A 71,766-nucleotide genomic window follows, 5' to 3' on the forward strand; every position below is an offset into this window, starting at 1 on the left:
TAAACAACAAACAACCAGAAAACAAAATCAGATAAAATGCAGATGAATTCAAACACTACTAGCTTTTAAACAACACTTTTGGGAAAGGTTACTATGTTCCTACTTTAATTGTATTTAATAGTAAAAAGAAAAAGAAGAAAAATCATATAATGCAGATTAACTAAAGTACTGGAATACTAAAAAAAAAAAAATATACAACAAGTCATCAAACATGTGAGATCAGTTTGTCAGTCCATAGCACTCTGAAACAGAGTTAAGTTGTTTGAGATGTTTCTCATCGACCATGCGATCATAAACGTGCGCTATTGCACTGTGGATGCCTTGTACCGATTTCAGTTCATATAAAACCGTCTTGGCAATCGTCTTCACTCTGAAGTCATCCGCTTGTATGCGTCGAAGTACCAGAAGATTCTGAATAGCAGGAACGAGTTTGGGGGTTACGAGTCGTCGTACGATGCGTTGAAAGTTGACTTGGTAATAATCCTCCCCCAGTACCTCCAGGCAATGGTGTTGACGCTGGCTTGGGTGGTTCGTTATACATCCATAGCAGGTTTCTCTGAGATAGTTCAAAGAGGTTATGTTGAATAAATGAAGTATTGCTGTTTTCACCGTATTGATGAGGGTGGTTGAGAACCAACCGTCAATTTCGTCCTCCTGGTTACTCTCATCCTCTGCTGAAGGCTGAGGGTCCTCCATCGGTTCCAGGGTTTGTGTAGGGGCTTCGGTAGAGGGTGAGTAGCCGGTGGCTACCTCCTCCTCCACGACCACCTTCATGTCTTCAGGCAGGACATTCGCGTCTACAGACTCAGCCATGAATAGCGGTGATGGTGAGCAGAGGTCTGGAGAAAGCGGTAGATATTTCATGTTGTATCCTGTAGGTGATGCAGGACTGAAGTGGTTCTCTGAGAATGAGGATGTTGAGGTGGATGGTGAGAAGAGGTCAGGGGAAGGCGGATGATATGGTCCAATGTTGAAGCTTTCATCGTGCTCAGGAGAGAAGTGGATCTCTGCTCGGTGGTTGTAGAGATCCCTGTATGGTGTCGGTCCACTCATTCTCATGATACGATTCTCAGTGTCTGTGAGCTTGCAGTTATCCCCCCGTATATATATCATAGGAAGGGGCGTGTCCTCAGAAGAGGGTTCGTTCTAAACGTAAAACAGGAAACGTCAGCGTTTTTTTCACTGACATGACATCGATCCAACTTCGTGACTTTTGGAAAAGGTCGGAAAGACGATGTCCAATTTCACTCATCTTCTCTGCCCAAGCTTCAAACGGCAGAGCCAGCATTGTCTTGAATACGCCGCAGTCCTGATTGAAAGCCTCCAACACAAACAGATCTGAGGGACTCGTCCGGTTGTTCCTGCGTCTGCTTGCCCGAAAAGACCAGCGGCCATTTGCTGTGGTTTTTGACCCCCACACTGCGCTAAAGAGAGGTTCTCTCTCAGCTATTTCAACATCGGATGGTATATGAAACATTCTCGCCCGTTTTACAGGTCGAGGAGACAGTTCATTTTCTTCTTCTTCTTCCTCCCTCTCCTGCCTTGAGACTGTTTCAGGGCTATCATTAAGGTGCGGGATTGCAAGCTTTAACACAGCCCAGTCGCTGTGGGTGAGTGTACACAGAGCCAGTGATCCATTAAATACCTCATCTTGATCCAATTGATACAGGCAAAGCTCTCCTATTTCATATATGAAAATATAACCCCAGCTGCCAACCAGGCCATATGGCTCCAAAGACCATTCTTCCTGCAGAGTGTCGAACGGGGGTCTTTGTACCCTGCAGATGTAGTATGTTGATTTCTTAGGAGCATTCAATTCACGGGATGAATACTGGTAGACAGTCACTGGGGTTTCGCACAGAACTGACATACCTCTTGGCCGACCTGAGGTCTGATTTTCAACCATGGTTGTTGAAGTTGATGTTGGATCCTCATCATCGGTAGAGTATGTCATGACGGGAATTCCGGGTCTCTCCGTTGAGGAAGTATATGATGCAGTTGCTTGTTCATCATCATCATCTTGGCACGCGTTGCGTTTCTCCTCCGCTTGACGATAAACTCTCTTAACTCTAGCCATTGTTGAACGGGTGTTCTTTTTTCCAACGAATGCTGCATGTAAAGTGCAGAGTTTTATCTCTGTATTTAAAGTAAACACTAAGGCACGCCCTATTGTTTTCATTGGGTTATTCAAGGTTTAACGATGCTTACAAACACACCCCCTCTATTTTTAATTGGTGCTGAGGCCATACAGTTTCTGATAATACCATATTTGTCTTGTTCTATTTATAACAAACACACCCCTGTGTTTTAATTGACTCATTTAAGGTATCGCCCCTAATGACGACAACCAATCAGCATCCACTGTTACGCCCCCTTGGACACACCCCCCTGCTTGACCACGTGACCTCCCGCCCACTTGTCAAAATGTTTGATGAAAGGGTGTACTTAAATTCTCTACTGTGTTTTATCAAGGGCAGGGTCAATGCAGCTAGCTATCAGGAGATTTTGGAGCACTTCATGCTTCCATCTGCTGAAAAGCTTTATGGAGATGAAGATTTAATTTTTCAGCACGACCTGGCACCTGCTCACAGTGCCAAAACCACTGGTAAATGATTTACTGACCATGGTATCACTGCTCAATTGGCCTGCCAACTCTCCTGACCTGAACCCCATAGAGAATCTGTGGGATATTGTGAAGAGAACGTTGAGAGACTCAAGACCCAACACTCTGGATGAGCTAAAGGCCGCTATCGAAGCATCCTGGGCCTCCATAAGACCTCAGCAGTGCCACAGGCTGATTGCCTCCATGCCACGCCGCATTGAAGCAGTCATTTCTGCCAAAGGATTCCCGACCAAGTATTGAGTGCATAACTGTACATGATTATTTGAAGGTTGACGTTTTTTGTATTAAAAACACTTTTCTTTTATTGGTCGGATGAAATATGCTAATTTTGTGAGATAGGAATTTTGGGTTTTCATGAGCTGTATGCCAAAATCATCCGTATTAAGACAATAAAAGACCTGAAATATTTCAGTTAGTGTGCAATGAATCTAAAATATATGAATGTTAAATTTTCATCATGACATTATGGAAAATAATGAACTTTATCACAATATGCTAATATTTTGAGAAGGACCTGTATGTTCTACTAGGTTGTGGAACTTAATGAGACCTTAATTCACTATGAAGAACCCTCAATAGTTAGTGGATATCAAACCAGGGTTGAAAGGCAGGTTGAACATTCAACATTACAACGCAAAATGATTTATTCATCTGAATTTATTCCTTTATTTCTTAGAGCCTAATGTGTACATCTGAAGCAGTGAGGAATGATAAGTTTAAGTTGTCAAAATGCAGCAGTTGTGTGTCAAAATATCACTCGGTGAAAGATGGTCTGAGTTTCACAAGTTGTACATTTAATAGAAACCATCTATAGCATCTGTACAGGATCATACAGATGCTACCTTTCATCATACGAACTCTTGGGGTTTCACCGAAAACAAGCAAATTATACAAGAAAAGATTAATCACGTGGCTTAATACTCCTATATCCACAAAGCATCCAAGTAACATAAACCAGTTCTATAGTTGTATTGAGACCGAGCAGACCAGATATGCGGTGTTAGCTGAAGTACTTCGGCACAGATGAAACTACATTGTGAAATGCCGTGTGTAGTCATATTCTATTGTGGGAATGACAGCCTGGACAAACTTGAGGAAAATCAGAAGATACCTGAAAGTCTCAGTTAAGGAAAACTGATCAAAGATGGACACAGAAGCACAATGAGCCGAATTATCTGTGCCAAGAAGACATTTCTACTTTTGGTCCCGTCTTATCAAAGAACATTGTTCCAGAAGTCTTGTGATTTGTTCAGACACTACTTTCCCAACTTAAGCTGAGCTTCTGTGTTTCTTTTCCAAATTCCAAACATGCTAGCCAGGTTCACTGTCTCCTTTTTCTTCCTAACTGCCTGGTCAGCTGTCTTAAATGTTTGTCACCTGTGAATGAACTCCATCGTGACTTTGTGTTGACACATCTGTATTCTACAGAACGGCTGTTTTTAAAGAAGGGGTAACACTTGATGATGATCAGGATATTATTGTCTAGTATTTTTACCTTCGTTTTGGTTTGTCTTCAGTTAAATATTGACACTTCGAATACAGTGAGGTGTGACAGTATGCAACATACCAAGCAAAAACAGCAATATACTGACTCCAATTTGTTTGGATCAAACCACAGATCACATGGAATAAGAATCAAGGATACATATGAACTCCCAGCTCTCCTCCACCTTCAGCCACCGTCTCGATGATCTTTTTCATCACCTCAGCATGTCTGAAAACAGAGGTCATATCAGCACAACTTTCAAAGTACCACCATCAAACACTGCTTCACTTCTAACTGAATGCTTCCCATTTCTGAGTCATCTAATGCATCTTAACCTTATAGAGAAATTGAAACAGCAAAGTGAGGCCAGAGAGTACAACTTGATCTCAGTAAGTTCAAGCATCATCAAAAAAGTTCATTTATATTAGTGATTCACCTCAAAAAGTGAAGCTAGTAAAAAAAAAAAAATCTCAATTGGAATATTAAAAAGTAAGAATTAAAGCGTGCCTGGACTGCCTTATTCAAGACTATTAATGAAACATTGAGTGGAAGGAAAAAGTATGATAGAAAAAGCTGCACAAGCAACAGGGATAACCACAGCCTTTCTCAGTTTTCAATTCTAAACACAGGAGGCCTCAGAATTTAGAAGTGCAGAACCCAAACAGCTCAAAAGCTTGGAACTTCTCCCTCATTAGCTTTGAACTGAGAAAGCCTTTCAGACGAAGAGCAAAACGTCTTCAGCTATAAGAACTCAAGTCCAGTTGTTTTGCTTTTTAAACCTTTTTTGAATTTACCATGTCCTGGATGACTGTGCTATAGCTCTGTAGAAACATCTTACCTAGGCTGCATTTCTTCATTTAACAATCAGGGTTCGTTCCTATTTTTATTTCAAAGTTTCCTCCTTCTGTACACTTAGATCCAGAGTTCTCTGTGTAAATACAAAGGGTTCCTCTAAACAAGCAGCAGATGTTCCTACAGACGTTAGGCAGGAAATCAGTGAAAACCACAGACTGAATGGAGATGGATGGATGGAATGGGACAGGGAAGAGTATGTAGGAACCCTGATTAATCTGAAGGTAGGAACCTTTTCCATGTGTCATCCTCACCTGCACGGGTGAACAGAGCACATGGCGGGTGGAGGCAGGTGGGGGTGGTTCTCAATGGTGACCGTCTTCTTCACATGGTCCTGGCTGATGTCCTCATACATCTGCTCAACAGTCAGCGGCTGCCTGTCCTGGGAAACACACGAACATCTGGATCATCTGACGATCCTTCTTGTAGCCTCACACCACATATGGAGCTTTCATGTAATTACTTCATCATATCCAAAGAGCCAGAGTCGAGGCGTCTGGTAGTATTTATCATAGGTGATGTACAGGTCATATGTTCTGGTCTGGAGGATGGCATCCTCACTGCCAGGTTCTGCTTTGGTTTCCACCATTTTACTGGTGTCCAGGGTGGCCTGGATGCAGAAGACAGTTGGCTGTTAGTTGGATGGACTTTATCTTGACCAACATGAGGAATCTACACTCTGAGCATACCTCATCTGTTTCCAACAAGCCGCTTTCCTCATATTCTGAAACAGTTCAAGAACACGTTGTCAGAAACACAGCATGGTCTGAGGTCTGACAACACGCCCACAGATGAATACCTTCCATATCTGCTGCTTCTCCATCTTCATCCTCCTCTTCATCGTCATCACAGCACGGTGCAGACGTGGCATTCATGTTCTTGTCCTAAAGGCAATCAGTTATAACTACACACTTTCTTAATCCCAGAATGCACGGCAGTAACCAATTTTCAGGACAGCCCCAGGAAGGAGGGGTCACAGCTGGAATCGTGACATCATAGAGCCACAAACCAAACACACCTCCCAGCAGCTGTTCACTCTTTTACTTCCAAAGGACTATGCCCAGAATCCAACGTAAAGGACGATCTGCTGTCTCTGTATCCAGTATTAGTATACTGGCCAGAATTAAGACTAGCTGTCTTAAACTTTTCTTTTTGAGCTTCTGCAGCACAAGAATCTGAGCCCAAAATTCCCCCAGAAGAAATGGTGTCTCTAAGTGAAGTGTTTTTTCCTCCCACTACCCTGAGAGAGCATGGCGCAGGAACCACAGCCTCGCATGACTTCCCGCATGTGCCAGTCCGAGGGGCAGAAGCTTGCCCCAGCTGCTAGACCGAGAGCAGCCTCCTTTATTCTGAGTCTGCAACACAGCTCTTCGCCCCCTTTGGACCTCCTGTCCTCCTAGTTATCAGAAAGGTTCACATAAGAGGTTGTGTCTGGGCAGAGAAAATTAGTTTAGGATAAAACAACCTAAATATAGTTTACTTCATTGTGTTTTACTTTGTTGGTATCTGTTATCTGCTAAGCTAATGCTAACAGTCACTGAGCCTGAATGCTAACAGGCCTCTAAGCCTTGAAGCTAGTTGCTTGTTTTGGGTTGTGTTTTAAAGTTACGACAAACTTCATTTCAATGAGTGATTTAAACACAGATCAGGCGTAACACACCGTCAGCGCTAACATATTAATATTTGTATTAATGACACTTAAAAGTACATGCGGAACTAAAAGGGTTGCTTAAATAAGCTATCTTCTCTGTGTTTTAGCTTAACTGCTAATGTGGAATGTGACATCATGTCTGTCCACTCATTCGCCATCTTGTGATAGGTAATGAACGTTCCTTACCGCCATGTCAGTGGTCCATTTCATTCAAAAATGCTCCACAGTGATGGCTAGTTAATATCAATTGTCCAAAAGGCTAGTGAATTCTGATTTGGCGAATTATATTTTTTGAATATTATTTTATTAAAATAATGTTCTATTTACCCTTCTGATTTGCATTGTGAACTGGTTGTTGGAACACGTAAAAATGGTTGTTTTATTCAGGTTCAAAATAATTTGATCTCATTCCAAATTTCTCAAGACAAACGTTGGTGATTAAACATAAATAACCACGCTGAACTGTGATATCACTGCATCATTTTATTGGTTATGGTTTATTCCTTTGTTTCCTTTTTGTAGTTATAAGTTTTCCTCATTCTTCTCCTTTTCACTTAATAGTAGTGTTGAGTGTTACTAGTCTAGTAAAAGTTTGTTAATTAACAAACATTAACATTTAACCTGAAATTAAATTTTTTTTGTCAATAAAATGCTAGATTTTGGAGAGAAACTGTCTGTGTTTATTAATTACATGTTCAGAGTTTGCTGTTGCCGCACACTGTGTCCATTGGCATTTGTTCCCCCTTAGTAAGCAGAACACCACAGCATGATAATGCCATCACCATGTCAAGGCTCAAGTCTGCAGCCTCTAACAGGTTTTCTTTACGGATTGTCCTGGATGAGCTCCAACCATCATCCCTAACCTCCTTCTCTGTTCCTGCTGAAAAAAAATCCCCACAGCATGATGCTGCCACCACCATGTTTCGCCACGGTGATGCACAGTGCTTGTTTTCTACAGTACATTGTGGTTTATTGTATAAGCCAAACAGTTCAATTCTGGTCTCTTCTGACCAGAGCAACTTTCTTCCACATGTCTGCTGTTAGCGCTAAACATCTGGTTAAAAACTGCAAACAGGACATCTTCGGGCTTGCTTTCAACAATGCTTCTCTTCTTGCCACTCTTCCATAAAGGCAAGATTTGTGGAGTGGATGATTAATAGTTGTGGATAGATTGTCGCACCTGAGCTGTTGATCTCTACAGCCCCCCCAGCCTTTTGGCTGCTTCTCTGATCAATGCTCTCCTTGTCCAGCCTGTCAGTTTATGTGGACATCTGTGTCTTGATAGGTCACACACAGTTGGACTCTGTTTACCCATTAGGGTGACTTCTAAATGTAATTGGTTGCAGTGGATTTTATTTAGGGTCATCAGAGTAAGTATGCCACCATTTTAGATAAAATGATGCACTACTGTCTTGCTCTGCCACATGAAATCCCAATAAAACACTCAGAGGTTTGATGTTATAATGAGATCAAATGTAAAACAACAGCACAAATCCTGCTGTCAGCTCAGAAATTAGCTTTAGGACGGTAACCAGTTGAAACATATCAAATTGAACATCAGCCTGTGGAACATTTGGTTTTGAAGTTCTAGGAAACAAGAACAATATGAGAAAACTTAAGAAGCATACCTTATTGTTGTCCAAAGAAATGTCTCGTACAGCATCTGTGACCCCTAACACACCTGCTGGGACACAGCAATAGATAAGATCTCAAATAGATACTCTAACACCTTGTTACTCTTTGCTAACCAATGATTAGGTTCAATCAGTTTTTGGAACAGAACCCTAAATGCTGAACTGATCAGAGCCTGTTCAGTTTACTGAGCATCTCCAACCTGAGTTGTGGTAGGTGTCCACCCAGCCACCGTCTCCATCATCCTCCTCTATGATGGCTTCCAGCTCATCAGAATACTCCATCTGTTTACAGCGCTTGTAACATGGAACTATAAGAGGCAAGGCAAAGAAGAAGGAGAGCATAAAACAAGCCAGAAACATTGTTTGGATAACACAACAGAAATCATCTGGTTCTCAGAGAGAGCCACATGTGGAACAGATGATGAGCAGAATATAAACCGCAGGAGGGTCAGAGATCACTGCCCTTCTACATTCAAATGAATTACAGGTTTATCCAATGAACTAGAAAAAAGAAACTAAATCAAAAGAAAACAGATGCTGAACAATTAGAACCAACTGTCCATACATTTGGTACTCTACAATAAATCAGAACCTTCACTGAAAACCTAAAGCACTTTATCTGTCAAAGCGAAACCTGGAAATTCTAAGAAACAGAGCATAGGTTGGGAAATGCTGGTTACAGAACAAAAAGATAATACAAGCATTAAGCGTGAGTGACATCAGGATTTGAACTGGATCTGCACTTACCATTACGGGTCAAGAGAAACTGTTTGTCTTGTGGCAAATACGGCTTCACCTTAGATTCTTCTCCAGAGGCCCTAATGGGAGACATTTATTTATAAAAACGCAGGGCTGGATTATATCAGGAAACCATGACAATAATATGACGACAAGCAAATCCATTATACAAAATTGCACTTGTGTTGATAAAGGATTAAGGGAGCTGCAGAGTTTTATAAGCTGAAATTCTGGTGTGTTTTCTAATTAAGAATTCATTTAGGATTTAGGGTCAAAACTTTTCACAGATTCCAAATGTTCAAGAAACGGTCCTTAATGAATGTTGTTTATTTTTAGTGGTTAGAACTAATGACCAGAAATGGTCCTTTTATTCAGACTAAAGGCCATGTTTGTTAGAACTTGGTAGAACAGGAAGTTGTCACCAATAAAAACAAGGACAGAGATCAGCCAGCCTTAAAACAGGCAATCTGCTCATTTGATTTTTAAGACTAAACTTTATGACAATTGTGAGGAATGTCCTGATGTTTGCTCATCCCTTTTTTCTGCCAGCGACCTCACAGTCTCCATGACAACTGACAGAAAACATTAAGGCTTTGAACTTTCATTTTGATGCTTGCTACATCTGCAAGCCTTTCTGGGAATTGGAGTCTCTTCCTGGATGTGAGCAATGGCCTGGTAGCCGTGGTTACTCATCAAATCAGATTTTAAACACACACCAGCAGACATGAGAGTAAAACAGAAATATTTAGCAGAAAATTGCATGATTGAATGCGAGCAGCTGTGGGAGGCTGCATTGGTCTACAGCTAGACCACCAATGGTGGAAGTCCTGTCAACTTCTCTGTTTCAGTTCTGCTGCACCTAAAAAAAACAGAGAACATGTGCTGTTTCCAGAGTCCGTTTGCAGGATGCAGCTACTTCCTTTCCTCACTGTTAACTCCAGGTTACTGCGGTATGAGTCTGTTAAAGATTCTCACAGTAAAAAAAGCTGCACAACAGTGATGGTCAGATACAGGCTGGAGGCTTTTCATCTTCCTGAGCAGCTCCAGTGGGTCATTAGAACTGCTCACACAGCTGCTGTGGACTCTGTTTGAAGTGACCGTCTGCAGAGTTTTTGGTTTCTTGCTGAATCTCACACTGCAGCCCAAATTGTTTACTTGGACAAACCAACGTTGCATAACATCGTCTGCTTCGAACCACATTTAGGCAAAAACAGGTGAAAATGCAGTATTTTACATTTGGACATTACAGAAATCTATAATGAAGCAAATATTTTGTATTGAAACTGAGATGTGTCAATCACTATTTGACACCAGACAACTTGCTTGTTGCCAGGCAACAGAAATACCATACCTCCTTTCTGCTACAGTGAGTTTATCTCAGTGTAAATTTGACCCTTTGACCCTACCTTGTCTACATGCTTGATAAGACCAAACATGAGTCAGATGTAAAACACTCACCACTTCCATGTCGGACAGTGATGAACCAGGTGATCTCCAGCTGCCACAAACTAACACACACACACACACACACACCTGAGTGAGTTCAGGAGTTTTTACTAATGATGTTAAAGAACTTGCTGCAAACAAGTCCAGCCTGTACAGATGGGTCATTTAACTATAGTTCTCACCTCCTCAGGGGTAATGACTCCAGTCTCTTTAAACTTAGATTCCTGTGAGGAACAAACCAAAGCTGGGTGTTAGGTAGATTTACCGCAGTAACTAGAAATAAGACAGAAAACAAGTCTAATAATCCAGATTTCCCCAGAGATACCGTTTAAACAATGTTTCAGTGAAGCAGCGACTACAGAGCGCAGCACTGCTTTCCTATATGAGCCAATACCTTAGCTAGCTTCTCCCTGGAAGTTTACCTTCAACACAGGAGTGAGGAACTCGGCCACTCCCAGAGCTGTTCCCTTCACCGTGTTTATAACGTTCTGCATCCTGGATCAGTTCTTCAACAGCGAAACGAGCTTGTTCGGAACCCCTCCTCACAAATATACTGTTATTTTCACATAGCTACTCAAGCGGGCTGCCAAGAGGAACGTTCACGTGACACGTCCTGACACTTCCGGGATCAAGTTGTCGCGATAGACAGTAGAGCCCTCCATCGTTGAATCGCAGAAACGATACCAAAAGTCCGCCATATTGTGGGTGGAAAATGAACTTGCTGTTTTCTCCAAATTAAAGAAACGAACCTTCATATTTAAATTAATTTGAAGATGTTTTTTTTTTTTTATCCATAATAATATATATTCTAATTTTAGTTCTAAAATTGTGATCACCGAGTTAAATCAAAACGGCCAGAAAATAGTATAAGGCAGAATGTACCTAAAATAAACTAAAATTGTTTCTGGATGAGAAACAAATTTAAATTGACAATTTATATTATTATATTCTGTGCACGATTAAGAAATTGTCCCTGTTTGTTAGGAATAAGGAATGACAAAAAAAATAGAGCAGAGGTTAATAGTGTTAGCTGACCTGTTTATGCAGCATCAATCCATGGTACGTCTTTGGAAATATATTATCAGATCAGTTCAAAGCAGTTATATCAAATAGACAGTTTAAACCAGATATACACATAAATCATATAAAAAGACATAGTTTTTCTCCCTGTCTTAAATCAGACTAAACTTTTGATGTTTTCGGTCAGATAGGATTACTAAATAATTTCGCTTTGCTAAATGCCAGAATAGTGAGATAAAAAGTATTTTGATTTTTGTAAAACATTCTTCAAGTTCAGAAATTTTCCTTAGTATTTGGTTGAATTGACTTTAAACCTAGGCTACCCCTTTACCTCTGTCCAGAATTCAGTGATGAGTGCGATGAGTGTGAACATGTGGAGGGAACTAAAGATTAGGGTGATGGCAAAGGGGCCTTCAAACCTCAAAGACTTGGACATTACCAGGGTAAAATCGTCAAAATACGAGTAGAAATGTTTAACTAGCTGCTTAGCAGCTTTAAAAAGGGTTTCATTGCTTTAATGCCTATAAAAATATTATTTCGTCTTATTATCTTTTGAGTTTTGCGCTTAACTGTGTATTCGAATGTTATGCATATCTTGTTTTTTTTTTTATTAATCATTTACTATCTAATGTAAACAGAACCAGAACCACATATAACTGACTTGCTCAGCTTTTGCTTTAAAAGCCACTCACAATATGGCGGCTACGCTGACGTGCGATCTTCTCAGGAGATTTTTTTTATCTCAACATTAGACGTTTCTCACTGACTCACAGTAAACATATGGACAGACTATTATGAACACATTAAATAAGAGAGCACATGGAGGAAAAAAAAAACCGATAAAGTAAGGAATTGACACAACGCTGAATGCAATTCCGACGTGATTACGTCTCAAATATGCTAATTAGGCTAACACTTCACTGAGGTGGGAGTTGTTATATTTTAGCATGCTTTACCGTCATACCACTTTCAGTACTTATTACAATAATAACAACTGTTAGTGAGTTAGGATATACAGCCTCCTGTTAATTACAACAGGGACATTACATGTGTAGCTCTTGGTCCAGAAGCTAACTAAAGCTAACAGCGGCTACTTAGAGGGCGCTTTGACTGAATGAGCTGAACCATGATCCGGAGTGGAAAGGTCCTCTGCGGGCTCCTCAGCTCCAGATGCTTTGTCCCAGTCAGACACAGTGTTTCAGGGAAGGCCTGGATCACTCCAAGAGGCTTTGACACGGGAATAAAGACTTTCAACAGCCTGACCAAACAGAAAGAAGCTCTGATCCTGGCTAGAGATGGAACAGCCACCTGGTAGGGAACATACATGACTCACTCTGACCTTACCTGCTTTAATGACCTACAAAACATGCGTTATATCTCAGGTACAGCTGTGGACCTACAGTGTATGACCACGCTCACCTAGGCCATGCATGGTAAATATGTCAACACTGATGCATTATAGGTTTGCAGTCAGGGCGGAATGAGTGAACCTGATCCAACCTTTGCTTCCTCACAGTTCTTATGTCAGGTTTGATATCCTGCAGAGGATCCTGACCAGGTTGTTTGGTATCACCGTTATCCAAGCTATGGTCATCACTGACATTGATGACAAAATTATCAGAAGAAGTTGGGAGGTATGGATCACAATAATAATGTGTACCACAGGGAGTCTTCTGAGTAGTGATCTCAGTGTTGGTTCAGTGTGTTTTCTCATGTCTGACAGGAAAAGGTGTCTCCAGCTGTCATTGCCAGACTGTATGAGGAGGAATTCAAGAGGGATATGCTGTCATTAAAGGTCTGCATGCCTTACAAACTGTGACCACATCCCTGCAACAGTCTGCTCAGTAAAGAGCATGTAAAAACTTGATCCAACATGGATGTGTTTACCTCTGGCTGTGTTTCAGGTGGTTCCTCCTGCTGTGTATCTAAGAGTCACAGAGAATGTGCATCATATTGTTGCATTTATTGAAGGGATCATAAGAAACGGGCATGCTTATGCCACAAAAGAAGGTGAACATGAAGAATACATACTTTTATAAAATAATGCTTGTATTGCTCCAGTGTCTGAGTTATCTTCTGATCCTTTTGTTGAAGGTGACATATATTTTGATGTGCAGTCCATTGGTGAGCGTTATGGGAAGTTTGTTGGAGCTGTGAGCTCTCAAGGAGAGCCTGGTAGGTGTTTCTGTCCGTGCTGCTGAGAAGACATTTCACAAGAGGAATAGTATTTTTTTCCAAATGTTCAAGTGCTTCTTGTGAGAACTTAACCTTATAAGGCTCACGATCTTCTGAACCTTAGGAGAATCCTCATCACTTTAGATAAAACTGTCCTCTAAATCAGGGTTTCCCAAAGTGGGGGGTCAGGACCCTCCCATGGGGGGTCACAAGATTATTTTTAGGGAAACAAAACTATGATTCATATATATCTACCATCAAATGTCAGACTAAATAATTTAATTGTACCATTTATTTATTTAATACATTATTAAATAATAAAATATGCCATAAAATTATGACAATTTATTTATTAAATAAATAATTATAGAGATAAATAGTTATATGCATTTTTAGGAGGTAGAGGTCAACAGTAGGGAGTAGCAAGTCTCTGATACTGTCATTTTTCTGGTACTGTCACAGGCTGAAATGTTTGGGAACCCCTGCGCTAAATGACTAAACATATCTGTGATCCAGCAGTTATTGTTCTTGCATGTTGCACATTATGGATTTACGTGTACAAGTTTGCTTTAAGCAAACCTGTTTAATATAAAGGTGATGATGAATAATCAATCAATTAGCCACTGGCTGAAGTCGGCTATTCTCCATTTAATCAACTCAGACTAATGATTAATTAGTCTAAAACTGAAAAATGTGACTTTGTTTTTGTTCATTAGTCATCAAAACTGAAAAATCCCACTTTTTTTGGAGACATCAGCAAACAGCATGTCCCTTAGTGCACTCTATTATAGGACTGAGATCAGGACTTGTGATGAGACTCTGATGTCTACTCCAGAACATGGATGATTGTTGTCCTTCAGTCACGCTGTAACTAATTTGATGGCATGCTGAGGGACATTGTCCATTTGGAAGACACATTTGTGTCCAAGCTTTAACTTCCTGGCTGATGTCTCCAGATGTTGCTTCACTTTCTCCACATATTGCCTCTATGTTTGGCCATGTAATGCCTTGAAAATTTTAGAGCAAACTGATCACTGTTATCAATATTATCCTGGTTTTGTTAAAGAGTGTTGAAAAAAAAACACAAAAGTATTGACCCGTTATCGTTTCATCCCTACTCAAGTGCACCAGTCTCTCCTGCAGCAAAACAGCCCCACAGCATGATGCTGCCACCCCTGTACTTGGCATGGTGGTCTCAGGGTTGCCATTTTCCCGTTTTTTTTTTGTAAATGTATTGACTGGATATGGATAAAGTCTCACTAAAGCTTCCACATAATGCATGGGTAGCACCAATATGTGGTGAAGCCTCATAACATTTAGATCATGACAGTATCAATGTAGCAAACTGCCTAATTATATGATGTCAGTCAGTCATTTTCTACCGCTTATTCCATAGGGGGTCACAGGGGAGCTGGTGCCTATCTCCAGCAGTCTATGGGCGAGAGGCAGAGTACAGCCTGGACAGGTCGCCAGTCCATCACAGGGCAACACACAACCAACCATGCACACACCTAAGGGCAATTTAGAGTTACCAATTAACCTAACAGGCATGTCTTTGGACTGTGGGAGGAAGCCAGAATACCTGGTGAAAACCCACACATGCATGGGGAGAACATGCAAACTCCATGCAGAAAGACCCCCGGCCGGGAATTGAACCCACGACCTTCTTGCTGCAAGGCAACAGTGCTACCAACTGCGCCACCGTGCAGCTGCCATAATTATATGATGTTTCAAACATAATTTTTCACAACATTTTTCTTTATGTGTGACTGCTCGGAGAATGCAGTTATCTAATAATGCAACATAATGATAACTATCTGACTCTTTGTTTCTCCAGGCAGCTCAAATAAACGAGACTCCAGGGATTTTGCTCTGTGGAAGCGGTCTAAACCTCAGGAGCCATTCTGGGAATCTCCGTGGGGCAGAGGAAGACCTGGCTGGCATATTGAATGTTCTACTGTTGCCAGGTTGGATTTACCACAGTTTGTAAAGCCACGACTGCAGTTGTTAGCACTGTTGCCTAGGAGCAAGGAGGTCCTGGCTTCAAATCCTGATTAGAATCTTTCTGCTTGGAGTTTGCTTGTTCTCCCCGTGCATACATGGGTTCCTGCCAAGTACTCCTGCTTTGTCCTACAGTTTAAAAAATATACATGTTGGATTAAAGATCTCTGAGATAGCCACCAGCCTCCCAGTGACCCTGCAAGAACATCAGAAGCAGTTGATGGATGTCTAAAAAGAGACAGCTATTTTTCTCACTGTCTGACATTAAATCCTATTAAACAGTCAGTTTTCCAATTCAATTCAATTCAGTTTATTTATATAGTGCCAATTCACAACACATGTTGTCTCAAAGCACTTCACAAAAGTCAGGTTCATACATTCCAATTAATCCTAATGATTGAACAGTGCAGTCAGATTCAGTTATTTATTCAAATTGGATAAAAAGTTTTTCTATCTAAGGAAACCCAGCAGATTGCATCCAGTCAGTGACTTGCAGCATTCACTCCTCCTGGATGAGCATGTAGAGACAGTGGACAGTCACTGGTGTTGACTTTGCAGCAATCCCTCATACTGAGCATGCATGTAGCGACAGTGGAGAGGAAAAACTCCCTTTTAACAGGAAGAAACCTCCAGCAGAACCAGAACCAGGCTCAGTATGAGCGGCCATCTACCACGACCGACTGGGGGTTTGAGAGAACAGAGCAGAGACACAAAGAGAACAAAGAAGCACTGATCCAGGAGTACTTTCTATGGGAAGGAAAAGTAAATGTTAATGGATGTAGCTCCTTTAGTCGTTTCATCTAGAAAGAAAGAATAGATAAACTCTGATCCAGTTTTCAAGGTTAGAGTCTGAAAGAGAGAACATAGAGTTAGTTACAGTAGAAGCTCAGTCAGTAGCCATGTCTAGGAAAGAGAAAGGGTTAAACACTGAAAGACAGGGTCATGTGGATTATTGGTAGAGGGTGACCATTAAGTTGTTGCCAGCAGAAGCTCGGACGATGCTCCTCTCCAGAAAGGTGTCACAGGCAGACACAGAGCCAGGTCAGGTGTAGCTTCTAGGAAGAGAAAATAGAGAGAACAAAGTTAAATAGTTCAGTTTTTCTGTCAATTAGATTACTAAGATTATTTCTAATCTCTAAATGTTAGAATAATGAGAGAGGGAATTAGTTTTTACTAAGATAACTATGTCTTTAAATAATTTGGGAAAGCCCAGATGTTGTGGTTCTGTTTTATTCCCAATGTTTCAGTTTAATAGAGGCACACATGTCAATCTGGTATAAGGCAACACCTTAAACTACCTCCTTGTTTAACATCAATCAAAAATTAAATTAGAATTCAGTCAAGATATCAGGAAGGGAACTGTTAATTTCCAGAAGTCTGGTTCTTTCTTGGGTCCAATCTTCAGGTACCTGAAGGTTTCGCATTCATCTGTTCTAGAAGTTGTATGCAAGTACAAACAGCATTGAAATATCTGGCCATCACACTGTTTAGGAAGGAGACGGGTTCTGTGTCCCAGAGATGAACATGTTTTGGTTTTGAAATGTGTAAATCAATCTCAGGACCAAAGCTAAAGAGCTTGTGAAGCTGCTGCTGAAGCTGCTAAGAGAGAGTCATTATCCACCATGAGACCAGTCCTGAACCAACATGCTAAATACTAAGTACAGTACTGTGCAAAAGTTTTAGGCAGGTGTGAAAAAATGCTGTAAACAAAGATGGCTCTCAGAAATATAAATGATGATTGTTTATTTTTATCAATTTACAAAATGCTAAGTGAGCGAACCCAAACATACAGCAAGAGTCATTAAGAACTATCTTCAGCATAAAGAACAAGACTTATGGAAGTGCTGGTGTGGCCCCCACAGAGCCCTGATCTCAACATCATGGAGTGTGTCTGGGATTACATGAAGAGACAGAAGGATGTGAGAAAGTCTACATCCACAGAAGATCTGTGGTTGGTTCTCCAAGATGTTTGGAACAACCTACCAGTCGAGTTCCTTCAAAAACTGTGTGCAAGTCTACCAAAAAGAATTGATGCTGTTTTGAAGGCAAAGAGTGATCACACCAAATATTGATTTAATTTAGATTTGTCTTTTGATCATTCACTGAATTTTATTGACTGATGAAAAATAAATAATTAACACCTCCATTCTTGAAAGCATTCTTTATTTACAGCATCTTTTCTCACCTGACTGAAACTTTTGTACATTACTATAAATGTATGTAAATATCTTAATATGAAGAAATACAATAATTTCATTGCTTTTAAAATCCTTGTTGAAATGTTTGATTATTATTAAGTGTGGAAATTTTTCCCAGTTTTGACGGAGATCTTATTGTTGTGTTGCTGGTTTCAGCCATATGTTTGGGAGTCAGCTGGATATTCACTCTGGAGGGATTGATCTGGCCTTTCCTCACCATGAGAACGAGATCGCGCAGAGTGAAGCCTTTCATCAGTGTGGACAGTGGGCAAACTACTTCCTTCATTCAGGTGAATCCTTAAAATCTGACACATCAAAAGAGATTGTAATTACTCTTGGACTTGGTCACATGAGACTCTTCCATAATTTAAGGACCTCTGTCTCTCATTTAATTTAACGTGACCAAATACCTGTTTCCACCCAAGCTCTTTTCTTTTCTTTCTGGTATGGTTGCTTTTACCATGTTGATATCCAGTTCTCAAGCATACTCAGGTGGACTGCAAATCATAGCAAGGTTTGAAGGGTTTCAGAATGCACTTATACAGTAAAGTCTTTGGCATGAAATGTACCAGTACTGTTGTTTCCTTTGGCTTAATATGGTCCAATAGGACAGATATAAGGTACAGAGTAGTGAGCAATGATACACAGAATGTAATCAGGAATATGCAACGAAAGTAGCATGCAAATAAATAATCCCATCATAGTCAAGAACGTTCAACACTGGAGCCTGAAATTAAAACAGACTCTTTTTGACAATAAAATCTCAATCTAACCTTTAGGTTTAAAAAAAATAAATGTTCAGTATGCATGCTAAAAGAGACTATCATCCAGGCAAGTACCACAATATTCATAGGTTGATCAAAAATACTACAATTATCTGAGATATGGAAGTCATTTTGGAAAACAACATTAATTTAGTTTTATTTTTTTATTTTATTTATTTAGTTTTTTATTTTTCTTTATATCGTTATCATTAATTTAGTTATAAACACCAACTGCCTGCCTCTAGCAGCTGAAATGTAGTTTCAGGCTTTTCAACAGCCTGGCTTAAAGTAGATCCAAGGGTGCAATTAAGCTGGTTACATGAACATTCTTCTTTTGGTAAAAATGTAAAATGGAACGAAGCCTAAAATTGAGCCTAGGGGGACTCCTTTTGAAATCCGATATCTTGAGAAGCAATCAATGGGACAATTCCAACGGGAATCTTTTCAGGTCTTTGAATCTGTGGAGCTCTTACACCTTACATCTTCCACTCCTTACCCAAAACTATAGCCTATAACCAGGCTGTATATCCAGTAATGATATGGTAGATATTAATGGAACATTTTGCTTTTGAGATGTGTTCAACTGACCTGTTGCTCTTTTTCTTGTAGGTCATTTACATCTGAAAGGCAGTGCAGAGAAAATGTCTAAATCTCTGAAGAACTATATTACTATCAAGGTAAAGACATTATGGATTACTAGAATTCCCAGGTTTTAGGTTTCCCTCCTGGACCTGTTCTACTCGTGATAATCACAGATCAGTGAGACAATTAAAGAATGGATAGAAAAGCTTGAATAAAGTTCTCCACTAATCAAAACAGAACTTCCAACATTATAGTCAAACCCCAAGATCTAACTTCCTTGTAGACTATACCGAGCTGTAAAACAAAGTATTTGCACCTTTACAATTTTTATCCCAGTTTTTACTTTTGTCACACTTACATGTTTCAGATGAATAAAATAATTTTCATATCATACAAACATAACTTCGGTAAATACTGCCTATGTTCACTTTGTTGACCTGAATGGTTGAATCTAACCCTTTAAACAATCGGCATATTATTTTTTGCCAAAAACTATTTTGAATGACCTACAAATAGGCCGTATAGCAGTAATTTCTTATTGAGCAAGTCAAGGGGTTCAAACACAAGACCTTGTTGAACTCCCTAGTGCTCTCTAGTTTTACTCAATTTCATAAAGCTTCCATCTGCCTATATAAGCAACATGCATTTGACACAAACCTCTGTAAAACCACTGAACTTGTATATTTTGCTAGAAAGTACCCAGATGGCTCCAATATTTCTTTTCTGCCTTGCACAAGAATGTCTATCAACCAGATAAATAAATAATAACGGGAGGATCCTCTGTTTACTGAAAATGATCTGTGAGTGGGTTTTGGAAGAACAAACAGCTGTACCTTCTCTTGTGCTTTTTGGGATTTAAGGAAATAACGCCGTTTTTTTTTTTTTCTTCCATCAGGATTTCCTACAGTGTCACACTGCCGAGGAATTTCGGATATTTTGTCTCTTGACCAAATATAGATCTGGTGGGTAACCTGAAAAACGGATTACTCAAAAGCCTCTCTTTCACTTTATTCTCCGTTGCACAAGTTCTAATCAGAGGTGATACAATCAGTGAACATATACTGGGTCTATGGGGCGAGCCAAACTGAATAATAAAGCAAAACAAAAGCTCAGTTTCCAGTTGCTAAGGTGATTCCCTCCTTTTCTAAGATGCTGCACATGCACACTTTGACATCTGTGTAGGAGACCGAGTTGAAACCAGTTATTTATCTCCTCTGCATAAAAACACACATCACCTTTTTTTTTTCTGACATTAAATCAAATGAAAAAATTCCAGTTTTAGTTCTGTGAGGATTAATTAAATAATTTATATTTGCTAAATGTCAGAATAATGCCAATTAGAGATTTAGACCATTGGTGGAATTACCTTTAAACTGTGCGACTCGGGTCACTTGGGTTTCCCGTTCATTCCGACAGAACTGGGTCAGGTATGTAGGCCTCCTTGCTCACACACACCGTTTCAGCTCTGCCCACTGATGTTTTCTGGGACTGAGATCAGGACGCTGTTGTCCTTCAGCTACTTTGGAACTAATTTGAGGCACATTGTCCATTTGAGAGACCCAGTTTTCCTTCAACTTGGTTAGAGCTGCATCAGTATGGTCCAGTGTTTCAATTTTAGTTTCATCAGACCACAGAACATGTCTCCAACATTTAAGGTCTTTGTACCCGAGGACATTTGCAATCTGGAAACTGACTTTATCTTTCTGTTGGGCTGAAAGGCCACTCAGGGAGGAAGACGCCATTACTCCATGTTGGATATTAACTTTCTCTTAGCAGCTTCAGCAGCATCTTCACAAGCTCTTTTGGGGTTGATTCTCATATTTCATACCCATTCATCTCTGGGACACAGAACCCGTCTCCTTCCTGATAATAGCTGGACATAACCATGCTATTTATGGTTCCATGACGTCACTATCTAACCCTTCCCATAATATTTTAAGGCATGGTAATCCAGCCACCCATGAAAATTCTCTAAAAATACTTTCTAAAGTGTATGTAAATATCTGGTTTTAACTGTAGGTGTGTTGCAGCGTTCTTGCAGCTGAACATAGACACCCCTGGTACATCTGATTGACATTCTCATACTGTTGTCTGCACAGCTATAGATTACAGTGACAGCAGCATGTCAGAGGCTTGCACCCATCTGGAAACCATCTGCATCTTCATCAGTGCTGCTCAGGCCTACATGAAGGGTCAGTTACACTGTTCACCTGTGCAGGAGGATCTTCTGTGGCAAAGGTAGCAACTCCCTCTAAGGTTTTATCAGTACTTCCATCATGTGTTCTGCTCAGTTTTACTTTGTGCTTCATTGTTTTCTCAGATTGGCTGATGCTAAATCTAGCATCTGGACAGCGTTAACAGATGACTTTGACACACCCAGAGCCATTGGTGCTCTGATGAATCTGATTTATCATGGAAATTGCCAACTCCAGCCGGTTTCTACGGTAACCCAGGGTCTGACTCCGCTGATACAGCTCATTCTGGGGTTTATGCTTTGTAGAAAGAATTGTGTTTCTGTTCAGGCAGAGGGAGGTGTTCGGAGCCCTGCAGTCTTTGGAGCGATCGTCACCTACATCAGGGATATCCTGAACGTGTTTGGGATCGACTTGCTGCCCAGTAAGGTCAGGACCATCATGTAGACCAGCTGTTGGGTCTCACCCAAGATTTCCTCTTCAGTCTCTAATGTCTGTTTTTTTCTGTGAAGGAGGCTGAGGTGTTGAGCAATGGAGGACATCTGCAGGCCGTGGTGGAGGAGCTAGTTCGTTTCAGAAGTGAAGTCCGAGCATTCGCACTCTCCCGTCGGGACTGTCCGAATAACAAACCCGGTCTGTACACAGACAGAGCCCCCCTCCTGAAAGCCTGCGACACCCTCAGGAAGGACCTGGTACCCTTAGGCGTGGTGATAAAGGTAAGCTCCCACTGAGGTTAGCTGCTGTATACCAGTGAAGCTGGACTGATGTGTTCTGTGTTTTCAGGACAGAGGAGCAACGTCCACTTGGGAGATAAAGCAGAGTCTAAGAGGACTTAGAGACCACGACGACAACCAGCAAAATGAAAAGGACAAATGATCGGTTTCAGAACTATAGACTATAAGACTATCAGAACTTTCATCTTCTTTCATTTAGAAGTGATCAGATGGACTAAGGCTTATTTTCATTGGTTGTGACCTCTGGCCTAGGATTCGGGCTAAATTGGTCACAAAATGCAGAACTGCAAATTCACTGTTTTCATCAGTCAGTAAATATGGTCCGATTCCTTCTAGACCTACATTTAATGTTCCGAGAACCCGAAATGTGGACCCACCCCCAATAAAGCTACAGTGCAATGGAAGTCTCTCTGCACTACTTTCACTGTAATGTTTCAGATAAATCAAATGTTAATATCAGACAAAGATGACCTGATTGGACGTTTCTGGCAGGTGTGCACCGTTACATCTGGTGGAAAACTTAACATTTCAGAAAAAGATCATTAAACATGGTGGTGGTACTATGCTGGTCTGGAGCTACTTGGCCCCTTCAGGACCTGAACGACTTGCCATAATTGATGGTATCGGACCGTCTGTTCGTGACCTTAGGCTCAACAGCACTTGGGTACTGCAAGAGAATAAACCAGATCACACCTGGAGGTGTGGCTGACCGAAAACAATTCTACAAAAACGAGTTGGACAAAATTCCTACAAAGTGATGTTAAAAAATTCATTAGTTGTTGAATTTGTGATGCTGTGGGCCAGTTTCTTTTCCAAATGTCCTGGGAACTTTATTGGAGCCTATGGCATCATTTCAATCTTTCAACAACATATTGACCCAAAACATAGATCATGTGAACCTTTTATCCCCACCATGTTAGTCCCCGGACGTAAACCCTATAAATCCCCTGCTGGGTGGACTTGGGATGATCAAGGCAGTAGAAAGAGCCCTCTCTCTGTGTTGTAAGACTAAGTGCTGTCCTAGGATGAAGAAACTATTAACAACAGGGTACACAATAATTGAGCCACTGTGGATATTTTTGAGTTTATTTTTAGGCTTTTTAAACAACTTTCCAAGGATGAAAAAGTTTTTTGTGTCTGTATGTTAGGAGCATGTTTCTTGACTGGCCCACTGCACTTTAGGGTTCTGCGAACATTCCTCTTAACTGCATTTGTACATTTAATCTCTGGCAGGGATTTATTTTAGAAACAAATTAAAAGATAGTTCCAAACAATATATATCGACCCATGTTTTACATTCCAGAGCGTGCTGAGACCTCCTGTCACACTTCAGACCAACAGTCAAACAAAAGAAAACATTTATTTAATCTCTACAAAGTCAAACATCTTTAGATTGAATGAGATCATCTCAACTGAATCCCAATCTTAGTAAAGCTGTGTTCTCAGCCATGATGAATGTTCAGTTTATTCTGCGGGGCTCCCCCTGCTGTCTATCAGGCAGAGCTGCAGCTCTCAGGCATCAGGTTGATGAGAGAGTTGCTGGCCTGAGCCAGCTCTGTGATGGAGACTCTGCCTCTCTGTCTGATGAACTGAGCCACCGAGTCCAGCTCCTCAGGAGTAATGAAGATGAACTTCCCTCTGTCGTCGATCACACCTGCAGCAACACCAAGCATGCAGACGAATGGCTTTACGAAGAAATGGACTACCATTAAACAGCACACAATTATCACATTCTCAAAGATATTAATATTTAAAAGCAACATTGGCAAAAATATTTCCAACCATACTGTCAGTTTTATAGGTTTGCAAACATAGGCTAGAAAATCTAGTTCCACACGATAAATAATCATGATTTTTAAATTTTAAACCTTTCCTGTTTCAGGTCAGTTAGAATTAACTAAATTTGTTTTTTTTGCTAAATGCTGAATAAAGAGAGAAATGTTTTGTGCTTTCCTCCAATTCAGAATTTTACATATAGATCAAATATATCTCATTATTGTAGCAAAATGCCAGATCACAAGAAAAATGTAGTTTTAGTTACAGGTTAAGTGAGACATCTTTAACTAACTTCAGAGGTACTTCATCTTCCATTTTTTACTGAAATATCTCATCTTGGAATATGGTTTTGGTGTGCATGGGTGGGGGGCAGGTTACATTAATAATAGCATCATAATCAAATCAAGAAGTGATTCAAGTTTTCCACCCCATAGTTTCACTGTGCTTGATAGGCCAGGAAACGGGCCTGACCTCAGAGAATTTATGAAGTGTTGAAGATGAGAGGCACCAGACCCAACAATACAGATGACCTGACGGCTGCCATCAAAGCAACCTGGGCTTCCTGAACACCTCAGCAGAACCTCAGCAGTGAAAAACTCCACTGATGTCCACATATTTGGACTTTCCAAGCTGATGTAAGAAAAGCAAGAAAAAACCCAGCAGAAATGAATAATTTCCTCTAAGAGCAGAGACCTAGGAGGACCCTGTCCTAACCTGTGAGCGTGCCTTCAGCTAACAGGTCCTGCAGTCTGGCGATTGCATCCTGTGTCCTCATCCCGAAATGAGACGCCAAGTCCTCGAGGAGAACCACTTTAGATGTCTGCAGATAGAGACCACAGTTAATCCTCAGCTCAGAAACACCAGCACAAGTTAATGTGGACACTGTGGGTCAGTCTCACCTTGATGTAGTCTATGAAGTCCTGCAGCAGACTGCGGGACTGAGAACACAAAATGTGGAAAATGTTCAGAACCGATGCTCTGAAAAGATGTTTGACCACAAGATAAAAACCTGACCGATATCTGACCTGGTCTTCTGACAGCTGTTCCTGCTCTCCCTGGTCCTCAATGATAAATGAGGCTTTGAGTCTCAAGTACTCCTCTTCCTCTCGCCGCTCCTGGTCCTCTTTAGCCCGACGCTCCTCCTCCTCCTAAAGCAAACAGTAGCACATGCTCTCAGCACTTCCTCCTATGGAACACAGGAGGACAGATCTGCAGAGGAACAAACCTCCTTCTGTTCCAGCATCCGTTCTCGCTCCTCCTCTTGCCGTTTCTCCTGCTCTCGGAGCTCCTGCATCCTCCTCCTTTCCTCCCTCTCCTCCATCTCTGCCTAAAAAAATTTTTATCACTTTTTAATCAGCATGATTAAACTGTTGCCCAGGACTAAATACGCACGTGAGCGTGGAGTTTTTTTTTAAATCACCATGTTTCATCATAGAGATGGTGCATTTACTCAGACACCCATAAATAAAAACACATAAAGAACCTTCACCAAAACTGACCGGCCGAGCATTAATCAATGAAGCAGCAAGAGGCCCTTGGGATCTATGGAGGAGCTGCAGAGTTCCACTGCTCAGGTAGTACAATCTGTTAACATTAGAGCTATTCATTGTGCACTCCACAAATCTGACCTTTATGAAGAAGCAGCAACAATAAAACCATAAGTCCTGTTTGCAACAAGAAATGTAGGGGACTCAACAAACCTGTGAAAGAAGGCTTTCCTGTCAGATGACATCACAACTGAACCTCTTGGACTACATGCAAAATGCAATGAATGGCAGAAAACTAACACTGCACATCACGCTGAAGACAACACGCCTGTGGTAAAACATGGTGGTGGCAGCATCATGCTGTGGGGAAAACCTATTAGAGGCTGCAGAAGACCTGAGATTCCTCTTCTAGCAGGACAACCACCCCAAACAGTCAGAGATACAATGGAATGTTTTAGATTAAAGCAGATTCAAGGTTTAAAATGTCCCAGTCAAAGTCCAGATCTAAATCCAACTGAGAAAACTGATACTCACAGATTTTTTCCATCCAATCTGATTAAGTTTGAGTTGTTTTGAAAAGAAGAACGGGCAAAAATGTCCACAAAACTGGCAGAGACGAATTCCAAAATACTAACAACACTAACAAAGTTTTTCTTTCCTTAAACGTGTTGGAAACCAGATGTCGTTTTCTTAGGCACTAATTTGTGTTGGTTTGTTACATAAAGTCCCATTAGAGTACTTTAAAATAGTGGAAAATTTGTGATAGGTAAACTTTTGCAAGGCACTGTCAGACCTAGCATGCAGAATATCTTTTCACCTCTCTTTGGGCTTTCTTGGCCTGTTTCTCCTCCAACTTCTTCTGCTTCTTGGCTCCAATTTTTGCTGCTGGTTGGCTGTTCTGCAGCTCTTCTTCCTCATCCTCTACAAGCTCCTCTTCTGAAATCCACAGGAAGCTTGTTAGACATCCATTCCATCAAATTACTCACGATTCCTAAATATATATTTGTTGGGGTGTCTTTTCCATCAGGGACGTATAACATTCACCAAATGGTTAGTGTTTCATCAAAGTCAAACTTTAAGATGAAGTTTTGCTCCCTTTAGGGTCTCTTCATGCATGACCTCTTCAGATCAACAAACCTAAAGTTAGTTTACCCTGAACTGCTCTCGGTGGCCGCCTGTTGGCCATCGCAGCACCAAGATTCCTCCTCCTGCGGGGCATCCCAGCTCCCCTCTCCTCCGGAGCCCGCGCAGGGCCCCCCGCTGCCTGGACAACATCCCTCCTCTGCTCCTGATCAGCTGAAAACACCAGATCGCTCACATAAAAGTGTCATTACAACGATGATGGATTTCACAAGAAATGAGCGGGGTTTAACACGTATGTACATTAAAAGGACGTCAAAGCATAATTCATTATATACAACAAAACAGATATGAGCATCCTCTGCAGATTTCTTCAGCAATGGGTTTAAAAGGCCCACGTGGGCCTCCGTAGTTTGGACAGCTGTCAGCTGCCGTAGTCTGACAGCAAACAGTGAAACCAGTAGCTTTCATTAATACGGGCTTAATAATACTTTGTATATTTACAGGAAACAGAGGCCTGTATCATAAGGTTAATGTGTAAAACTAAGAACTTCACTCGTAAATGTTAATGTACTTCCTAGCATTAGCCTTTAAGCTAACCTACCGTCCCGCGTTTTCCTCTGCACCTTTAGCGCAAACACAATGAGGAAAATAAGGACCGCTGCAGCTAGAATATACAACACGACATCCATGGTTTCATTTACACACTAGTTTCGTCTAACTCGCTGTTCAGATCATTACTACCGAGACTGCAGTTTCCGGTGGAGTACTGCTTCGTTTAAGGGGGCTGGACAACAGTGAACTGGAGCAGTAACGCCATCTGCTGGTATGGAGCTCGTATCAGCTAAACTAACGAGAGAATATGATTATGCTCTCGCAAATTAATAAAATAACAATAAGACTAAAACATAAAAGCCTAAATTAAGGCACTATGAACACATTTTAATGAAAATATATTCGATTATATGATCATGTACTCTAAATATCACAGACTGAGAATTTTCTTGTAAAAATAATCTCTTTACTTTGTGAAATTGTCTTAAACCCCCCTCATAACTTTATATATATAAGGGACTCCTTATAATCCAGTGTGTCACTCTTGTTATGAAATGTAAATTTTTAATTAACTTTGATTAATTCAGTTTATTGATATTGCACCGATTCACAACTAATGTTGTCTTAAGGTACTTTTCAAATAAACAATTTATATACAGAAATACTCAAGCCAAAGATGTAAACAGATGCAAAAGCAATTGCATTAATTTCAATTCAATCCTTTTTATTAATCTCTCATACTGATCATACACGAAGCAACAGTGGAGAGGAGAACTCGCTTTAACAGGAAGAAACCTGGCTCAGTGTGCGTGGCCATCTGGGTGACCGACTGGTGGATTGAGAAGACAGAGAAGACACACCATAAACACATAAGCACTGATCCAGGTGTACTTTCTATGTTAAAGAACAAGCAAAGAAGAAATGGCAGAAGTAGCTCCCTCAGTGGCTTCATCTATTGTCTTTCTCTCATGGCTTTCTGCTCACATGAAAGCTACAGTTCAGCAAACTATCAAAATCTCTGTTTTTACAGAGGTGGTCACATTTGCTTATCATTATTTTATTAATGTATTTGATTAACAGCATTTGAAAATGAAGCCAACATTTGTTTCCTTGGAACTCTGCTTCTGTGTTTCAGATTCGTTTGCTTTGTGCTTTTGAAACACCACTCTGCATGAACAAGATGCAACCTGCTGCAGCTGCTGGGTGTCATCAGAATGGGATTTCCTGCTGTTTGCTCAACATTTTCACCGAGCAAGCAGTGGTTGATTAGATTTTTCTCCCATCATGAAAACAATGTTTGGGGGTCATGTTAGTAATATCACTCGGCCTATTTCCATCTTTGTAGCACCAATCGTCTTCATCCTTCTCTCACTCCTCATTCTACTGCTGTTCTTGTTTAGTCTGGTCACTTCCCATTTAGATGATTTTAATTCTCTTCTTTTTGGCCTTCCACATAAAACCCTTCATGAATTACACCTGGTCCAAAACTGACCCTGTGTCATCACACTCAGCCCTTCAGTCACATCACACCTGTTCTACTGCAGCTTCATCACACGTATCAACTATAAAACTCACCTTCAAAGCTGTCCACAACCTCACCCCTGCCTATCCTCTTGACCTCCTTCACATTGCTACACCCATCCACACCCTCAGATCTTCATTCTCCATTCATATTATTTGCTACGATGGGGAGCAGGGCATTTAGTCGCTCTGCTCCCCAGCTCTGGAACTCATTCCCACCTGATCTCCATAAAAAATACACTTCCACATTTTAAATCCAAACTCAAAACTCATCTGTTTAAACTAGCTTACTCCCTCTGATCACAGCTGCACTGTCTATTTGAAATTGTATTGTATTCCTTTTTTTTTGTCTCTTATGTTTTATGGTGTAAGGTGACCATGAGTGTCAACAAAGGTGCCTATAAATAAAATGTATTATTAGTATTATACTGTAGGAGTCACTTCATTGATATATATCACATTTTCAGTAGAATATTTAGTTTTTTTAGTTTGTTAAGAAGAAATATGCACATGATCACTAAGATCAGTAATAAATGCAATTAGTAAAAAATACAAAGAAATACGAGAAAGAAATATTCTGAAAGATGACGTACAGTTGCTTTTATTGATTCTATATAGAGGTATTAGAATATATGGATGATAAAGTTAGTTTTAATGACACAGTACACACAAGTATTGTTTACAGACATTGCATCAATGTATATTGCGAAAAGGAAAGAAAAGAATAATTATCTTTATAAATATTTTACAATCAGATCTCCTCACATATTACAAAAGACATATCTATTGAGCTGGATTTTCATACAAATCATGTTTTAGCTTCTTTTGAATGAAATGACATTTTAAGATACACAAACTATAGTTAATATCTGTCTAGAAAAAATAATAAAAATGTGAGCAAACTTATGTTATCTGATGTGGAGATCTGCGACAGCCTTGTATAAATAAGACAATAACTTTTCACTTCAGGATTAAATAGCAAATATATTCTTCAAAATCACAATCAGAAAAAACTTTATTGCCCAGTAGTGTTTCACATGTATGAGGAATTTGCTTTGGTGGTAAGGTGCTACATAGACAAACATACAGCTCACATAAAAACATTTGGAAATATGTAGTTAAAAACAAAAAGTTGTGTAGGAATGTTATGAGGAAAAATAGAGCCCCGTGGCAAATATTAAAAATATACAATGACAACAATATAGAATTAAATGAAATAGTATTTACATGTGCTGAAATATTCCTATTTGCAAGGGGAAAGTGTTAGTGGGGGACCAGGGCCTTGTTAATGAGGCTAGCTGCAGACGTGAAGAATCTGTTTTTGTGATCGGAGTGTCTGAAACAGTTTGTGTCCAGGGTGGGAGGGGTCAGCTGTTATTTAAATCCAATTTTAACTTTACCTTCTGTATTATAATTTTATTCTGTAAAGGAAAACAAAATCCACCAAAAAACAACCATGGGACCCTAAGAAAGCTCTAACTTGCTGACCACAGGAGAAACATTCTAGCCCCTTAGCAACTCTGTTCATGATTAAACATATTTGATTATGGATGTTCAAGTTTTATATGCATGAAAAAGATCAAAATATTTTAAATCACGTGCAAATAAGTTTGTCATTATAAAGCACTAAAGACTGCTTTAAGCGGTCACACACTGCTCTAAAGACAAACCGCTGCTACTTCAACTTCTGTGGATAATCAGGACACAATGTCTAGTGATCAAAGCTCCACCTGCAGAGAGAAGAAAGAAGACGAGATATGAATGTTTCCAGACATATTTTATCAGTAATCAGACAGTAATATTGTGCACCCAGTCCAAAGAGCACCAGAGATTTCCTGTCCTGTTCAGAGCAACTGTAGTTGGCTTCCTTTCAGCTCTTATGTTAATGTGTTGAAGTAAACACACTAAGATGGAAGCTCATACAACTGCAAAGAATTTTAACATCATGTCTTTTTCCTCTGCTTGTTACAGTGAAATCAATGCTTCTGTACATACTTTTGGCAATGGATTTAATGGACATTTCATTTACTTCAGAAGCATTAGCTAACAAGCATGGAGTCCATTACAGAACAGATCAAAGTAAAGGCAGAAGGACAGATGTACAAATATGATGAGTGGACTCTGGTACAGTTTCTGCCTTGTATAAGGACAACATGGTTCTCATGGAGCTGACGATGTTTGGCTACAAGGATTTTCAGTTAACCTCAAGGATGTTCTGAAAAACAGTCCAACAGCTCAGAATATAATACACGGAAGAACTGCAAACCAAAGCTGAGCACGTTGTCAGACAGCATCAGGGGCATTTTGTGGATCTACATAAGTCTCCAGTCACTATGTTTTTAGTAGAAGAGTCAGAGTTTGAGGACTTGAGGAAAGGAAAAACCCTAACCTCCAACCCTATCACAATGTCACTGGTTTCTGATGTAGTCTAAAAGATCCCCAGTGCCAGGACACCATGGTTGGATCCTTGTGAGATTTGCTGTGTACGGTGTGTCAAGAATACTTCTAGGGACTTTCTGGTCCTTGTACAACCAGGCAAGAGCAGTGTCTCTGTTCTTTTCACAAAGTCAAACTTGTTCTCCGTATGTTTTAGAGTCCAGGTTAGGGTTGCCACTTGTCCCTGATGCTGGCTGTATGGACTTGCTTGCTGAATATTGGACCATTTGCACATTGCTGGACGCCACTATGCCTTTCCAACGTCATCGGCCATTTTGTACCGCAGGATAGTCTGTCCTACAAAACCCAGCAGCCACTGTGGCTGATATGACGGGGCTGTCCCAGGTCTGACGTCACAGGAAGCAATATAGGAAGGAACATTTGAAAGAAGCTTTGCTTTTCATGCTGGAAACTGGAACAGCAACTGAAGCGCATCAATTTCTGGAGAAGAGTCCCAAGTGGATTTCATTTATTCTCCTTCATTGGCCAACAAAAAATTCATGAACGAGGTTTCTGGAACGAGGAGGCCAGAACTTTCACTTTGCTTGGTTCTAGTCGACTGCTGATGGTCACATCATATTCTTTCCTTTTTGCCAAGGAGGACAAAAGACGCAGATTGACCGCTCTTCCTGAAGTTAACTGTGGACGCACATTAACTTTCAATGTTTTATGACTATGCATTTCACTGAGCTACACTTTCTGGCGGGCTGCGCTCCCAAAGCTTCGTTCAACACCATATTCCCTTGTCATATTATCACTTCGGCCATAACTGCTGGTTGATTCCATACGCACTCACTGCTGTTTTGTTTTATTTTGTTTAGTTAGATATTTTACCCCCTTTTTGTGTAGAACTTTGCATGTTTGATTAGGTGAAGATTATTAAATCGGAAGAGCGGATTGTATCAGGCTGTTGATTTAATAAATATTCACGTTGATAAAGAGAAGGCGTTTTGTGTTTATTTTGTGCAAGAGTGATTCGTCAGTCAAAATAAGGTTAAAAGTTCCCCATGTTTCGGTAGAAACGGTCGATTAAACAGTGACATTTCTGGTAATAGTTATTAATTATTACTGAGTATTTAACGGTTGTAATTATCAAAGGCGTTGAGCCACAATTACAACACCAGAAGACATCCCTGGTCTTCGATTCATAAATGAGGATTTTGGTTAAGAAATTAATTTTGTCAAATTATGATTGTTAATTATAATTCTTGATAAATATTAATTAATCGATAATCATAATTCCAACATGGCTGTGCTTTTAATAAACTGTTTGGACATTGCTCCGGTCTGTCAAGGTTAAGAATAGCTGAAGAAAATGTACCAGTCTGTCAATTTTTCAACTCTCAGCTGGTCATTTGATATAGATAATGACTGAAAGGAGAAGATACAAGCACCTGAAATGATTTCCTCTGTAGGGTGGTCAGACGGAGCTTTAAAGAGAGCACGCAGAGCTTCGTCATCTACTAAAGCTTGAAGCACAGATAGTGCTCTGCCGATCGAAAGCAGTCAGTTGAGGTGGTTAAGGCATCTAATCTGGATGCCTCTTTGGCCCTCCCCTTTGAAGGTTTTTCAGGCATCACCCACTTGGAGGAGAGCAAGAGGCAGTCCTAACATTTTCTCGGTCTACTCTGGGTTCATTCTGGGGGATCCCCAGGCGCTCCCCCAGAATGAACCAGGCGAGTGTGGCAGGTTCAGAGTATATCCAGGTTTTCCTCGAGGACCCAATCTAAACTAATCTTAAATCTATACCGTAAATTCATTTTCAGGCTGCAATCAGACTGAATTTAGAACTTTAACAAAAATGAAACTGATCAGGTGATTCCTGTTGGAATAAAACAGCAAACAGTCTGAGATAAGATTTTATGCTATGAATGTTTAATAAATGATGGCACCTGTCTTTATACATCTTGGGGAGCTGTTGGCTTTATTCCAGTTTTATTTCCTGTGGACATGAACATAGCTCTTCACAGCAACACAAAATGAACATAAACGTCTAGGTGATCTGATTGGCTGTCTCTGTCTTTGTGCCCAACAATAACGCTTATCACCATTCCCATGTCAAAGCTTCTCTGAGGAAAGCATCCACTGAGAAGCTGTAGGGTTACAGGGAAATGTGTCTTTGCTTTAACTATATTTCATAAAACACGACTGACTTCGAAAGTCTACTTACTTAAGAGATTTTAGTTCGAACTTCATACTCTTCTCAACATCCAACAGTTGTTCAACATCTGACTGAACAAGACTGTTTCCTCTCAGGTCTAGTTCTGTCAGATGAGAGGGGTTGGACTTCAGAGCTGAGACCAGTGAAGCACAGCTGATCTTTGTCAAACTGCAGTTAAACAGACTGAATGAAGAATAAAATGTGAGGGGAAGCCAGCTGTGATGCAGGTTAAAGCAGTTAAATTTCATACAATATTTTATTATTCATGCATATAAAGAAGCTGTTTTACATTTCTTAAAACCACTATAAAATAATTATATAACCATCATTTGTATAACATAACCATAATTTACAGTTTCTTTCCTAAATAAATTCAGTTTGTTGCTGTGACATCTTGCATTTGAGTGTTTTAATCAGAAATTAAATGCCTTATAAAAGTGCTGAATCATCAGTCAGAGTCACAAAAGAACATAAAAAGAAGTAAACGGCCTTAAAATGAAGATCATCAATGTGGATCTGAATAATATTAGCAGTTTTGTGTCACCATAATTTCCACATAAGTTTGACTGTACATTAAATAATGGTGTCTAACCTCAGTATCATTAGACTGCAGCGTGGACTTTCTAGAAAACCACAGAGCTCCCTCACTCCAGCGTCTTTCACGTCTTCGTTCCAGCTTAAATCTAGCTCTGTCAGATGGGAGGGGTTAGACTTTAAAGCTGAGGCCAGAGCAGTAGAATTGATCTCTGATAACCTGCAGCGTTGCAATCTGAAAAAAAGAATAAAACGTGAAATGAAGCCAACAGGTTACGAGTTAAAAGTCCATCAGAACAAGGACCACAAATGCTGCTGTTTCAATAAGTACATAGATACGTTTTATAAAGCTTTATCAGCTACACAAGCAGCTCCTTTAATACAAACTCATGTTGTTCAGCAGATATATTTAAGTCTTTAAAAATTAATAACACAAGCATGTCAGGAAATCCCTTCAGGCATGTGGTCATCCAAACTGGGCACAGCTTCAAACACAAATGAGAAGACATAAAAAAAACCTTCATTCCATAGGTGGTAAGTTTCTGAGAAACAGGAGAATTAACTGAAAATACAACATATTGGTGAATTTCCAACCTAACAATATTCTCAGACAAAAACTGGTTCACCCCAAGGACTGAACATCCAAACTAGGCTCGGCTGCATTGTGTATGAAACCAGATAACAACTGCATAAACACACGGCACAGCACAGAAGAGCCACCAGCTTGGGCCAAGATTCAGCAGCCCACTAGCACCTCAGGAGCAAAAGACAAACTTTTCATGACAGTAAAGTTCAGATTGTAGACAGAGAGGACAGATGGATTAAAAGAGGGATGAAGAAAGCCCTCCTTGTCAAGAGAAGGCAATACTAAAGTAAGTGGGAAAGTTGCGGTTTTAGCTTTTGAGCATCTACAACCCTGCATTTACTCTCTTACATCTTGTTTCCATGTTCCTAAATTTGTAGTTTGATACTCATCTCAAGCTCATCTGAACCTGAACTTCTTCAGATCTTCAAGCTACTTCCTGGTTCACTTCTTTCTCATGATAACCATGATCATCAAAATTACCCAACCCTCCAGAACCCTCCATCCCTAATTTCTCCACTGGTACTCTGTCTTTGTCAGCTGCTCTGCCTTTGGGGTCACAGATGTGAAACCCCAAACATGATAAAAGATAACAATAAATTTGAACAAGAAGAACTAATAAGAAAAACATGATCTCAACAAGTGTACTATTAGGAAGACATGAGAATGCATTGTACTCCATAGCTGACATAATCCTTCAACAATCACTGATTAAAAAAACAATCTGTATTAGAGATGTTTGCATTGACACCAACAGGGTTTTATTCTGAACAACTGTTTCTGAACTGGCTCTAAATTGGGAAAAATCACATAACCTTTGACCTTAAAACCACTTCCCAGCAATATTGAGATGAGACTGAATTAGCTGACTGATTTGGTTCACTAGGAAGACCTTTGAAACATCAGAGCCTTACAAATGTCTTTAAAGATGTAAGAAAATGCTTTCTTCGTATTTAATTCCATATCTATGTTTTGAGGTTGCTGTGTATTTCAACTTGGAGAACACAGAAGAAAGTTAGAAACATTACACTGTGTGTGTAATACACACATTCAGTCCAACATGCTAAATGTGTGTGTGAGCTGCCAATGCAGCAGAGACTGCTGTGACAGAACTGCACACAGTAAAAACATTTTATTCTTATAACAAATATTTACCTTGGTCCCTTGGTCCCTAATACATTTCTATTTAAAACAAATATTACTATTGTGGTGGCCAGGAACCAATAGCTTGATGATGGATGGATGGATGGATGAATGGATAGATGGATGGATGGATAAATGGATGGATAAATGGATGGATGGATGGATCAATAATCCATCCATCCCACCTTCCTTCTCGGTGCAGGATCACAGGGGGGCTGGTGCCTATCTCCAGTGGTCGTTGGATGAGAGGCAGGGTACACCCTGGACAGGTCTCGAGTCCATCACAGTTACAGACAAGACAAAAAAGCATGCATGTATTTGCAATATATGTAGGTATGTGTATATGCATGTGCATGCATATATGCTTTTTAATATTTTTTTTTTTATATTGCAGCTAAGGTTCTGCTTTCCTGCTGCTGCAACCTTAATTTCACCAGAGGGATCAGTAAAGTTTTTATCTTAAAAACTTACCTAAAATTTTTACCAAACCATTAAAGAAGAAGAAATACGTTTTATAAAGATCCTACGTGTCCTTTCAGACCAAATGTGGCATTCCCTGAGCTTTCTATAGAAATCTGCAGTGACCATCATGGAGCTATATCTGCAGTTTACTGTTAGCAACTTTCAAATCATCTTAAAGAGAGGTAAAAAACTAAAACAGGGGGTCTCACCTCAGTATTTTTAGTCTGCAGTGTGGACTCTTTAGAAATCCACAGAGCTCCTCTGCCCCTGCATCTTTTATTCCTTTATTCCAGCTTAGGTCTAGTTCTGTCAGATGGGACAGGTTGGACCTTAGAGCTTTGACCAGACAAGTACAACTGTCCTCTGACAACCTGCAATTCCGCAGTCTAAAAAACATATCAAAATAACACAAGAGAAGACAATGTAATGTTGATTAATAAGCAAAAACATGACCACAATAATAAAAGAAAATAAAAAAGAAAATAAATATTTTAAATCTAAAAATGACAAAAACCTGATGCACTGATGTCTAACATTTTATTCTGAAAAACCTTTTTAGAAGCAAGCAGAAAACATGTTCTTCTGACATCTGTTGTTTCAGTAGAAACATCTGTAGTATTTTGTAGAAAAACCAAAGATCGGTAGGTTGTGACCCACTCTCTCTTCTCTTCAGATGACACTTAACAACCACAGTCTTGTTCATTTGGAGACAGTTTACAATATTAAGATCATCACATGCAAATGAGTTGAATAATTTAAAAAGGATATAGGTATTAGGTCTAAAAGGCAGGTTTTCTTTTGAGAAATAGCTTTGCTTAGCAGTATCAGTCAAGGCAGTGTTTCCTTACTAACATTGGCTCTGAGGTGCTGATATTGTTTTTTCTGTCAGCATGGAGATATTTTTGGATTTTTTCCCCTGACGTAGGCTACAGATTCTTCACTTTGAGGTCATGAAAATACTGGTGGATACTTTAGAGGTTGATTTGCATAGTCTGAGAACAAGGTTCCTGGTCTGTTTTTATGATCAAATGTTGATTTTAAGACACATGAATGCATTGCTTTCTGGTTGTATGATTATAAATAATCAGATTAATTCAGAAATTTTGACAATATATTGATAATACATTTTTCTCAATTTCTGAATGATTTTCAACAGTTTTTGATAATTATTAGTTTTTTTTCATTTCTCTTTTACCAACTATAACTGCAGTGTTCGGATGTCATTTGCTCCAAACATGGATTACCAGCCTATGAGAAGATAGTTGGATGTCCTCTCACATTGACTGCATCCTCCAGAAGCTTGTGACAAGAATGTGAGAGCCAACAGAAACCCATTGATCCATCGCTTTGTATTGTTCCCATATGAGCCCCTTAAGTTTTTGCCAGGACTTGCACAAGCTCTGATACTGGCTCGTCCATATGAAGCTCATCCACAGGCTATGTCTTCAAAGGTAGCCCCTCTCACATGTCCTTTGTGCGTGAGCTGATTTCCCCAGGTGGCAAACTGCTTTGGATCCAGGATTGTGTTAGCTTGGATGCTGCTTTTTGTGACCCAGGAAACTCCCAAAAAATAAACAGGTGGGATAATATGTTGTTCATGAACTCCACAAACCTAGCTTTTATGGAGGAGTAGCAAGAGGAAAGACTGTGCTTAAAGAATGCTTTAAGAAGTCATGTTTGCAGATTCCCTTATGCTATTTGCAGACACAGTAAACCAAAGGTTAACTTTTTTAACTTAACTGCAAAGGCTTGTGGCGTGTAAAACTAATATTACACTTTATACTAAACACCCAAGTTGAAACATGGTGGTGGCAGGATCATGCTGTGGGGATCCTTAGCTTTAGCATAGACAGAAAAGATGGTTAGATTATTTTGGGAAAATTGATGGAGCTACATGTTGATATGCCCTCTAAATCTAATATGACTGAGTTTGGGAGTATTTTCAAAATGAAGAATGAGAAAGAATCTCTAGACTTGTCATTTTCCACCTGGTAGAGACATATTTTAAAAGACTTGCAGATGTTATGTCACAGGTCACAATATTCAGGGTTTCATTTGGAAAATATTGGAGAATAATGTATCATTTTCCTCCCACTTGATTATTATGAGCTACTTTGCCTTTTTCTAATACATACAATTGCAAGAAAATACACAATAGTTTGTAACTTGGCTCAATGTGAAAACATTCTAGGGATGTTTTGCAGGAAATACAAACTATGCATATTTATGTAATGAAACTGAAATTAGATTTAAAGTATAAGTGAATGAACATGGTTTCAATGAACTAACCTCAGGATTTCAAGCCTACAGTTGGAACTCCTCAGTCCAGCACACAAATGCTCCACTGCAGAACAACTTAGCTTGTTCTCAGTCAGGTCAACTTCAATAAGATGAGAGGGGCTGGACATCAGAGCTGAGGCCACAACTTTACAATGAGTCTCTGACAGTTCACACTCAGCAAGCCTGTGATTGGAGAAAAAAGTGAGTACAGGTCCTTCTCAAAAAATTAGCATATTGTGATAAAGTTAATTATTTTCCATAATGTCATGATGAAAATTTAACATTCATATATTTTAGATTCATTGCACACTAACTGAAATATTTCAGGTCTTTTATTGTCTTAATACGGATGATTTTGGCATACAGCTCATGAAAACCCAAAATTCCTATCTCACAAAATTAGCATATCATTAAAAGGGTCTCTAAACGAGCTATGAACCTAATCATCTGAATCAACGAGTTAACTCTAAACACCTGCAAAAGATTCCTGAGGCCTTTAAAACTCCCAGCCTGGTTCATCACTCAAAACCCCAATCATGGGTAAGACTGCCGACCCGACTGTTGTCCAGAAGGCCACTATTGACACCCTCAAGCAAGAGGGTAAGACACAGAAAGACATTTCTGAACAAATAGGCTGTTCCCAGAGTGCTGTATCAAGGCACCTCAGTGGGAAGTCTGTGGGAAGGAAAAAGTGTGGCAGAAAACGCTGCACAACAAGAAGAGGTGACCGGACCCTGAGAAAGATTGTGGAGAAGGGCCGATTCCAGACCTTGGGGGACCTGCGGAAGCAGTGGACTGAGTCTGGAGTAGAAACATCCAGAGCCACCGTGCACAGGCGTGTGCAGGAAATGGGCTACAGGTGCCGCATTCCCCAGGTCAAGCCACTTTTGAACCAGAAACAGCGGCAGAAGCGCCTGACCTGGGCTACAGAGAAGCAGCACTGGACTGTTGCTCAGTGGTCCAAAGTACTTTTTTCGGATGAAAGCAAATTCTGCATGTCATTCGGAAATCAAGGTGCCAGAGTCTGGAGGAAGACTGGGGAGAAGGAAATGCCAAAATGCCAGAAGTCCAGTGTCAAGTACCCACAGTCAGTGATGGTCTGGGGTGCCGTGTCAGCTGTTGGTGTTGGTCCACTGTGTTTTATCAAGGGCAGGGTCAATGCAGCTAGCTATCAGGAGATTTTGGAGCACTTCATGCTTCCATCTGCTGAAAAGCTTTATGGAGATGAAGATTTCATTTTTCAGCACGACCTGGCACCTACTCACAGTGCCAAAACCACTGGTAAATGGTTTACTGACCATGGTATCACTGTGCTCAATTGGCCTGCCAACTCTCCTGACCTGAACCCCATAGAGAATCTGTGGGATATTGTGAAGAGAACGTTGAGAGACTCAAGACCCAACACTCTGGATGAGCTAAAGGCCGCTATCGAAGCATCCTGGGCCTCCATAAGACCTCAGCAGTGCCACAGGCTGATTGCCTCCATGCCACGCCGCATTGAAGCAGTCATTTCTGCCAAAGGATTCCTGACCAAGTATTGAGTGCATAACTGTACATGATTATTTGAAGGTTGACGTTTTTTGTATTAAAAACACTTTTCTTTTTTTGGTCGGATGAAATATGCTAATTTTGTGAGATAGGAATTTTGGGTTTTCATGAGCTGTATGCCAAAATCATCCGTATTAAGACAATAAAAGACCTGAAATATTTCAGTTAGTGTGCAATGAATCTAAAATATATGAATGTTAAATTTTCATCATGACATTATGGAAAATAATGAACTTTATCACAATATGCTAATATTTTGAGAAGGACCTGTATATCAAACAATCTGTATGATAAACACAAACTTTAATCATATGATAAGCGATGTAATAGTCATTAAAAAAAATGATATCCCTATATATGTTTATCTCATATCATTTTACTGTATTTGACATGACAGTGAATCCCTTCAGTCTTATTTAGATGTGTAGAGTGAAAGAAAAGACGGTGTTATTTAACCACAAATAAGAACTCGGGCAGGGCAGGAAACCTCTGAAAGTAGCAACTAGACCCAAGGAAAACGCTTATAGGGCTGTTCCGCAAAAGAGGTTCCAGTTCTTAAATAATTCTACAGAATCTGTATAATTCTGTTTCTGCAAAGGATCATCACATACAGAGACATTTAACCACTCACATAATATTTGCTATTGTTTCCCTGCAACCAGATGCCTTAATATCACCCCCTAGGTTTATTAACATACTGTTAAACAAGCAATGCTTCTGAATACACCAGCTGGCCAGCTAATCTGCCATCGGTAAACACAACATTTAAGGCCCTTTTCCATGGCCGTCTCCACTCCACTCAGCCCAGCCCATTTTGAGACTGTTCGTATTACTGGCTTTCTTGGTACCTGCTCGTCAGCAGGTCCCAATGGGGCAGAGCATGGCCACAATATGACGTGAACTGATTAACATTGGGCGTGTTCAGCACCCTTTCAGCAGCATGAAAGGGTGTTTGCTGAGTTAGCAGAAAGAATATATTATTAGAAGCCACGCCACCGCTTTCTAGGAAAAGCTCATAAAAACTGAAGTGCATTCACTGCAATATTGTGTCAAGGCATGTGGGTGAGATGTCACATTTCACCTTAAGTTGCATGTTAGCTACTGCTCAAAGTTGTATTGCTAAAAAAGCAGTTTTATTATGTTGTGAGCAGAACAAACAGCTAACGGGGCTGATGACTGGAGGTGGGGCTTCAAGCCATAACTCCAGCCATTAGTGAGACAATGGAGACACAACAGGCTTAGTGCAAAGCAGTGCATTTGGGCTGAGTGGAGCTGTGTGGTTCTGGAACCATGACTGGAAAACAAGCATAAGATCAAGAATTATGAATGCCACAGGTGGAGATGGTAATGGCAAGATGCAGCCAGATGACTCAAGGGCTAAAGTAGCTGAGAGCAAGGCTGAAATCTTAAGCTCTGAAAATGAAAGTGAGGCAGCTCCTGCTTGTGTTAAGGAAGCTGTTGGGGTAGTAGCTGCTGCTAACAAGAAATACTTTGCAGCTTCTACTTTAGTTGCTGGTCAGGAAGCTGCAGTTGCTGATGATGCGGATATACTCAGCTGCAGCTCACTGAGGAATGCAGCTGATGGCACTGACAATGCAGCAGGTAAAAGCTGAGGTAAAATCTGGGTCTTAAGGCTCAAGGGGGTACTGGCCACGAATGAGTCCTGAAGGTATGAGCAGGGTTAGACCTGCGACGCAGGATTTGGAAGCAACCATCGGAGCAGGAGTGAAGATGTCGGTCAGACACCATGGAGCTTGATTTCAGGAGTGATGGAGAAAGTGACGTATAAAGTGACACACACTCTACAGCCCAGAAGATGACAAGATGCATTGAGACAGATGTTGTTGGTTGAGGGCTGGAGTTGCAGATGAGATTTTGGCTGTTTGTAGAAAATCTCCACCGAGGCAGCCTGGTGGTCCCTTTCAGCTTTCTCCAACAGTTCCGCAACACTCAGAGCAGAAACCTGCTGTCCGCTGCCACGCTTATCCTCACCGCTTGTTTTATTCCTCAGTGGTTTGTGACTGCTGTGTCTTACTGGCCATATTCTTTCTTCGTGGTTTGTAGTGATGAGGACACAAATACAGCAAAAATATTGGAAGTGAATATTTGTTCAAAGAGGACTTACAGGAACAGGCACATGGGGAACAGGTAAGTGACTAGGCCACAGCAAAACTAGCACAGAGTAAACAGATAACAGAGAATCTGGCAAGGAGACAAGGAAACTGACAGACTTGTAACTACTAGGAGGGTTAAAGCATGACATAAGAATAGGGTGTAACTAATCAAGAGATTGTTAAACCACTGAAGAATACCCTAAGAAGAGAAACTGGAGGATGTTCTCTACACAGCTGCTACACATTTCTGTTGATTAGATTAAGTACAGTTCACAGACCACCTCCCCTTCATTCCTCTCCAGGGGTCTCATGTTTTAAAGAGTGAACAGCTTTCAAACTAAACGTTTGCGGTAGGGAGAAATTCTTAAACTTGCAGCGCACAAAAAAAAGTTAGATGTATGAAATTGTGCGTAGACATGTCACTGCAAACTTAGCCTTCATACACCCAATTTTCGGACGTAGCTGCGAGTGGCGCTTGAACCGCGCAGTCCCCGCCCCTAAATACATATGCAAAGTAGTATAAATAGCTGGAAGTCACCCGTCACGTGTCCAAATAACCATGGCAACAGTACTGTGACAGTCAAAGACTGGTTCCTGTCCTGGCGGAAAAACAAGAATGTGTCTACACATCATGATGGATGTTTGTAGTGAATAGAGGGTGACACGGGAGTGGATTTTCTCTCCTGTCCCATTCCGCTCCCACAGAAAAATGTCTTGTACCATCCCAATCCCAGGCCAGCATAACGAAAAAAATCCTGTCCCGTCCCACTCCTGGTAAATTGACTCCCACTCCTGTCCCGCTCCCATTCAGAACAACTCCCACTCCTGTGCCACTCCCATTTTTGTTTTCTTCATTTAGTCTTTTGGTCATTTCTTTCTTTGAAGGACCAGTTAGGTCCCTGTTTTTAGCTGTAGTAAAGGCCAGTTAAAGTAAAAAAAATAATAATGAAGAAATAATAAAATATTAAACAAGGAAACAGACCATGCCTATCTTAGTTGAATAAACAAAATGTACCTAGTTGTATTTTACTTATTTATTAAGTGATCGTTTCCTTTGAACAATGACATCACTTTTATGTTTCAAGTTGCTGAAACGAAAGAAAAATGCACCTAGTAAGAGAACTGTACTTGTTGAACAAAAGGCCAAAAAGGCAAAACCTTCATAATTTAGAAACTGTACCTCAATGGTTCACAGCCCTGGTCCTCAGGGACCCCTTCCCTGCAGGTTTTAGATGTGTGTCTGATCCAGAACACCTGATTCAAATTCTGACATGACCTCCTATACAGGCATCAAGAATGGAGGGTCAAACTGGACCAAAATTAATACAATAAAATCATCATTAAATAAATAAATGTTGTGAATGTCCCATAAGTGAAGTAAATGTAACATGAAAGAAATGTAACATTAAATGTGCCATTAAATTAAAGGTACCATTTATTTATTTAATACATCATTAGAAACAATAAATGTACCATTATATCATGAAATGGACTATTATGCAATTAAATATGCCACTGAATAATTAAGTATAATTTTAAAGACAACATGACGTAATTAGTGGTACACTTAATATTTAATGATGTATTAAATAAATTGTACATTTAATGGTACATTCTATTTTTTTCTATTTCACAACATATTTAATATCTTCCCTTGATGAAGCCTTTCTACGAGGTCTGCGAGGGGACATGGGGAATTTTTTCTTTTTTGCGTTCTCACGCAATAGTCTTTGCGTTATTTCGCAATACTTTGTGGGATAGTTTCCAAACCAGATAACTGCAAAAATGAAACAAACACTACACCCGTTTTGAGATTTATTGAGTTTTATTTTGAAATCAGCATTAAATAAAATTATCTTCAAATCAGACTAAAAGACAGTTTTTATCCACAAGCTGTCAAACAAACTACTGAACTCTGGAACATAAAACTGCACAAAACCACATCTGTGACACTTTATTTCCTTATTACTGCTGCATGATGTGTACTTTTTTTTGTACGCGATTAGTGTTTTTGTTTTTATCGTGATTTGAACGGTTCTTCTTATCCTAAGCATTTTATCGCATTGTTGACTGCGTGTTAACCTGCATATGACAAATAAACCATATTAATGACATATCAGTGTTTGTTTTATGAGCAGTTTGTCATCTGTGCTGTTGCTACAAAATGCCGAACGCAAAAGTATTGCGTGGAGACGCAAAAGTAATACATTTCCCCCATGTCCCCTCACGGGCTTCCGTACCTTACCTCTTAAATCTTTAGAGCACATGCAGCAATTTTGTTGGTCAGATGAGACTTGACACATGATGGTACTTTTGGTTTGATGAATGAAGAGATGCAGGGTTGATTCAATCCAGAATCTGCCTTACAAGTGTCCCTTAATCACTGGTGTCCTTGATTACGACTAAACACGTTTTACAAGCAGCATGTTAACACCGCTACATTCAACTCTCCTGAAGGTCGGTAATATTTGTGACTTTCCTGTCAGCTCTATGAGTTTAATAAATAAGTCCTTATTTCTGACTTTACGTTGCAAATCCAATTTTACCAGGTCCAGTTCTCCACCTGCGTTTGCTCCCTCCATCCTGAACGCAGGTGGAAAACATCACTCAGAAGCACTGTTGGCTTGTGGGTCGTGTAGTTCGTTTGACTCACATTATAGTATAGGCTTCTTGGAAAAAAACTACACAATGGCGGCGTCGATCCAAGTTTTTTTTTTCTTAAAGTTTATAACAAAGTCTCAGTTTTACATTTCCAAAGACAATTGATCCTAGTTTCTTTTCCTCCTATTGGTTAGCTCCCGCTCCCGTCTGCTCCCGTTCATTTTTTATCCTGTACCGTCCCAATCACGTGATCTTTACTGATGCTGTCTCCCGTCCCGCGGGTTTCCCGTGGGAATCCCGAAAAAATGTCAGCCTCTAGTAGTGAATTAAAGCAAACCAACAACTTCTTGAAATAAAAAGGTTGTCGGCTCGAACCCGTTAAGTTCCCCCATGTCTGCATCACATCCAGATGGCACTCAAGCGGCTGCACTAAGCTCAATTACAGCTCAATGCTGATCATTATAATGACGTGAATATTCCTTCCATATTTCTTTTAGGAAGACTGTCACCACACAAACTATGTGAAGTACTTTAAATCTTTAAAAACCATTCAGGCGGCACATATAAAAATAGAAAATCACCTAAAAGCCAGCCATCACGCAGTCTGCTTGAGGTTTGTTGCCAACACTTACAATAATTATTATAGTATAAAGGAATCATGAGCTGTGGAGGCCAACATGACATTGCATTAGTGAGACACATTAGCACATCATAAATAGGCTGCCCATATATTGAATGATAATGCCTTCTATTCATAAATTCATATTCACTTACAGATGGGCCCCTTATGGCAATATGAGTACAGTCTATTGCTCTGATTACATTCGGAAATCCGCTCCACGCTGCAAATGAGAGCCACAGTTTAGGGGAACGTTATACACTGCTGTTCAAAAGAAATGTCAGCACCAAAAAAAAAAGGTCACACACTCTAATATTTCATTGGACCACTTTTAGCTTTGATTACAGCATGCATTCGCTGTGGCATTGTTTCGATAAGCTTCTGCAGTGTCACAAGATTTATTTCCACCCAGTGTTGCATTCATTTTTCACCAAGATCTTACATTGATGATGGTAAAGTCTGACCGCTGCGCAAAGCCTTCTCCAGCACATCCCAAAGATTCTCAATGGGGTTAAGGTCTGGACTCTGTGGTGGCCAATCCATGTGTGAGAATGAGCATGTGTCTCATGCTCCCTGAACCACTCTTTCACAATTCTAGCCCGATGAATCCTGGCATTGTCATCTTGGAATAAGCCCGTGCCATCAGGGAAGATAAAATCCATTGATGGAATAACCTGGTCATTCAGTGTATTCAGGTAGTCGGCTGACCTCATTCTTTGAACACATACTGTTGCTGAACCCAGACCTGACCACCTGCAGCAACCCCAGATCATAGCACTGCCCCCACAGGCTTGTACAGTAGTCACTAGGCATGATGGGTGCATCACTTCAACTGCCTCTCTTCTCACCCTGATGCGCCCATCACTCTGGATCAGGGTAAGTCTGGACTCATCAGACCTTATGACCTTCTTCCATTGCTCCAGAGTCCAATCTTTATGCTTCCTAGCACATTGATGCCCTTTTTTTCTGGTTATCCTCACTGATTAGTGGTTTTCTTAAGGCTACACAACTGTTCAGTCCCAATCCCTTGAGTTCCCTTTGCATTGTGAGTGTGGAAATGCTCTTACTTTCACTATTACACAGAGCCCGGAGTTCTACTGGACTTTTTTCCAGCCACATTTCTTCCTCGAAGACGATGGGTCCTCACTATCCTTCCAGTTTTTAATAAAACGTTGGACAGTTCTTAAACCAGTTTTGGTAGTTTCTGCAATCTCCTTAGTTTTCTCTGCTTGATGCATGCCAATGATTTGACCCGTCTAAAACACACCGACATCTTTTCCACAACCACGGGATGGAGCTTTCTACATGGTTGTTGAAGAAATGAGAAGCAACTCATTGCACCAGTTGGGGTTAAATAACTTGTTGCCAGCTGAAACAGAATCGCCCATGCAGTAATTATCCAATGGGAGACTCGTACTTATTTGCTCAGTTAAATCCAGGTGACAACTTTTTTTTTTTTGGCCAGGCAGTGTATATCAGAGCACCATACAAATAAGGCCGATCCGTATTTTTGGCATGGCCCGGCTCAGGGATGACTGTTATATACCTGACCGCAGTGTAGTGAGAACTGGAACTGGCACCAGCGACATCCGGTTCCTCCTGGTTTCCCTCTGTAAAACTGAGGCCAGCTCCAAAACTCCAAAATAATTGCCCTGGGCAATCTAAACCAGCTAATAAGCCATGCATTATCATGGCCAATCCATTAAAGCAGGTACGGTCTCTGAATAAAACGCTCCCTCCAACTTCTTTCATCCTCCAGCTGAGCCAAAAGCTACAATCATTTCACAGTAACGAATAACTTTATGCAGCCATTTATGGACATGTGTGATTGTCTACAACTTGTCCACCTTAGGAATCATTAAACCTGACTTCTTAGGAATTAATCTGCTGATCCAATAACTTTTTCTTTTTCAGTGAGAATGAAAGTGCCCCTCAGATGATGCGCACAGAACAATGAGCATTTTCATTTACAGGTGACAGAAACAGAGGAAGTTTCACAGTTTCCATCCGACTAAGGTTGTTTCCATCATTTTATGAGGGGTTTTACGTTATCGTATGAGGCCAAATGTGATTCTGTTTCATCACTCGGGTTTAAATGATAAAAGGTCAAACTCATGAAAAAACATCAGGTTTGAATGGAGTCATATTTCACTGGATTTAGGTGAGTTTTGTTTGCGTGGCTTCCTCTCTTTAATGGTAGGTAAAACATTTGCGTAGATTTTCGCACACTTCTACGTAATGTTCATTTTTGTACGTGCTGAGTTGTGCGTAAACATTGCATCCCAAGGTTTTTGTGTGTAAGCACGCTTTGTACATGAGGGCCCGGATCCTTCTGTTTACATGCTATACCTGTTGTCTGCTACTCCATTTGCCTCTCTGCTGTATCCTGCTGTGTCTTCTGCCATATTGTGAGGTCTGGCCTTCTATTAAATTTTACACCACTTTACCCTGATCCTCTCAGCCTCATCTCTTCACTTGTGTCCAACAACTACAGGACTGTGTATGACATTAATAAAAATCTAGTCACTTAAAAAATGCTGACATTTTATTAACATTATTATCAGGGGGAAACTGAAATTTAAAATACAGCTGCACAAAGCGAGCTTGTTTGACTGATATTGATTTCCAGTTGTCTTTGACATTTTACCAGCTAATTCCAATTTTGGCTGATTCAATTTACAATTTACAGACTTTTACAAATACAAACATATATTAAAGAAGAGAGTTTTAATTCAAAAATTAACTCTAGGAAATACTGTCTATAAAATAAAAGTATTCTACTTTTGTTTAGATTTGAAGAAACTACCCTACTAATCTACACAAAAAATCCAGAAGATTTAGAAACTAGCCTTACCGAGCCTTTCTGCAGTTCCTCACAGCTGGAATCAGTCTCTGTCGTCCCTGTGTTGATGTTCTGTACTTCTTCAGATCCAACTCATCCAGAACCTCCTGTGACATCTGCAGCATGTAGGCCAGAGCTGAACAATGGATCTCAGAGAGGAACTCTGATCTGTTTTCTGACTTCAGGAACTGTTGAATGTCCTGATGCACTGAGAGATCGTTCATCTCCATCAGACAGTGGAAGATGTTAATGCTTCTGTCTGGAGATGCGAATGTTGTTTGTTTCTTCAGGTTGTTGATGACTCGCTGGATGGTTCCTGTTCTGTTTTCTGTCTGACCCAGTAGGGTCTGTAGTAGTCTGTTGCTGGGCTTCACAGAGAGGCCATGAATGAAACGAACAAACAGGTCAAGCTGCCCATTTTCATTTTTGAGGCATTTCTCCATGATGTTTTTAAGGAAATCTTCCAGTGGTGAGTTACTATTGTGTTCAGTCAAAAAATTCTTCAAAACATCTGTGTTCCGGTTGGTGTAACAGTTAAATATGTAGACTGCAGCTAGATATTCCTGAACACTCAGATGAACAAAGCAGTAGATTGGTTTCTGGAAAATCACATTCTCTGTTTTGAAGATTTCTGTACAAACTCCTGAGAACACAGAGGCCTCTGTAATATCAAGACCACACTCCTCCAAGTCTTCTTGGTAAAACATGATGTTGCCTTTCTCAAGCTGTTCAAACGCCAGCCTCCCCAGCTTTAGAAGAACTTCTCTGTCTGTCTCCTTCAGCCCCCTCTCATGTTCTTCATTATACTTTATCTTCTTTGTCTCTGTCTGAACCAGCAGGAAATGTGAGTACATCTCAGTCATGGTCTTGGGCAGCACTTCTCTCTTTTCTATGGTTAACATGTGCTCCAGAACAGTAGCAGTGATCCAGCAAAAAACTGGGATTCCACACATGATTTGAAGGCTTCGTGAGGTCCAGATGTGGGAGATAATTCTGCTGGACAGGTCTTCATCACTGAATCTCTTCCTGAAGTACTCCTCTTGTTTTGCATCAGCAAATCCTCGTACTTCTGTGACCCTGTTAACACATGAAGGAGGGATCTGATTGGCTGCTACAGGTCGAGAAGTTATCCAGATGAGAGCCGAGGGAAGCAGGTTCCCATTGATGAGGTTTGTCAGCAGAACTTTGACTGATGACTTCTGTGTGACAACGGGAACAAGCTGACTGTTGGTGAAGTCCAGTAAAAATCTGCTCTCATCCAGGCCATCAAAGATGAAGAGAGGTTTACAGACTGCCAGCATTTCTTCTAGGAACTTCTGAAGTGTTGGATAGAAAACATGGAGGAGAGTGAGAAGGCTGTGCTGCTCCTCTCTGATTATGTTCAGCTCCCTGAAGGAAAGCAGAACCACCACATTGATATCTTGGTTTTCTAAGCCCTTTGCCCAGTCCAGAGTGAACTTTTGTACTAAGAAGGTTTTTCCAACACCAGCAATGCCGCTTGTCAGAACCACTCTAATGGCTCCATATTGGCCGGGTAAGGCTTTAAAGATTTCTTGGCCCCTGATTGGAATGTCATGAAGGTTATTTATCTTGAATGGTGTATCCAGCTGCATCACCTCATGTTGGGTATTAACCTCTTCATTCTGTCCCTCTGTGATGTAGAGATCAGTGTAGATGCTGTTGAGGAGGGAACTATCTCCTGGTTTGTCAGATCCCTCAGTCACATGTTCACATTTCCTTCTCAGACTGATCTTATATTCATCTAAATCCTTCTGCAGACCAATATTTGCTGTAAAACAGAACATATGAAACAAAAGAGAAGTCATCCTGTTTAAAGAAATATTATACATTGAATATATTAGCATTTGTTCTTACTTTGTACTGTTCTAGAAGTCAGTTTCTTTAACCCTAACCCTAACCCTAACCCATAATGTTGTCTTGTAATTCCTCATCACTCTATAGACACCAGTAAACAGCTGATTTGTTAAACCCCAAACACAAACAAAACTAAATTTTAAACCACAAAGTTTCATGTAGAAGATCTAAACATCCTGAGACATGAACACAAACAGACACAGAGTTGTTCAGAGTGTGGAACTGGGGAATTTTCCTTTTTGCTGTCTCTACATGCATGCTCAGTACAAGTGATTGCTATAAAGTGAACGACTCAGTGCTGTTGCTACATGCTTATTCTGGAGCAGGGTGCATTCGAAGCAATTGGCTGCATTTCCTTAGTTAGAACACTTCTCTTCAATTTAAATAATAAACACAATTTGACTCCTGTGTTTTATAACATGTATGTTGTGCCTCAGCCGCAGAGCTGCTGCCCCGTTCCATAGTGCCAACCACGGGGCTGCACCGGGTTGACTTCACTACCCAAACCAGTGCCCTTTGGACCTCCTGTCCTCCTCCCTCAGAATGATTCATGTAAGAGGTGGTGTTAAGGCAGAGAAAACTATGTTTAGGATGAAACACAAATATTGTTCATTCCATGATGTCTTTGCTTTGTGTGTGGTTTGTGGAGATATATTATGTGTGTGCATTATTTTATAATGTGTGTGCATCATTATTGTGTTCATAACCAGTGTGGGAAATAAAATGTATAAGTTCTGTGTTAGTGGCTTGCAGCAGTGTTGTAGCACAAACTTGGCCTTGAGTGTGGTGAAGTAGAGAAATACTGAAGAACTGTAATGGTGGGAAAAGAATGTGAGAAGATTAACGGGCCAAGTACTCCCTTCTCATATCAGCAGAAAAGCAGAGTCCAGGTGCAGGACAATAGCTGTCCAAATATGGTAAGCCGGAAAAGTCTGTATGTAAATATATGTGTAAATAAAATTGTGAAACAGGGCGCTGCCTATTTTCATGTGTGTTTCAATAAAAGCAATGGCCCCAGTGAGAAGGTCTGAAGTCGTCTCGGTGTGTGGTCAGATCACATGACAGAGAGCTTCCCCTGGCCAGGTATTTGAATAACATACAGCTGTCTCCGTGTGATTTATTCTAATGTCTTGTGAATTCTTTCAGCTTACGGTGAATAAACGAACACGCAGAACACCCCTTGGGGGGGTGCTTCAACAATTGGTGACCTCCGACGTGATTCACGGCTGAATCAGGGAATTTGGACAAAGAGATAGTGTGACAGACGGAAACCTCTGAGACTAGGGCGCCCATAATTAATCATTAAAGGTGAGGCAGAGCCTATTTCATTAAACTCTCCAATTGAATTTATGTATAGGCCAAATTAAACCAGGTCTCAGTGGTTCTGATTGTTATTACTCTGTAAAACTGTTAAAGAGTGTGCATTAACTGAATGTGTTAAAATGGAGTCAGATATGAAAAAGCTGAGATAAGACCAGGGGTTGACGGCCGCTTGACGGATTAATGAGATAAAGGTGGGTTTGAGGCCCGTGTAATTAGCAAAACACGAATAATTGGCATTGGTTAGAGGCCAGAGAAGTAATTCATCTGAATTATTTTAAAGAAAACAGGTGAATGATTCACTCAGAAATGTTACAAGGGTTAGAAACCCCATCTAGTGGACAAATGGAGGAATTACACAAGTGCAGTCGACTAAATATTTGAACACACATTCTGACTTAAAAATGCGGTTGGATTGTTAATTACTTAAGCGAAAATAAAATGCATTTGTTGTATATAGGGTGAAGTGGCTTGTAGTGGATTGTTTTTGCAAATTTGTGCATATTTCCTGTGTGCGAGTGTCTGTCAGACTGTTGTGTTGAATTGAGGAAATACGAACTGGAATGTGTTTGTGCACTGAGCGAGAGGATCATTTGGGTTAAAATAACTCGAGTGCTAGGGATAAGTGTCTGTGTGGCGGATCATAGAATAAATGTGAATATTAAGTGTCTTTGCTGATATTAAACGAAACTGACTGTGACAAACGCTGACTGACTGATTGTATGTGTGTGTGGGTACAGCTAGCGGAGAGCAGCTTTACCATTGCAGATGAATAAATGCACTGTGTTGTTAACAAGGACAATACAGTGATAAGTGGATTTTATATGCATATTGTGAAGAGTTATTTGAAATTTTTTTTTCACAGGATTTTAAACAACATGGAAGGTAAATTTCCGGACACAACAGCATGGGTGGATTTAGAAACACAATTAAATAACATACAAACACTGGTTCTCCAAAACAGGGGTACAGACGACGCGGAGAAATTCAAAAATAAGATTGAAAAAAAGTTGAGACAACCACTGAAGGCGGATGGAATTAATTTGACGGACAAGTGCGATTTAGGTGATTGGTTTAGAAAGAAACTGAACACAGCGAAGAAAAACAGACAGGACGCACAAGGTAAGTTGAATGACGCTTCTGTCTGGTCCAAAAGTAAGTACAACACAGACATACATAAATATGAAAAAGAAGAGCACTTCTGGTGAGACATACTTTTGATTTACCAAGGAGGAATTCACACAATGCAGCGGAAAGAACCCAGAAAAGGAGACAAGGAGGGGTCAAAATCAGCTCAGGGGACGAGCCCAGACACACCTCCTCCGTATGCACCCTCCTCCAAGTACAGCTCCCTCACTGGTGCGCCCACACCACCCCCTGGTGGATTGTACCCCATATTGGAAGTAGAAAATGGAACACTTGTAGTGCATGGTTTAGAGATTCCAAAAGGGGGGAATGAATCTGTCAGTGGAACTTCCGGATTATCTATGTCAGCATCTGATGGATCATTTCTGGACATAGAAAGAGCAGCCTTTCAGGACAGAGAGGTAAGAGAAAGACAAGAACAAAATCAAAGGAGCCTGAGCAAAACAAATCCCTTTCGCTCACCCCCACAAGAATCAGGTCTAATTTCAGAGGCTGGGGCACGGGGGCCATGCTCTTACAAGGAGCAGGGACTGATCCGGAAGGTTCAGTGGCTTTAATGCTAAGTGGATCCTGGAGGCCAGATAGGGTTTTGTGTCCTAATCCTTTTCTCACACCCACACCTTGTTACACCTCTACCCCAGCTGCAGAGGTGCAGGCAAGCAGGCACAGCATGCCACAGGAAACTGGAGAAGACAGAGCAGATCCGCAGCAAAACCACCCTGAGGACGGATTCCCAATACACTGTCACACAGTTGGACAGTTAAGGGAACATTTACCCCGCAAAGCTTCAGCTAAACCAGAAGGATTTAGTTATGCCCAAAAAGCCAATTATCCCCTTTTACAGCAACAAGGCTCTGGAGCCCCCGGTAGGTATAAACCGTTCTCTCTGGGCGACATTACTGCTCTCTGTGACAAGTTGCCCCCCATCTCTGAAGGAGCAGCAGTCTGGCTCCAGACTTTAGACACCCTAACCGCTGGCACCACCTTAGCATTGGGAGATTACAGAGCAGTGGCAGGACGTTGCATGCCACACCACACATGTAGAGAGATTGAGACAGCTGCTTTTACCTCAAGAGCCCCGGAATCTGACCTCTTCACCCAGCATGTCTACTGGCTAGGGGATGCATTGAGACAAGCCTACCCTGTAACCAGGGGACGCACCATTCCTAAGTTTGAATGGGACCCTAAAATTAACCCCAGGGAATACCTGGATCAGTGTAAATCCATGTGGCAAACTCAGACAGGAACTAATGCGGCTAATGAGGGGGCACAACGAGACTGGTTGTCCTTAAAGGACTACCACCACAGATAAAAGCCAGCATGGAGGACAATCCGGACATGGCAGGAGCGGATACTGGAACTTGGGATTGCCATCTGATACACCACCTGTCCAAAATAAGAGAGGAACATAAGAAAGATGAGGAGGAACTTAAAACTCTGCAGACCCAATTGTTGAAAATGCAGTTAGCTGAAGCCAAACAAAAAGCAGGAGACAAGAAGAAAGACAATAAAACCCCAAAAATAACGTATGAGGGTGCGGTTTCTCAGGGTCCCCAGCCTCCTCACTTTCCTGATCATCCGGACACGATTGCACCGAGGTCTGCAAACTCGGGTCCTTATCCTGCCCAACCAGGCCGGTTCAGGGGCAGGGGCGGGCCAAGGGGCCGTGAATTCCGTGGAGGACCACCAAGGCGATGGGGGGGTGCTGACATTTGCTACTACTGTGAGGAGCAGGGTCATTGGAGCCGACAATGTCCATACAACCCTGAGGCATATGGTCGTGGGTATGGGCCCAGAGGAGGCCCAGGGCGACGCCCGTATCAAGGACGGGGTGGTCCACAGAACTGTAATGGTGGGAAAAGAATGTGAGAAGATTAACGGGCCAAGTACTCCCTTCTCATATCAGCAGAAAAGCAGAGTCCAGGTGCAGGACAATAGCTGTCCAAATATGGTAAGCCGGAAAAGTCTGTATGTAACTATATGTGTGAAAAAAACTGAAACAGGGCGCTGCCTATTTTCATGTGTGTTTCAATAAAAGCAATGGCCCCAGTGAGAAGGTCTGAAGTCGTCTCGGTGTGTGGTCAGATCACATGACAGAGAGCTTCCCCTGGCCAGGTACTTGAATAACATACAGCTGTCTCCGTGTGATTTATTCTAATGTCTTGTGAATTCTTTCAGCTTACGGTGAATAAACGAACACGCAGAACACCCCTTGGGGGGGTGCTTCAACAGGTTCTAAAGGTTGATCTATTTTGAGGTCTAGCAGGCTATCTACTCAGCTAATGTGAACAGACCTCTAAGGTTTGAGGCTAGTTTATTGTTCTGAGTTGTGTTTTAAAGTTACAACAAACATTATTTAATGGGTTGTTTTAAACACAGATCTGCCATAATGTGCCTCCAGCACTCAAGTTGACATTATTATGTATATAAATGGTAGTGAAATGTTCATGTTTGAAGCTGTTAGCTTTCTTTTGTTAGCAAGAAATGCTAACGGCTAATGCTAGTGCCAGGCAGGTCCTACATTTACATCCGACTCGTCTGCATCTAATGAGAGTCCATAGACAATCCTCCCAACCATTTTAGTAGTCCATTACTACATGTTCTGGCCAGTTAAAATGTTAAGATTATTGATTTCTGATCAACCTTCCTCTGGCTGCCGGTGTTAACTCCATTCTCCCCTCCTCAGTGCTCCCCTTAAAGGCCCTTGTGGGATCCACCTTGAAACTGTTTGTTGCCTGTATAATAAACCTGATTTAACTTTATACATTGTCCGTATTTGCTGCTTCTACCAGAGTCCCTAAGAACCCCAAAAGGACATCAGATGAATACTGATGTGACCACCATCTCATTCACTCCATTATGTCCATCCTTCCTATGCAGTAAAAAAGGGCAGAAAAAACATGCATAGATAAAAGTTTAACATTCAATGGCTAAGTTGTATCAGTGTGCCTCTAGTGACAGAGTGGTAAGTTTTTTTTTACAGTAATGGTGGATCGCAGAACAGTGGAACAGTTCCTGGATGCAAGCCCCTACACTTAGCTCCACCAACGAGGTATAGCAGAACAAGCAGTTTATGATACAGTTTTATGATCCAACGAACCTCAGCCAATTTTAGCAAAAGTTAAAAAAATGTAGAAAAATTTTCTTTGCTATTTGCAACTATAAATCTAATCAGCAGAGAGCAGTTATGTCCCCATATGTAAACTTACACTATACAACATTTTGTTTAAACAACATTTCAATGTAAGAATATTTAGACTAGTCCCAGGTATTGCAGCTAAACCCTTCGCTCCAAAGGTAGGCAAATGCTGCTGAAAGATAAGTCCATGTAAAAACAGATGGAAAGAGCATTACAATGAACTACTCAACCAAGACTGCACACCTGATCGCACATTTGTCAACTTCTAATACTGCCAATGGATGACATGAAAGCATCACCCACCCTGGATGGGGTAGAGATGCCAAAAGAATACTGGATCCAAGACGGCATCCCAGCAAAAGTTCTAAAAAAAGGTGGGGCAGATCTCTTTCCACATTCACTGGTGATTCTCAAAATATGGGAAGATGAGAAATCCCTGCTGAACTTAGACAAGGCAGATTGTGAATATTACCATGACATTTTCCTTCTGTCTACCAATAGAAATTCGGCCTAAATAGAGGCATCATAGAAATGACTTAATTGATCAATGAAATACTTAATAACTAAAATAATCATTAGCTGCAGCACTAGTTTCCACCCCAGGGCTGTCGGTGTGATGAATGCAGTGACCAGGTTACATCACACAAACAGGAAGTTGCAGTGACCAAAACAATCATTTTACCAGCATGATCATTCCATCACTGCACTATCATTGTGAAAGACAAAATACTAGCAGAAAAAACAGATCAAACACCAACATAATAACAAATTATATGATATTCTGTGTTTTATGGTGGATTACATTGTATCTGTAGAATACTGTAATTTTGTCCTTTCTGTAATGCAGGAATCATAGACCATCATAGAACATTATTATAATAATCTTAAATCTTCATTCTTCTGTTACTATATTACTAATAAGTTAACAGAAATGTCCTACTTTGCAAAGGGCTGATCTGACCGGCTGCCTGCAGTCCAGCTTCACTCCTTGATCCTAATTTACACTGGGGGCAGGATGAGAACCCTAATGAAACAGTGCACTGTTTGCAGAACCAGTGTCCACAGCGGCTAGAGACTGGATCCTTTGGAACATCCTGACACAAAGCACAGCTGGACAGCTGCTTCTCCACACTCCTCTTCCTCCTTCTGCGAAGAGACATTTATTTATCAAAACTGAGACTATTCATCTGATCAGTTCTAAGACCTCTGGCTGCTGCTTCACTCTGATTGCTGGAGGATGACAAATTCATCCATTATGAACCCTCTGGACTATCAGAGGCAGAAAATATAACATCACTCACATTCAGGCAGTTATTGACCCAATTATTAGTGCTTCTGAACTAAATCAAGTCTAGAAATAACAAAACAAAAAACATAAAAAGTAATATAAACATAGGCTAACTAAAGTGTAGCACTTGTACTGATATTGGAAACCTTTAAGGAATTTTAAGTAGTTACAACATACAATTTAGTATACCACTGAAAATAAAAGGTTTCCCTGGCTGAGAGCCAAGAAACAACATCAAAATGAAAGAAACAGCAACACAGAAGTTATGTTGGTAATCCAACTAGCTACAAAGTTCAGGATATGAAATCGGTAATAGTTTTCTCACATTGTGTCACAGGGCCCTGGTACATTACTGAAGTTTGGAGGAAATCCTTTAGAGTCATCACTCTTTATAGACAACAAACTGGATACTGGGCACTCTGAGGTCCTCTTCTGTAAAGGACATCTGAAACATCAACACATTATTAAGACCACATCAATAAAAGAGAAATTGCCTAATTAAAACCATTTAAATATTTTTTTCCAGCGCAAAACAAACAAAAAACAACCGGTAAATTATCAAGAATATATGAAATTGACACACGTGTTAAATTTGAATTAGTTTTGAAACAGATATCATAAAAATGCCTTTAGATGTCTATTTAAAATACCTTTTAAAAGGATGTGTGTGACATTTTCTTGCTGCATTATCAGTTGGATGTTGCAAACATTCAACCCTAAGGATACATTACTAGTGCAAGGTTATGCATACAGGGTTTTAGATTTAATTAGCAGTTAATTAATAGATTATTATCAATTTGCTGAGATATGCAAAATGGCTGTGTTCACCAGACATGCATAACGAAGTCAAAGAATGGTGTGAATACATATGCTCTGGAGAATGGAAGAGATTTGTCCAAATGAGGGTCAAAGACTTCCAACATCCCATTCCCAGTAGTTCAGTTGTTGGGCAGCCCTCGCAGCTCACCTCTTGTGTCGCAACCGCGGGTGTTTAGCCTTGCCACCACCATGTCTCCAGTGAGCCCGCTACTCAATTCTGCATGGCGACACTAGGCGGTACTAAATGCAACCCTTGACATTACCTTCAGTCAGGCTAAATTCTGCTCAAATGAGAAATTTTCAGAATTAGGTCAAAATCCGATCTTCCTGATGGAAGGTGTAGTCACTTGGTTTTGGTGACAAAGAATTAATGAAGACTTCCTGTAGTATTTTGAAATTGTCATTTGAAATTATTATATGTTATTAGATAAAGTACAAAACTTCTACAGACTGTCATTAAGAGTAATTCACTAGAGAACCCTGTGACTTGGTACAGCTCTGACCTTGCATGTGAAAGTTGTTACACCTTAGTCTTTTATGGTGAGAAGTCAGATATTGAGGATTGGCCATGCACAAACACAGAAAAGTTACTGAAAACAAAAGGCTTTCAATAACGTTTGATCTCCAATGCCTTAAGACTGAGTCATGTGTAAAAGAGACAAAATGGCATCTTTGATTCAAAATGGCAGAGTTGCTGTAGGGTTTTGACCATTGCTATAAGAGGTCTTTTTGTAGGTCTTGAGAAACTACTTATGTGTAACAATTTTATAATCCTCAGTCAAGGATGACTGAGATGATGTTTTAATGCTCCTACAGGCTACTTTTGAGGTATTTTGCCACGCCCACCAACTTTTTGACTGTTTTATCCAGTCGACCAAGAGACTTTATTTCTTGTTTTGAAGGGTTGTACATTTTTTCTGAAATTCAAATGTCTATGTTACACCGCTTGGCCTAGCTAATTTTAGGGGACACTGTGGAGCTGTTTGACTAGACCCTTTTTATTTTAATTCAGCTTCAAAAATGTCATTAGGGGTTCATTAGGGGTTGTGCAAAATGAGTCTTCATATACACGACCGGTCAAATGTTTTAGAATGCCTTTCTAGAGACCCATCAAGTGAGCTTGATGGGTCTCTTTATTTTCATGACTATTTAAATTGTAGATTCTCATCAGAGACAACAAACCTGTGAATGAACACACATGGAATTATGTAGTAAACAAAAAGTGTGAAATAACTCTAAACATTTTTATATTTTAGCTTATTACAAAATAACCACCCTTTGCTTTGATGACTGCTTTGCTCTCTTGGCATTCTCTCCGTGAGCTTCACCTGAAATGGTTTTCGAAACAATCTTGGAAGAACTTCCCAGACGTTCATGGAGAGACGGCCAGAGTTTAATATTTCAGTCATTACAGCAAAGGGCAGCTACTTTAAGGATTCTAAAATATAACATATTTAAAGTTATTTTCCAATTTTGGTTTGCTACATAATTGCATTTGTGTTCATTCACTGTTTTGATGCCTTCATTGAAAATCTTTGTACAATGTAAAAAGTCATAAACGTAAAGAAAACCATTAAATGAGAAAGGCGTTCTAAAACTTTTGACCGGTAGTGTATACCTAGGCCTTCAAAAAGCCACTTCATTTCAGGGGAGAACAAGAAACATACAAGTTACAATAGGTTTGCAGCACTTTTGCTGCTTGGGCTTAATAGTAACCCTTTCCCATTTCTGTGTGCAGTGAGGAGGTCTGTCCTGGTCAGGAATTGAGTAAGGTTAGTGGTGGTACCCCAGGACAAGAGCAAGACTGCATCACATCAGCCAGAAAAACAGAGAAGCCTGTTTTCCTTTTTAAAGAAAAAATAAAAGGATGTACTGGACCCACCCACACATTGAGATGAAAGTGGTGACGAGAGGATGTCAGAGTGGTCAAGAGACAGATGGATGCTTTCCAAAGGAGAAAACAGGACTCTTAGTGGAGCAACATGTTAGCCAGTGTTGTAATATCACAAGCACATTTAATCACTCAAACCAAAGGTGAAACATCATGATCCTCTTGGTGAGCCCAAAATGGCCAATAGGGGTAACTAGTAGAAATCCTCATGGCTTGGCTGAGGTTTTGGGCCAACAGGGACAGTGAAAAGTCAAGTCTGACTATGTTGAAATAAAGGAGCCAGTGAGATTCTTTATCACTCCTAATGTTAAAAGTAAACTGTTGAAATCTCCACAACAATGTTGGAGACTCTGTGGTCAGATCAATGTCAATTATTCCCAGATTTTTTGGACGTGTAAAAGTACCCCCCTTCTGGGACACTATGGTCATGAGCATCCAGTGATTATAAAATTAGCAATCTTCGCCAGGTTTTATACATGGGATTGTTACCTATAAATGTTGTTAAAGCTGCGGACTCTTACCTGTTTAAAGCGATGATAATGGCCTGCAAGAAAGTCATTATGGGAGAAAACTACTTGATAGAAAAAAATGTCTCACTACCTGAAACGGAAAGCTGCCAAACGATGAAAGAAATGGACCCTTTTTACTACTCAAACAGCAAATTTCCAGAGTTCATTCGACTTAATTTTATGTACCCCATACATTTTTCTTTTGTTTTCAGTTTTATTGGATAATGTCTGCAGGATAAAGACTGAAAATAAAAGTGACAAAAAAGACAGAGGAGCCGGTCGGGCTGCTTTGTCATGCACTTTACTTCTTTATTGTAAAGGAGAGGATAACAAACCAAGAAGCACTGCAAATTTTTGTTGTGAACTATGCTTAACTTTTTGAATAAAAGCCCTCCGATTTAGAGGAAAAATTTGTATTGTAAATAGTAATGTGTCAATACCTGAGTTACTCTTATGGAGAAATAACTGGATTTCAGTGTAATGCTGTTTGACCTACGAACGATTTCTCTGTAATATTTTTCTCAGTCGAGTTATTGATATGTTCTCTGTTTATCTGCTTTACGTTTTAAGCCACCACTGAGCCAGCATTTACACATAAGATGCCAGCCGATATATAAATACATAACTGCCACTCACCAGATTTATGGATATAATCAATAAAATGTACTGTGATGGCATATAATGTAGTATGTATGAAACGAACAAGTACTTTTTTAGCATGTTGGAATGCCAGATAAATTAGACACTTTGGCAGTGTTTTAGCCCTACTACACAAGCGTCAGCTACCAACTCAGGCTTAGGTTAGGTGCTAGGGGGTGTCCTGAAAACGATATGGTCTAAATTGATAATTGGCAAACATTTTAGGGAAAACCGGATCTGAACCAGAGAGACGACATCCATCCCACTTTAGAAGAGCTTTCCTAGAAAGCTCTTCTTTCTAGGAATCTGGCTGAATGTATTAGTTCTCCAAAACTCTGACAACCCAGGGTCCATACCAGGAAGCAGAGTCACAGTTTAACACACCTCTAAGCAGCTTGCCCACAGTGAAAATTGAATAGATTAAAAACTAATCTAAAAAGGAGCAATCTATGAAAATCTCATATGAATAAACAAAACTCCTACTGAACAGAAAAAAAAAAAATTAAATGTGGGTTATTGAATATAAGACGTCTCTCTTTAAAGACTCCTCCGACAGATGATGCAAGTGGTTATATCTTTTAATGTTTTAATGCTCTACCCTCTGGGTCCGTACATAAACCTACTGTCAGTAACCTTGGAGTGACAATAGACAGTGATTTTAATCTTGACGACAAATCAGTTCAGTTGTGAAATCCAGTTTTTATCAAAAAGACAACTGGCGAAAGTGAAATGTGTTCTGTTCAAACAGGAATTTGAAACTGTAATCCATGAATTTATCACAACATGCTTCAATTACAGTTGTCTTGTCTCCAGATAGTGCAGAATGTAGCTGGATGTCCTTTAACTAGTACATTAAAGAAAGAGTACACAACTCCTGTTTTAGCCTTACTGCATTGGTTCATTTTAGGTTTCATCTTAAGATTCTTTTAATTGCTTTTAAGTCTTTAAATGGTCTTGCCCTGCTCTAGCTCTCTGAGCTTTTACAATCTCACCGCCCCTCCCATTCACCCGGGTCAGCAGACCAGCTTCTCCTGGATGTGGCGAGGACGTGGCAGAAGCTCAGAGTTGACAAGAGTTTTTTTCTGTGGCAGCTCCAAGGCTTTGGAATTCACTGCCAGTGCACATCAGACAGACTTATTCAGTGTGTATTTTTAAGTCTGTTCTGAAAACCAATCTTTTTCATTGGCTTTTGACCTAACATGGTTTTAGTTTACATGGTCTTAGTTTATTTGTTTGAGTTGCCTTATAGAAGAAGCTTTTATGTGTCTTCTTTAATTTGTGTTTTATTGCTTACATACGATAGCTGTTCAGTGCTTTGGTCAGGTTTTTAAAATGCTTATAAAGTTGGCTTGGCTTTAGAAGAATATTTTCTGTTACTCTGGAAACCACAGTCAACTGTTGTACTTTGGTATATGGAACATCACAGGATCACAGTTCAGCTGCTCTGTAACTACCTTTATATTACTATTGAATCATATTATACTTTTTAACTTGCAATGTTTGGTTAGTTGGATTGCAACAATTAGGTCCTGAACTCTTTCTGAATGGAGTTTGCATGTTCTCTCTGTGTATCCAGTTTTCATCCTATTAGAACTCTTTCTGCTGTGTTGCCAGGCAAAGAAACTGATGGGATCAGTTAGGTGATTATTATACCCTATGGGATTTCAGAGCAGGACTTGCAATACTGCGTCTAGAAGCTCTTGATTTACCGGTCGGTCTACGTTCCTACCCTCACCTATGGCCATGAACGTTGGGTAATGACCGAAAGAACGAGATCCCGGATACAAGCGGCTGAAATGAGCTTCCTCCGTAGGGTGGCCGGGCACTCCCTTAGAGATAGGGTGAGGAGCTCGGCCATCTGGGAGGGGCACGGAGTAGAGCTGCTGCTCCTCCACATCGAGAGGAGCCAGTTGAGGGTTATCTCGGGCATCTATACCGGATGCCTACTGGACGCCTTCCTCGGGAGGTGTTCCAGGCACATCCCACTGGGAGGAGGCCAAGGGGACGGCCCAGGACACGCTGGAGGGACTATGTTTCTCGGCTGGCCTGGGAATGCCTTGGGCTCCACCCAGAGGAGCTGGAGGAGGTGTCTGGGGAGAGGGACGTCTTGGTATCTCTGCTGAGTCTGCTGCCCCCACGACCCGGTCCCGGATAAGCGGAAGACGACGAATACAAGTACTTGCAATACTGCATGGGAGACCTCTCAGTAAATTAAACCAATCTATGGGGTAAGAACGCTGTCAAAAACATTGTGTATGTAAAGACGGAAATGTGTGCATATTAGTCAATAGTTGTGCATAAGTAAAATCCAAAAGAGGTATTGTATATTTTCTCTATAAGAATACAAAATAAAATGTTACAGCTTCAAGAAATTACAAACACAAAGTTCAAGAAGAAGAAGAAGAAGAAGCAGCGGCTCTAGGTACAAAGCCAGGTAATGTTAAAAAGTTAATATATGTCTTAATGTTGTTAATATATGCTGTTGGTCCATCATCTTGGTGCTAGTGCTGCTGCTTCTTCTTCTGCTGGCGGTACGCAACAAACTCAGAGGTGCATACCGCCACCTACTGTACATCATTGTATAACTCCACCCACTATATTCTATGTTTTAGTTTTGTATTTCATAAAAATAAGAACAATGCTTTATTTCTAATACTCTTGATTCCCCCCTATCTCCCCTCTGTTCCTAATATTCCTTTTAGACTGAATTATCTCCCATTACCTTTTTCCGTCATCTAATTCCAGCACTACGTTTACTGGTGGTGAGGAGTGTGACAGCGCATGCGCAACGCGAATCAACTAACTCTGTGCTCCACTAACGAACCTGAGATCACTTGACGCCAAGTCGCTGATGTAAATTCGTATTCTCAAAGAAAAGAAATCGTATTCACAAACTGTTATAGCATATTGTATTCATAAAGAATAAACCACAACTGTAAACTCGAACTTTGTGTTTGTAATTTCTTGAAGCTGTAACATTTTATTTTGTATTCTAATAGAGAAAATATACAATACCTCTTTTAGATTTTACTGATGCACAACTATTGACTAATATGCACGCATTTCCGTCTTTACATACACATTGTTTTTGACAGCGTTCTTACACCATACCAATCATGGTGGGCAGGCTTTGTAATATTAATATTTATGACAAGTTCCGCCCACTGTTGTAGCCACCAATTGGAACTCAGCTTGTATGTTTTCATCGAGCATTCATTTAAGAAGCTTGACTTTGCTAGCTGCATCCTCCTACAGTTAGCTTCACTAAGGAGAACATCACAGCTGATCAGCTTACTGTGCCACTCTTTTTGGAAACTGACTTCCACACATCAAGATGCATAAATTTGAACATTAAAAGACTGTGCTAACAAATATTTGATGACAGATATTTCTGAGTTTTTATGGACTGGTAAGAATAACTCTCTCTTGACCAGGTTGATGAACCCATGCTTGATCATTAATTGGGCACAGAGCTCCACTTTGACTTAGACACCTGCAAGGTGTAAAGATAAGAGAAGGAAAACAGTCCTCCTCTCTGAACATTTTCAGGGTAGACTGCGATTGCAGCTGCAGAAAGAATGAAAGGTTTGTAACTGTTATTAAGAAGAAGGGCAGCTATATTGGTCACTGATATGTTTTTTCTCTTTTGTAACTGCTGAGTTTTTGTTTCATTTGTTTTGCATAGAGGAACCACCAAGATGTGACATTAATCCTCTTTCAGGTCTTGCACGGTATCACAACCAAAATTAAAACAGAATAGATTTGGTTTCTCTACAGACTCAGAGTAAGATCATAAGGTGAAATAGCATTCCCTTTTTTCCAGCTAACAAATTCAGAACGTAATATAGATTACTGTATGGCAAGCAGCACTGTAATATGATTAGTCTACTTTTTTTTTAAATAGAATAAAAGTGGACAGAGAATACCATGACAGACTCAGAAATTACTTGAGATCAGGAAAACAAATCATGTTCTTACTTTTTCTCAGATGGCCCAGGTTCCTTACAGACGTCTGAAGTACATGCCGTGGATTGACATCCTGGAGACTCTGATCTGTTCTCCTCTTCCTCTGCACGAGTCTCCATCTTCTGGACTTTAGTCAGTCTGAGACAGAAAACAGTGACATCCAGTTGTTTACTGGTTTAGTTCCGGGCAGTTTTTTTCAGTTTGCAGCTTCCTGAACTGTTCTGTAAAGCCAATAGCTTATTTCCATCACATATGCTGGGGTTCAGAGAAAACTGATTTCAGCAGGTAACTAATGTGGAACCTGTGGAACCAGCTCCCAGTTTTAGTCCGTGAGGCAGACACCCTGTCTACTTTTAAGGCTAGGCTTAAAACCTTCCTTTTTGATAAAGCTTATAGTTAGAGTGGCTTAGGTTATCCTGAGCTATCTCTGTAGTTATGCTGCTATAGGCTCAGGCTGCTGGAGGACATAATGACCACTTTCACTCTCTTCGCTACATTCCATACTACTCTCCAATTTTGCGCTATTTGTTGTAATTTCAGGTTATAACCCTATGTTCTCTCTGTTTTTTTTTTTTTTGCTGTTTTTTTTCTTTCTAGAATTTACATTTGACCTGGCTCTGTGTTTAGATGTGGTACCATTGCCTGAGCTGCTGCTGCTTACAACTTAATGCTCACCTTATACAGATTAGAGGCTGACATTTTTTCGGCAATCCCACGGGTCATGGGATTCCCATGGGAATCCCGCGGGATGGGAGACAGGATGGTAAAGATCACGTGATTGGGACGGTACAGGATAAAAAATGAACGGGAGCAGACGGGAGCGAGAGCTAACCAATAGGAGGGAAAATAAACTAGGGTCAATTGTCCTTGGAAATGTAAAACTGAGACTTTGTTATAAACTTGAAGAAAAAAAAACATTGTGTAGTTTTTTTTCCAAGAAGCCTATACTATAATGCGAGTCAAACGAACTACACGACCCACAAGCCAACAGTGCTTCTGAGCGATGTTTTCCACCTGCGTTCAGGATGGAGGGAGCAAACGCAAGTGGAGAACTGGACGTGGTAAAATTGGATTTGCAACGTAAAGTCAGAAATAAGGACTTATTTATTAAACTCATAGAGCTGACAGGAAAGTCGCAAATATTACCGACCTTCAGGAGAGTTGAATGTAGCGGTGTTAACACGCAGTCTGCTGCTTGTAAAACGTGTTTAGTCGTAATCAAGGACACCAGTGATTAAGGGACACTTGTAAAACAGATTCTGGATTAAATCAACCCTGCATCTCTTCATTCATCAAACCAAAAGTACCAACATGTGTCAAGTCTCATCTGACCAACAAAACTCCTGCATGTGCAGCCAAGATTTAAGAGCCTTTGCCACAGTAGAGGGGAAAGGTACGGAGCCCGCGAGGGGACATGTGGGAATAATTTTTTTGGTGTCTCCACGCAGTAATTTTGCGTTTGCTCGCAAAAGTTGTTAATCACCTTGAGAAAACTGTGCATTTTGGAGCAGCAGCACAGATGACAAACTGCTCACAGAACAAACAGCACTGATATGGTTTATTTGTCATATTTCAACAATGCGATTAAATGCTTAGGATAAGAAGAACCGTTCAAATCACGATAAAAACAAAAACACTAATGGCGTACCAAAAAAAGTACACATCATGCAGCAGTAATAAGCAAATAAAGTGTCACAGATGTGGTTTCATGCAGTATTATTGTCCAGAGTTCAGTAGTTTGACAGCTTGTGGATAATAACTGTCTTTTAGTCTGATTTGAAGATCATTTTATTTAAGGCTGATTTCAAAATAAAACTCAATAAATCTCAAAAACGGGTCTCCCACAAAGTATTGCGAGATAACGCAAAGACTATTGCGTGAGAAGCAAAAAGTATTGCGTGGGAACGCAAAAGAAAAAAAATTCCCCCTTTTCCCCTCGCGGGCTCCGTATAGAAAGGCTTCATCAAGGGAAGATATTAAATAAATATGTTGTGAAATAGAAAAAAATTGAATGTACCATTAAATGTACAATTTATTTTAATACATCATTAAATATTAAGTGTACCACTTAATAACGTCATGTCGTCTTTAAAATTATACTTAATTATTTAGTGGCACATTTAATTACATAATAGTCCATTTCATGATATAATGGTACATTTATTGTTTCTAATGATGTATTAAATAAATAAATGGTACCTTTAATTTAATGGCACATTTAATGTTACATTTCTTTCATGTTACATTTACTTCACTTATGGGACATTCACAACATTTATTTATTTAATGATGATTTTATTGTATTAATTTTGTCCAGTTTGACCCTCCATTCTTGATGCCTGTATAGGAGGTCATGTCAGAATTTGAATCAGGTGTGCTGGAGCAGACACACATCTAAAACTTGCAGGGAAAAGGTCCCTGATGACCATTGCTGTGAACCATTGAGATCAGGGACGTGCACAGATAGACACTAGGTGGTGCTAGAGCATCTGCCCTTTTATCCTTTGGACAAAAAAGTGCCGTCCTGAAATCTTTTTGTTTTTTTTAACAGTGTATAGTGTGGGGCCCGAGGTAACATTCTGAATTTAAAGGCCTATACCAGTGCCCCACGTTTTGAAATTTTGAGCGACAACTACCACCCCGCCTCACCAACACACATACGCGTTATGATCATTCTCAGTCTTCATTTTGACTATAAAGATTTTACAACTCATTTTCTGGGTATAGTTGATTTACACTGTAGAATGGTCACTGGTTACTCACATTTCTGAAGATAACTCATTTAGGTTGGCCTAACCTGCTTTGTTACAACATAAGGTTATTTGGTGCAGAAGACATTTTGTGATAAAAGTACAGAATGATATAGTCATAGTCAAGACAAACACGTGCTCAGTGTGTAAAAAGAAAGAAATTTGACTCAGGAAGTTCAGGTTAAAGGCTGGTTGTGAGTCAGTAATCTAACTTTTAATCAATCTAATTTGTTGCCCTAGTAATCTTAAGAATTTTGTAAAATGCATTCTTGTTTTGAGTTTTTTTCCTGCGTGGTCACTTCCCAAGATCCCACAGGACAGTTTGTTTTGGGGGTGCTTAGTAATACATATACAGGTCCTTCTCAAAATATTAGCATATTGTGATAAAGTTCATTATTTTCCATAATGTAATGATGAAAATTTAACATTCATATATTTTAGATTCATTGCACACTAACTGAAATATTTCAGGTCTTTTATTGTCTTAATATGGATGATTTTGGAATACAGCTCATGAAAACCCAAAATTCCTATCTCACAAAATTAGCATATCATTAAAAGGGTCTCTAAACGAGCTATGAACCTAATCATCTGAATCAATGATTTAACTCTAAACACCTGCAAAAGATTCCTGAGGCCTTTAAAACTCCCAGCCTGGTTCATCACTCAAAACCCCAATCATGGGTAAGACTGCTGACCTGACTGCTGTCCAGAAGGCCACTATTGACACCCTCAAGCAAGAGGGTAAGACACAGAAAGACATTTCTGAACCAATAGGCTGTTCCCAGAGTGCTGTATCAAGGCACCTCAGTGGGAAGTCTGTGGGAAGGAAAAAGTGTGGCAGAAAACGCTGCACAACGAGAAGAGGTGACCGGACCCTGAGGACGATTGTGGAGAAGGGCCGATTCCAGACCTTGGGGGACCTGCGGAAGCAGTGGACTGAGTCTGGAGTAGAAACATCCAGAGCCACCGTGCACAGGCGTGTGCAGGAAATGGGCTACAGGTGCCGCATTCCCCAGGTCAAGCCACTTTTGAACCAGAAACAGCGGCAGAAGCGCCTGACCTGGGCTACAGAGAAGCAGCACTGGACTGTTGCTCAGTGGTCCAAAGTACTTTTTTCGGATGAAAGCAAATTCTGCATGTCATTCGGAAATCAACGTGCCAGAGTCTGGAGGAAGACTGGGGAGAAGAAAATGCCAGAAGTCCAGTGTCAAGTACCCACAGTCAGTGATGGTCTGGGGTGCCGTGTCAGCTGCTGGTGTTGGTCCACTGTGTTTTATCAAGGGCAGGGTCATTGCAGCTAGCTATCAGGAGATTTTGGAGCACTTCATGCTTCCATCTGCTGAAAAGCTTTATGGAGATGAAGATTTCATTTTTCAGCATGATCTGGCACCTGCTCACAGTGCCAAAACCACTGGTAAATGGTTTACTGACCATGGTATCACTGTGCTCAATTGGCCTGCCAACTCTCCTGACCTGAACCCCATAGAGAATCTGTGGGATATTGTGAAGAGAACGTTGAGAGACTCAAGACCCAACACTCTGGATGAGCTAAAGGCCGCTATCGAAGCATCCTGGGCCTCCATAAGACCTCAGCAGTGCCACAGGCTGATTGCCTCCATGCCACGCCGCATTGAAGCAGTCATTTCTGCCAAAGGATTCCCGACCAAGTATTGAGTGCATAACTGTACATGGTTATTTGAAGGTTGACGTTTTTTGTATTAAAAACACTTTTCTTTTATTGGTCGGATGAAATATGCTAATTTTGTGAGATAGGAATTTTGGGTTTTCATGAGCTGTATGCCAAAATCATCTGTATTAAGACAATAAAAGACCTGAAATATTTCAGTTAGTGTGCAATGAATCTAAAATATATGAATGTTAAATTTTCATCATGACATTATGGAAAATAATGAACTTTATCACAATATGCTAATATTTTGAGAAGGACCTGTAAATTATGTTCATGCTGTGCCTGTAATAAATTTCACACTACAAAGGCAGCCGACAGCTCCATGTGCCGCACAAGGTGCCCTATTTTTCCACTCAAGCACCTGCCCCCCAAAATTTCTGTGCACGCCACTGACTGAGGTACAGTTTCTAAATTGTGAAGATTTTGCCTTTTTGCCCTTTTGTTCAACAAGTACAGTTCTCTTGCTAGGTGCATTGTTTTTTTGTTTCAGCAACTTGAAACATAAAAGTAATGTCATTGTTCAAAGGAAACGATCACTTAATAAATAAGTAAAATACAACTATGTACATTTTGTTTATTCAACTAAGATAGGCATGGTCTGTTTCCTTGTTTGATATTTTATTATTTCTTCATTATTATTCTTTTTACTTTAACTGGATTTACTACAACTAAAGACAGGGACCTAACTGGTCCTTCAAAGAAAGAAATTGCCAAAAGACTAAATGAAGAAAACAAAAATGGGAGTGACACAGGAGTGGGAGTCGTTCTAAATGGGAGCGGGACGGGAGTGGGAGTCAATTTACCAGGAGTGGGACGGGACAGGATTTTTTTTGTTATGCTGGCCTGGGATTGGGATGGTACAAGACATTTTTCTGTGGGAGCGGGATGGGACAGGAGAGAAAATCCACTCCCGTGTCACCCTTTAATACAGATGATACACTTGGCCCTGTCTTTCAGTGTTTAACCCTGTCTCTCCTAGACATAGCTACTGGTTGAGCTTCTACTGTGACTAACTGTATGTGCTCTCTTTCATACTCTAGACTTGAAAACTGGCTCAGAGTGCATCTGCTGAGCTGTATTTCTCTCCAGATGAAGGCCACTAAAGGAGCTATAACTATAGCTCTTCCCATAGAAAGTACTCCTGGATCAGTGCTTCTTTGTTCTCTTTGTGTCTCTGCTCTGTTCTCTCATGCCCCCAGTCAGTCGTGGCAGATGGCCGCTCACACTGAGCCTGGTTCTGGTTCTGCTGGAGGTTTCTTCCTGTTAAAAGGGAGTTTTTCCTCTCCACTGTCGCTACATGCATGCTCAGTATGAGGGATTGCTGCAAAGTCAACACCAGTGACTGTCCACTGTCTCTACATGCTCATACAGGAGGAGTGAAGGCTGCAAGTCACTGACTGGATGCAATCTGCTGGGTTTCCTTAGATAGAAAAACTTTTTATCCAATTTACATTACATTAGCCCAGTTGCTGGGCTAATGTAATGTACAGCAATGTACAGTGTAATGTACAGTGCTGATTTGTTGACCATTCCTTCATGACAAGACCTCATTGGATGTGAGTTCAGAGAAAGACATAACATTAGAATCTCTCAAAGAGACAATTTGTTCGAGGACAAAAAATTAACCTTTCAAGGTGTACATGTGTTGAATGTGTTTTTGCTTGCAACATATGCTATGTTGCATTTATCTGTTCCTATCTGTTTTGCTCTGATCCAGACTAGGAAAACCAGCAAAACATCCAAGCACAGTGCATGAAGAGGTCATAACTGCCTGGCAGTTTCAGAAAGTTGGAGTTTATATCCCACAGAACCATTTGTCCAGTGACCCAGACTGTCTGCTACATGGAGTTTGGGAACCTCATGTCTCCTCTGGGTCACTATGAGAGTTTATGTAAATTTTTTTAAGAGGGAAATGAAAAGAACTCCGGAATAAGAACAACAAAATAGCAAACAATGCGCAGCAGCTATGGAACGTATCTATTTGTTACGCATCATGTGCAGCTCATGTAAAAAGCTCAGCTCATTCTGCAAAATAGAAAACGGTTGTAGGATTGAACTCTGTTTTCATCATCGATTAATTTGTCTTGCGTATGTCAGCTGAAATACAAAAACAATTTCATCTAGACATCTAATTTAACTTTCAGACCAATGTCCGGATTTGAGCCAAAATGTTAACGGACAGTTCAGAGGCATTTAAAAAGAATAATGGCTAATGGCCTACTATCACTTTACTTTATATCATAACACACACCCTAACGCCTGTGATAGCTAGAATTAAATGTCAGTATGCTGTCATATGGTTCTTTTAAACTGCTAAAACTTGCTAGGGCAACACTTTTTAGATTCTTTGAAAATAAATAAAACTGACTCCTAGAATATATATTTTTTCTTTATATTATTATTTATATAACTTAGATTTCCCATCAGTTGGTAAAGCTGCATGTTACAAGGAAAGCAATAATTAAGAAACAAAAATCCACTTCAACCATAGAAAAAACAGTTTGTCACATACAGATCCTAAATGTAAAATAAAGTCTATGATACAAATGGCAAAATACACACCTTAAAGTACCAAAGATATCAATGGAAATGTCACTCAACGTAGGTTATTACAATTATCCAAATCCATGCTCAGCATTTCCATAGGTTCAGAGTGTTTGCAAAGAAACTCTTAGATGATTTTACTCAAATTAATTTTAAAAGTCTGTCTCATGTTGTATAAGAACTAGGCTTTATCTCACAGCATACCAAACTTTTTTGATAACAAACACTTAATTTTGGCAGAAAGCTAAAGGACCACTTTCTTGTGTCAAAAATCTGAACAACAAAAAAAAAAAGCTATACAAAATTAAAAACTGTAAATCTGCAACAACTAAATGCTGTTTAATGTGAG

The 71,766-nt window shown here is 40.3% G+C and overlaps 4 protein-coding genes across 5 annotated transcripts; 1 reads left to right on the plus strand and 3 right to left on the minus strand.

Moving 5' to 3' along the window:
- Positions 1-3,262: 3,262 nt before the first annotated feature.
- Positions 3,263-11,050, minus strand: atg3 (autophagy related 3). Its single transcript, XM_047355801.1, has 12 exons — positions 10,853-11,050; positions 10,613-10,654; positions 10,443-10,492; positions 8,994-9,064; positions 8,447-8,554; positions 8,241-8,293; positions 5,761-5,845; positions 5,651-5,685; positions 5,425-5,571; positions 5,216-5,343; positions 4,269-4,337; positions 3,263-3,734 (listed from the first exon to the last, which is right to left on the minus strand). The coding sequence occupies exons 1-12, from the start codon at positions 10,922-10,924 to the stop codon at positions 3,653-3,655; spliced, it is 942 nt and encodes a 313-aa protein (XP_047211757.1). The 5' UTR covers positions 10,925-11,050; the 3' UTR covers positions 3,263-3,652.
- Positions 11,051-12,049: 999 nt separating this feature from the next.
- cars2 (cysteinyl-tRNA synthetase 2, mitochondrial) lies at positions 12,050-22,500 on the plus strand. Its single transcript, XM_047355747.1, is given in 16 exon segments — positions 12,050-12,761; positions 12,833-12,883; positions 12,967-13,084; positions 13,174-13,245; positions 13,355-13,460; positions 13,545-13,625; positions 15,463-15,592; positions 17,981-18,114; positions 19,198-19,265; positions 20,066-20,132; positions 21,270-21,408; positions 21,491-21,614; positions 21,693-21,791; positions 21,875-22,078; positions 22,146-22,193; positions 22,195-22,500. Coding segments are annotated over 16 exon segments (1,695 nt in total). The 5' UTR covers positions 12,050-12,576; the 3' UTR covers positions 22,264-22,500.
- Positions 22,501-23,166: 666 nt separating this feature from the next.
- LOC124861799 (DDRGK domain-containing protein 1-like) lies at positions 23,167-27,234 on the minus strand. 2 transcript variants are annotated; one of them, XM_047355748.1, is made up of 8 exons: positions 27,044-27,234; positions 26,497-26,655; positions 26,177-26,295; positions 25,098-25,199; positions 24,898-25,020; positions 24,772-24,810; positions 24,587-24,692; positions 23,167-23,750 (listed from the first exon to the last, which is right to left on the minus strand). In XM_047355748.1, exons 1-8 carry the CDS (start codon positions 27,129-27,131, stop codon positions 23,590-23,592), a joined length of 897 nt encoding a protein of 298 aa, XP_047211704.1. In that variant the 5' UTR covers positions 27,132-27,234; the 3' UTR covers positions 23,167-23,589. The 2 variants fall into 2 exon arrangements, with proteins under 2 accessions (XP_047211704.1, XP_047211705.1); XM_047355749.1 differs by having other exon boundaries at positions 26,512-26,655; positions 27,044-27,230.
- A 5,883-nt stretch (positions 27,235-33,117) lies between these two features.
- LOC124861217 (NLR family CARD domain-containing protein 3-like) lies at positions 33,118-52,429 on the minus strand. Its single transcript, XM_047354746.1, has 6 exons — positions 52,351-52,429; positions 47,851-49,627; positions 38,124-38,297; positions 36,044-36,220; positions 33,705-33,881; positions 33,118-33,295 (listed from the first exon to the last, which is right to left on the minus strand). The coding sequence occupies exons 1-6, from the start codon at positions 52,427-52,429 to the stop codon at positions 33,118-33,120; spliced, it is 2,562 nt and encodes an 853-aa protein (XP_047210702.1).
- Between the last annotated feature and the right edge of the window lie 19,337 nt (positions 52,430-71,766).

Source organism: Girardinichthys multiradiatus, chromosome 24, assembly GCF_021462225.1.
Source record: "Girardinichthys multiradiatus isolate DD_20200921_A chromosome 24, DD_fGirMul_XY1, whole genome shotgun sequence".
NCBI classification, from domain to species: Eukaryota; Metazoa; Chordata; class Actinopteri; order Cyprinodontiformes; family Goodeidae; genus Girardinichthys; species Girardinichthys multiradiatus.

Excerpts from the sequence above, each read along its gene's own strand:
- atg3 (XM_047355801.1), bottom strand. The coding sequence starts at position 10,924 with ATGCAGAACGTTATAAACACGGTGAAGGGAACAGCTCTGGGAGTGGCC. Across the intron at positions 9,065-10,442 it reads CACTGTCCGACATGGAAGTG|GGCCTCTGGAGAAGAATCTA; the intron begins GTGAGTGTTTTA and ends GTCTCCCATTAG. Across the intron at positions 5,846-8,240 it reads TTTCTTTGGACAACAATAAG|GACAAGAACATGAATGCCAC; the intron begins GTATGCTTCTTA and ends GATTGCCTTTAG.
- LOC124861799 (XM_047355748.1), bottom strand. The coding sequence starts at position 27,131 with ATGGATGTCGTGTTGTATATTCTAGCTGCAGCGGTCCTTATTTTCCTC. Across the intron at positions 24,693-24,771 it reads ACTTCATAGACTACATCAAG|ACATCTAAAGTGGTTCTCCT; the intron begins GTGAGACTGACC and ends CTCTATCTGCAG. Across the intron at positions 23,751-24,586 it reads AGCTGAAGGCACGCTCACAG|GTGTGATCGACGACAGAGGG; the intron begins GTTAGGACAGGG and ends GTGTTGCTGCAG.
- LOC124861217 (XM_047354746.1), bottom strand. The coding sequence starts at position 52,429 with ATGGGGTACAATCCACCAGGGGGTGGTGTGGGCGCACCAGTGAGGGAG. Across the intron at positions 49,628-52,350 it reads GGAGGGTGCATACGGAGGAG|CAAATATTGGTCTGCAGAAG; the intron begins GTGTGTCTGGGC and ends TCTGTTTTACAG. Across the intron at positions 38,298-47,850 it reads AGGAACTGCAGAAAGGCTCG|GCTTGCTGAGTGTGAACTGT; the intron begins GTAAGGCTAGTT and ends CTCCAATCACAG.